General features: G+C 39.8%; 1 protein-coding gene across 1 annotated transcript; it reads left to right on the top strand.

The window, feature by feature from the left end:
- The first annotated feature begins 50,732 nt into the window (after window positions 1-50,732).
- On the top strand, window positions 50,733-53,090 carry LOC149197047 (putative UPF0481 protein At3g02645). Its single transcript, XM_089403831.1, has one exon. It carries the CDS (start codon window positions 51,099-51,101, stop codon window positions 52,803-52,805), a length of 1,707 nt encoding a protein of 568 aa, XP_089259957.1. The 5' UTR covers window positions 50,733-51,098; the 3' UTR covers window positions 52,806-53,090.
- The last annotated feature ends 18,999 nt before the right edge of the window (window positions 53,091-72,089 follow it).

Below are 72,089 nucleotides of genomic sequence, written 5' to 3'. Positions count from 1 at the left end.
GGACTTTGTTGATTGCCTCAACTTGTTCATTAGCCTGCGGATAATATGGAGTAGAACTATCATGGGATAGTCCTAATTTGGTAGTTAACTCGATCATCATGTGATTGTGGAAATGAAACCCATGATCTGTGACTATAGCCTGTGGCACACCGAATCTAGAAACTACATGATTGAAAAAAAGAGAGAAGTCGTTTCGCCGCTGTTGTTCAGTGTAGGCATCGCCTCAGCCCATTTGGTAAAGTAGTCGACAGTGACTATAATATACCCATGCCCCCCGGTCGAGGTGGGGTTACATGTCATGAAATCAATGCCTCATTTCACGAATGGGCCAACAACAACTACTCGATGCAATGGTGCAGGTGGTAATCTAGTTTTACAGTAAAAAATATAACAAGCATGGCACTTTTTGACTACAAGTATGCAATCTTTGAAAATGGTTGGCCAAAAGTATCCAGCTCGTAATATTTTTTGTGCATTTGCGTAACTAGATAGATGCCCCCCACAAGCACCTGAATGAAAATCATTCAAAGCTTTTTCGGCTTCCTCATGTGTGAGGCACCTTCGTAAAATCGTATCAACACCACGACTATAAAGTGTATCACCAACGATCAGATAATCTTTAGCTTGGTATCAGATACTGCTTGAACGGCTGCTAAAGCCAACTTTTCAACATAAGAGTACTTGCTTTCTATATCATTAAGATTGTGACTTAAATAATATATAGGATGTTCAATTCCATCATTTTCTTGCACTAAAACCATACCGATGGTTGTATCTGCAACGGCGAGATACAGGTAAAAGTATTTTTGATAGTCAGGGGCATACATTAATGATGCTTTTATCAAGGAATCTTTGAGAGCATCAAAGGAAGCTTGCGTAATCTGATCCCAATGGAAGGGTACCCCTTTCTTCAGAAGACGTGTATAACCTTTAGCAAGGTCAACATAATTTGGAATGAACCTCCTTAGAAAGTTAGCTTTCCCTTGGAGTCTCTGGATCTGAAGCAAATTTGAAGGTGGAGGCATGTCAAGGATTGCCTGAACCTTTAATGGATCGAGTCAAATTTCATCCTTAGAAACTACAAAACCAATTAGTCAACCAGAACCAACACAAAACACACATTTGTGCGGATTGAGTCATATCTTGTAGTGTCGGCAACGTAAAAATATGGCTCTCAAATGTTGCAGATGATCAGCCCGTTTTCGCGAATGAGCAGGCAGATCATTGAGATATGGTTGAATGATGTGTTTAATGTCATGGAAAGCATAATTCATTACTCTCTGAAATATTGCCCCTACATTCTTCAAACCAAAAGGTAATTTATGATATGCGAATGTGCCCCACGGACATATAGCTGTAGTTTTTGACTGGTCTTGTGGGTGGATATTGATTTGATTGTAGCTCGAAAATCCATCCATGAATGAAAATATTTCACATCCGGCACATTCATCAATAATCTGGTCGATAAAGGGTGTAGGATAGTCATCCTTTGGACATTCTTGATTTACATCCCTATAATCGATACACACTCTAATCATTCCTTATTTTTTCATGACAGGAACAATATTCGATACCCAATCAGTGAGAGGTACAGGGTAAATGAAGCCAGCACGCAAAAGTTTTTCAACCTTTGCTTTAATGGCAATGGCTTTCTTCGAATGAATAGGTCAAAGCCATTGTCGTACTGGTTTAATATTTGGGTACATCTCGATTTCATGTTCAACAATGCTGGAGTCAATGCTTGGCATTTCTTCGTAAGACCATGCAAAAACATCTCTGAATTCGCGAAAAAGAGCACAGTAACTATCTAGTTCTGATGGAGAACAAGATTTTGCCGATGTGAATATTCTCTACAATATTGGGTTTGGTCAAAATATTAATGGAGATAGTTTCTTCAATGTTGGATAGATTTCGCTCGGAGTCGACTGTATTTACAGAATTTAATAAAAAATCAACAATTGAAGGGTGATTGAGGTCGTTTGAATAATCTTCATTTTCATCTCGAAGGTGGGAACGACGATGATAATATTCCCATGGCGTCTCTCCTGCCATCATTGATTGGATGGTTCCTTTGTTTGTAGAATGTATATGAGACCAAGGATCAGAAGAGGTACCATATTCTAAAGACCTATCTACCCAAACAACTGTTGAGTGTGGATTGGGGTTTTCCGCACAAGCCCAATAAATTGATTGCCAAAGATTCGATGGGGCTTGGCGGCAACGCCATGCAATGATCATTACTCTCAAAATTGTTGGAGCTCTTCTTAAACTCGGATGATGTAGAAGAGATCATATTGCAGGTTTCCACTGTGGCCACTTCCACGAAACCAGATGGAGACGAGAGGGAAAAAGTACCCATCAAGGAATGATCTTTTAGGAGACCTACTCCAATATTTTGAAGCGATTGTGAATGTCCATGTATCAATAGAATGCTTCCAGTAGCTTGTGAACTATTAGCAAAAAAGGCTAGCTGGTCGATGATTGTTATTCTACATGTTAACACTCAAGTTGTTCCCTTTGACTCCAAAGGGAATACGACCGAGGTAACCACTAACCAATCTTTTAGCCACAGGTCCTAGCCTACCTGCAACTAGAGAGGGCTCTCTCTGGTTGCAGGTAGGCTAGGACCTATGGCTAAAAGATTGGTTAGTGGTTACCTCGGCCGTATTCCCTTTGGAGTCAAAGGGAACAACCTAAGTGTTAACACCACCCTTGAAGGGAAATGCAATCGATCGAAAGTATGTGGACATAACTGCAGCCATAGCATAAACCCAAGGCCTTCCTAATAAAATATTGTAGTCAAGGAGTCCATCAACGACCTCGACTTCAATATCTACTGTTTTGCCCCCAGTTCTACTTGCAAGCTACTTAAAATCCCGTATGGAGCATATGTTCTTTCATCGAAATCTTTTAGTGTTGTTGGTGACAGTGACAAGGGTGGTGAACCAAGAGTTTTCCAGCAACTCATTGACATAATACAGGTAGATGCCCCCTCGTCAATGATTGTTCGATGAACATTTTTGTTGAGGGCTTTTACCTGTATAAGGAAAGCTAGTTGTGCTGGTAACTATGGTGTATATCCTGTATGATTAAAGACCACAATATTGGAATCTGTAGGATCAATCCCACCTATTGCTGATAACAAAGCCTGCTTTTGGGAGGGACAATGTTGCAATACCTCAAGTGTCGACATAGCGGAAGGCGATTGAGCTAGATCCTCCACTATATTATAATTTTGGGCTGCTCGAGCATGAGGATTAAATGTCGATTTATGTACAACTCCCTTTGGTGGCTTAATTGTTAATTCAGGAATAATCGGTGGAACAACTTCTGGTGAAGTCGTAGTCGAAGAACTAGGTTGATCAGTAGCCTGGTTGTTCGATGATGATGGATTCCCGTAATCTTTATTCCTTGTCGATACCAAAACATCATTTTGCTTGTTTGCGATGGATAGCATAAGCACTTGGGATGTGGAAGCATTATCAGTGGCAACCATATGTGTTTCTGGGTTCAGAAACGGGTCTGTCAACACTGCTAAGGTATTTGAATTCTTCAAAAGTTTAGCAACCTCAGATCGATGTGGACAATCTCTCATGAAATGCTCCTCATTGCATATCAAACATGGATAACGAGGTGGTTTCCTTGCCGCAGTAGGGGTTTCAGATTTTTCAGGATTAGAATTCTCTTGTTTCTTCTTATTATTTTTCCCCTTCTTCTTGCCTCCTGGTTGCTTTTGATTTTTTCCCTTGTCAGATGACACGGCATTAATCTCAGAGGTAAGAATATTTTCAGATGAATTTTCATTTTCACTATAAATAGCAAGAGCTTAACCATATGGTCCTCTCGCCATTTGTGTGCTCGAGGAACCGATCACACCATCGTCGGCATGAGAGTCCCTAATTGATTTTGGAGGGAGTGGAACGGTAAAAATTGGTCTAGGAGCGTCAGGAATTTTGTCAAAGAGTGTGCTTGATTCCTCCTTTCGCCATGTCCTCAATGATAGATGGCAATAAGGACTTAACAAACCACTCAGCTAAAAGATGATCAGGAACATATGTCTTTGCCATTCGACAATGACAACACCACTCATGAATATGATCAAATATGTGAGTGGAAGTAGTCTGTTTAAAGTTGGTAAGAAGTTCTGTTCTAGTTTCATACCTGATAGGTAATTGAAAGTGGGTTAGAAAGGTAGTGGCAAGAATGGTGAAGTTATCAAAAGAAGCTCTAGGAAATTCAATATACCATTTTACTACTGGACCAGTTAGCGTTCTCTGGAAAAGATGAAGTCTAATCAAATCATCATTCAGAGTGTAAGATGAGCACCACAAATGAAAAGTCATTACGTGATTCGATGGGTCTTCTCCTGGATTTCCATTGAACTTTGGAATGTCAGATGGGAGTTTATGTGGAATCGCCAGCCACCAAGGGGCGTAAGCAATTGGATCATTTGTTAGCCAGTTCAAATCTAGTAGTTCTAGAGTTGCTACAAATGGAAACTGTTGATTCAAGTTGGGTGGAGCATACCCAGGATAAGATGGAATCGCCTAGGCAATAGTTCTTTGCATACTAGCATAATGCATCTGTTGCTGATAACCTTGATAAAGTTGTTGGATATAACTAGTATAAGGCGGTTGTTGATAACTAGTTTGGAAATATGGTTGTCTGTAACCGGAAAAGCCTTGTTTCCCAAATCCTTGATATGTTTGATATTGTCCCATACCAGTTTGAGCTTGGGAACCAAGTCCAAACTGGGGTTGGGACTACTGGAATTGCGGTTGTTGATATTGCGCCAGCCACGGTTGTTGGACTGTTTGTTGTTGCCCAGTACCGGAAGATTGACCAAGTTGCAGATTAACTATACGCATTTGTGCCTGAGTCATTCCAGATCATGGAACACTAACTTGAGGTTGCGATTGAGCTCCAGAAACAAGTGGCTGTTGTACAACAACCTGAGAAACTTGAGCCCCTTGCCTTAAAACCTGAGGTTGCGAGGAAGAAGAAACAGGTTGAGGTTGAGATACAACAGGTTGTGCTTGTGATTGTGGCACAGTTGTAACAACAAGTGTAATGGGGATATTCGACACAGGTTAGATTGGTTGTTTTGGATATACAACCCTTGGCTGACCTAGCAGTATGGGTATCCAACCACTAGATGTAATTCCAGTTTGATCTGAATATTGTTGGAAACTCTCATATGGTTGTCCCCCAGAAAAAGGAGGAAACGATGAGTAAGCATATTGTTCTCCATATGACGGCATTCTAGTATTTAAAGGATACATCAGTCTTTGATAACTGGTTTTCCCAAATTGATACTGGTATGCAGGATCAAATTGCTGAGTTTCCATGTGAGAAAAACCAGATTGAAATCCGGACGAATAAATGGGAGACCATGGTGCTGAAGCAACCCCTGAGTGGGTTCCAACTAGTGATTGGTAACCAACTAGAATGGATGGTGCACCGTATAGGTGTGACTCAGGTGTACCAGAAAACACCGAAGGAGTAGCAGCAGTGGATTCTACCGCAGCTGCATCAAATGATACATTCCTAGATGTTGATGGTTGTTCAGAGATGGTTAACTTGTCCAAAAGCTCTCCTAACAATTCGACTGGAACTCGCAATGAAGCAGTATTAAAGGAAGCAAACTAAGGAGTAGCAGGATACAAATTAATCCTAGTTCCAAAATAAAATGGGGTGTCAGATGGAGGATCCTATACTATCTCCTCTATAGCAATCAAACTAGGTGGAAGAGGTAGACTGTCAGGTTCGTAAAAGATTTCTGGGGCCGAAGAAGGTATAGTTTCTGCAGTGACAGATGCTGGAGGGGTGACAACTTCTGGATACTGGAACTCAAAGTCTAGATGTTCAGGTAAATGAACTTCAATCTCAATGGGAGGTTCTTGAACAACTCCTGGTTCAAGTGTAACCTCGGTTTGAACTGGGATGGGTTTCGGACCAACTCTAGATGGAGTTGTTTCAGGTTCAGAAGTGTTTATCATTACCCTAGGATCAGTTCTAATGTCCTTTGGTAACTGCGAAACTTCCTCTTTAGAGGCAGATGTACCAGAAATAATTGGAGTAACTGGAGTCTCTGACGATGTTGAAACAAAAGTTCCAAATAACCCAGATGAACTAGACTCAGTTAAACGAGACCGCTTTGTCTGAATTGGCTTTGCTTCTGGAGGCAAAGACGGTTGACTCACTAATGTCTGCGAACGACAGGGTTTTGATTGACTTTCTTCCACGATTGTGGATTACTTGATCAACTCAAAATTAACTAAGGGAAAATGATGTTATTCCGAATTCAATTAATTTTAACGATGCTTGGACACAACTTTTCTTTTTTAGTTTTAAAGAGTCGAGAAAAAGCTAAAGATGACTCTAGTCTCCTTCGATTTTTAATGAGCCTGAAAGGACAAGTGCTCAGATGGACCTTTTCTTTTAGAGAGTCGAAAAGGAATGAAAGTGACTACTCTGGAGAATCTAGACAAAAAGGTTTACCAGACCAATCGCAAAACTATAATATACACCTTGGTGATAAATTAAAGAGAAATTACCAAGGACTTATCTACGGCATCAATCTTCCCGAATTTTGTGTTTAGTGCATTACGATCAATAAGGTAGCAGACTCAGTTTCCTATGGATAAAGGATTTGAGCCTATTGTGGTCTCCCAATATATATGCGACGGTACAGGGAGCACAAATCCATGCTAGCACTTGTCGTATCAAGGAGGAGGAATCACCCAACCTTCAATGAAAATGATAGTCACTAGTTTTAACGACACCGTAACACGTCTCTAGCCTAGACCTCTCAATGTGTTGCATTAAATTCGAAAGCGTTGTTAGATTCATTGAATTTCATTTTAAAGATGATCTTTCTTAGAGTTTACCTTTCAATGGTTCACTGCATAATGATAATCTGAAATTGCTAAGATGCAATCTATAATGATAAACAATCTTTTGTTTAATTAAACAATGAAAATCCTAGCTACTAGGGAAAGAAGATAACAGTGCTTTTAAGCAAAGAGCAAAGAGCACACACTAGTGCATTTCCATAAATCATCTTTTCGCACACAAATCATAAAATGCTAAATGAAAATGCATGTATTTGTTTTTCGCCTTCCTTAATGTGAAATATGCAAAAAGGAAAACTAAATGCAGCAAAGATCTGAAATATTTCACTCAAAATGACATTTTCAACAATTTTTTCTTCACAAAGGGAAAGGAAGACTTCGAACGACACTTTCAAGTTTGAATAAAAATGCTTTCGACACTTTGAATGTAAACAAATCAAATCAAATGCATAAAGAACAGTTTAATCGATTATCAAGAGAAGGAAGAATTTATGTCACTTCTCTTTTCGACAAAAACGACACTTTGCGACACTTTTTGTTTTGAAACTGTTATCACTCAGCTTGTCCTTTTGATCAGCACAAAAGGATACGGCCGAGGTAACCACAGACCAATATTTGAACTGCAGGTTCTAGCCCACCTGCAATCAAAGAGGGCTCTCTCTTTCTGATTTAGCTTTGTTGGAGATGATTTTAGGCTAGTTATTGAGTTCAAGGGGTTTTGTTTAAGTTTTGGTGGGAAGGATGATACTTTCAGGTAAAGAGGCAGGGATAGCACGAACATTTTTGAACCATTGGGCTTGGAGTCAAGGAGTAAGACTGCTAGTGCGTTTTCTTGGTCACAAGAAAAAATATGGAGCAAGATAGTTGCATATGAAACAATCATTCAAGGTAAAAAGATGGATTAAAGGCTACGGAATGAGAGGCAATTAAGAATCTCTCAGTCAGGTTAGCAAAAAGGAGATAAATGAGCCCTATCTAGGAGCAGTTAAGAATTCCTAGATAACAGTCATTCATATGTGAAATAGCTCAAACATGAGCCATAAAGGAATTCATATTTATGCCTAAATCAAGAGGAAAACATTAATAAGCCACAGAAATTAAGCATAGAGTGCGGCTAAGCAAATTCTAAACCAATCCTTTGTTCTGTAACTTAAGCATATGTGAAATTGGAATAACAGAGGTAAGAAACACTTATTGATTCAAACTGTAGCACAAGAATTCCACATTCATTTCTTCAGACCATTAGACACAGAGAAGACAGTCATTGCTCCAAGCTTTTTAGCAATCTTTGATTAAGTAAAACATCTCAGATATCCAGTGTGAGTCTCTAATGAAGACTATCAACCAACCAACCCTTAAAACAATACAGAGGGTGGTATATATAGGGAAAAATATCAAAACTTGTCTATTAACGCTTGACCTAAACAGGTCCTAAAGAAAAATGATCACTTTAACCTAATCCTATCTTGCAATAAATGAAAGAAAATATCTTTGAGCTGTGCTGAGGGCAGCCGTATCAAAACTGAGTTAATGTGTTGTCCTCGATGGCTTGGTGCAGTGTTTCTGCAATAACTGTGCATGGGTCTCTCGCCCATTGCTGTTCGGCAGCCTTAAATGCTTTAAGTATGATTTAAGAGCTTTAATGAGCTTACACTGCTCTATTTGACTTTGTTGGAGGCCATTCAATGTTAACCTGCTTTGGGAACTGCAGATTTCCTTTAAAAATATTCAACTGATACTCTTTGTCGCTTCTTCGATGTGCTGTGGTGTTGAAATTGTCAAATCAGTATTTAATGGCCGCTGTTCGACCCTCTGTTTCCTTTAGAACTATTTTTTTCTCCTTTCTAAATGCCCCGCAAAGAAAAACGGGTCATTTTGCGCCTTTCGGGCTTGCTGGGGGCTGCGCGATGAGGATCTTTCCATTTTGGCCCATTTCTCGTAGCCATGCGCATGAAAACCTGCCTCAGAATTTGAATCCGGGCTTCCTAAGCACAATTTTTGCCTTCGCGCCTTTTTTGCTGATGACGTCAGCATGATGTCAGTGGGTGGGACCCAGTACGACGGATTACGTCAGCATGATGACGTCAGCAGGGTGACGTCAGCATGTATGGCAGGTGACATGGCAGTGACACAGTGGTAGTGACGTGGTGGGGTGAGTTGGTAGTATGGTGGCACGAGGCCGACGCAGGCAGATGACGTCAGCGGGTGACGTGGTGCTGACGCAGGAGGGCGGAAGCAGTTTTCGGTTTTGGGCGCACCGCCTTTGGGCAGACGGTGGTATCGGAGGATGGGCTCCGCCATGGCCAAGAGGGCGACGCATGGTGGGAGTACGGCGGCAAAACCACCCATCTCCCAGATGCTAACCATTGGCGGGTTGGGGAATGGGAAGGCCCACCCACCGTTGATCTGGGGCACGGACGATCGGACGGTTGGCGGGACGGGTAAGGCGGCGAGGGAATAAGGGATCGGGGCCCGAGGGAATATTCGCATATTAATATTGCGTGGCGGGGGTTTAAACTATGGTTTTTGTGGGTTTTTGTGTTAGTTTTAAGCGGGGGGGGAACTTAATGTTTAATAAAACTTTTAAACATTAATCTTTGGGAAAATTACTGCAAGGGTAGAAATCGTGAGGTTTTTAAGGGCGAAGGGGTGGGCAAAGGTTTTTATTCTAACCAGGTGTCAGAGTAACTCCAGGACACGAATGGGCTAATAACAACCCCAGATAAACTGCTACTTCCCAGACTTAGATGAATAGGGTTATAGTGCTAGGGAGGGGGTATTATTATATTTTTGGCATTTTTATATATAGTTTTAGTAGGGGAAGGGGAAACCGATAGGGAGCTAGATAATAGAGTTAGGTGTTAACATGGAGATGACAAGAAAGCGCTAAGGTAAGGGACCTTAGGCTACAGAGGGAAAATAGAACTTGTAGAAAAGGTATGAGTGCCTCTAAGTAAAGCAGATCTGTTCTTAGGCAAATGTTATGAAACATGAAGAGACTAAGAAGCTCAAGCAGATCTTGACTTCTTCAGGGAAATTAGTAAGTGTTTTGGGGATAAGGAAGAATGGGGAAGTTAGAGATGTCCAGCTTGAGCTCCTGCAGATGAAAACTGCCTCCAACTTGTGATCTTAATAAATATGACACTTGACAACATGAAATGGATCACAAGCCATGATTCTGCAACCACACAGCTACCTACCCAGCCTACCTTCCTGACATTTTTTCTTCTTTTTGGGTGGGTGCACTTAGACTTGCAGACCCTGATTATCCTTTTTTTTCTTTTTGACTGCCCTCCTATCTAAATCTACCCTTATTTCTGCCAAGGGCCCAGATTAAGCAGTTGGGCTCCTTTGATTCTCTACCTATCTACAAATCTGCCAAGATTAAGCTGTTTGGACAGATATCATTCTCTATATTCTAAAACAAGAAATTGAAACATAGGGAGGTCAAGATTAAACTGTTTGGTCCTCCCTTTTATAGAACATTCTTCAAAAATGGTTAAGTCATCAAAATTGGAATACAGCAAAGGCACTTGGACTGGCACACTTTCATGGCCTTTTCTTTGACCTCTTTTGGAAATATGGAACCTTGCAGCATGAAAGATGACATATTTGGCATGTAAAAATGTCAATCATGAAAGGTGAACACCTATTGCAACAGGAGGCTAACAGTGGCTCCACTTAGGGATGGCCTTTCCTTGTGAAAATCCAAGAACAGTAGGTCAGACTGCCTGATCTTCTGTTGTTGTTGTAGATTGAAAATCTTCTTTATGCTGGCTGTTAGATAATTGAAACTTTGTAATATGAACAACCTTCTCCTCAACTGAAATATTGTGAAATTCATAGCACTGCCTACTTTCTTCTGCATGCTTGCTATTATGTAGAATGTTGCTTGAGCATTGTGCCTTTGAAACAGTGTCAGAACATGGATCAAAACTGATGTGTTTGCATTAGCCTCGGTCTGAAAACAGCTGCTGATATGAAACTTAAGACTGCACGATTACAAACAGCTTCTTTTTGCCATGTATTGCTGTCATGTTTCAGTGTTACTCTTTCTGTTTTGTTGAATTTAGTGCAGAGAAAGAGCTTTTAAAACTAGAATACTTGCATTGGCTGTGTCTTTACAAAATTTACTGCTGCTCCTCCACCATTTGGAAAAATAAACAAAGTGTTGATAAATACAAATATTATTGTACAAGAAATATATACAGAGCTGCATCGTATCCCTTAGAAGGGATCATGGTAATGTTTCAGCATACGGCCATTAACAGGGCCTTCTTCACCAGAGTTGCCCTCTACAGATTTGAGAAAATATGTGTTATTTCCCTGAACAGCAGAAATAACGAATGGCCCTTTCCACAAAAAATCAAACTTCGCATGTTTGCCCTTGTCTTCTCTTCGGGAGTCCCACCTTAGAACTTTGTCACCAATGTAGAAATCCTCAGCCTTAACTCTCTTATCAAACAACTTTTTGAGCTTTTCTTGCAAAATTTGAGCTCTGTCATAAACTTGTTCTCCGGTTTGCTAAAGATGAATGGTCTGATTAATCCTTCTTCGAATGTCATTTGGTTCAGCCTGAATTTCCTGTAACAGTCTGATAGTAGGGATGCCCAAGGATGAAGAAAATCTGGCCTTCATGCCATATTCTAGCTCATAAGGGCTCATCCCAATGGATCTCTTTGTTGAAAGTCTGTCTGCCCATAGGGAATTTACCAGCATTTTGTGCCAGTTCTTCTTGTTTTCTTCTAGCACTTTCTTTATGATGTTGATGAGGCTCTTGTTGGATGATTCGGCCAAGCCATTACCTTGGGGGTAATAGGCTGTAGAGTGGCCCAAGGTAATATGAAATTGGTGGAAAAAATTGATCATCTTTTTGGATTTGAAGGCAGCGACATTGTCAGTGATGATCTTCTCAGGGCAGCCAAATCTAGAAAGGATATTGCACTCAAGGAATTGGATAATGATGGTGTCGTTGGCTTGCCTACAGGGGATGGCTTCAACCCACTTGGTGAAATAGTCGGTGGCTGTTAAAATCCATTTGTGCTGGCCTGAGGAAGAGGGATGGATTTCTCCAATGAAGTCAAGCCCCCATTGTTGAAAAGGTTTTTCGGTTGAGATGGGTTTCAGGGGCAGGGGCAACAGCTTTCTTTTGCCCTCAAAGATTTGGCATTTGTGACATGACATGGCAAACTTCTTTACATCTGCCAAAAGAGAGGGCCAGTAGAAACCAACCCTTAAAATTTTATCAGCAGTGGACATCCAATATAGATGTCCTCCACAGTCACCTTCATGGAATTCTTTCATGATATTGTTAGTTTTACTCATGTTTAAACAATTAAGCAATATACCTTCATGATTTCTCCAAAATAATGCACCATCTATGACACAAAACTTTAAAGCCTTCATTTTCAAAAATCTTTTCTTGGTTCTGGACAATCTTGGGGGAGAAAACAGGTTTAACAGTACAAAACATATATCAGCATACCATGGGGATTGCAAAAAGGTTTCACTGATCTGTGGAGTCGCCAGCTCCTGTTCATTGTCCAGTTGGTTAATGTCCAAGGCTTGAAAGTTTGTTTCGGACATCAGTTTGGCTAAACCTTGTCCCTTTATCAGTTTGGTTGGTTTTATTTCTATGTCATACTCAAGGATGTTTGCAATCCACTTGCCTCTTTTGCCTTCTAATCCCTCTTGAGTCAATATGTCTTTTACAATAGCGTTTGGGACATAGGCAATCACATGTGAATATAAAATGTACACTCGGAAATCCTTGATGGCCTTAACAAGTGCATAGGCCTGCTTATCCATGATTGGGTACTTCAAAGGGGCATCTCTTAAGGCTCGACTGAAAAAAGAAATTGGCTTTTCAGCTCCCTGTTCAGCCTTTTGCAGAAGGACAGCAGCTATAGTATGATCAGATGCAAATGAAAATATGATAAAATCTTTGTCAAACTGTGGGCTGGTGAGGACAGGGGTTTGGGTTAAGGCAGATTTTATACTCTCAAAGGCCTGCTTGGTTTCAAGAGACCATTTTACCTTGGCATCCTTTTTTAACATGTTGCTTAATAATCTTATCAGCTCGGGTAGATTTGGAATAAATCTCCTTAGGAAATTGATCTTCCCAAGGAATGCTTGCAGTTCTTTTATGTTTCTTGGATATCGGATTTGGAGGATGGCTTGGATTCTTTCGGGATCAATTCTAATCCCATCTTTTGATATGATGTGGCCAAGTAATTTGCCTTCTTCAAGGCCAAAGAGAGACTTCTTGGGATTCAGGGAAATGCCATACTTCCTACATGTCATGAATATTTGCCTTAAGTGTTTGAGGTGCTCTTGATCAGATTTGGAAAATGGGGTCAAGTCATCAAGGTAGACAACTAGGAAATCATGTATTTCTTTGGCAAATGCAATATCCATTGCTCTTTGAAAGGTAGCACCAGCGTTTTTAAGTCCGAATGGCATCTTTACATACTTAAATGTTCCCCACGGTGTAGTAAAGGTTGTCTTGTCTTGGTCATCCCGGTGAACAAGTATTTGATTGAAACCTGAAAAGCCATCTAGCAAAGAGATTCTAGATGACCCCACTACTCTTTGTAGGATGTGATCCATCTTGGGCAAAGGATAGTGGTCTTTTAGGGAGACTTGGTTTAAATTTCTCAGATCTATACAAAGTCTAATCTCACCTGTTTTCTTTCTTGTGGGAACAAGATTGGATACCCATTCAGAAAATCTGATGGGTTCTATGATACCTACTTCAAACATTCTTTTCACTTCTTTTTCAATCAAAGGGAGAAGCACAGGATTGATTCTCCTCAGTTTTTGTTTGAAGGGCTTCTGGTTTGGTTTTAAGGGAATGGTGTGTTGAATTACTGAGGTGTCATAGAACTTCAAGTCCTCATAACTCCAAGCAAATACATCTTGGAACTCTTTAAATAAATCAATATACTTGGGCTTTTGATCAGGTGGCAAATTTTTGGATAGTTTGATCATTTTTGGCTTCTCTGTTGTCCCAATATTGTGTTCCTCTATATCAGAATTCAATGGTTGCATTTTTGGTTTTTTAGGAACATCATTTGCATCAAACATGTCTTCTAACGGAGTTAGGCCGGCAGGAAGAAAGTTATCTTTTAAGTCAATGACTTCGGCCTCTGTTTTGGCTATTTCCTCCAAATGCATTTGTTTCAGCTGTTCTATGTTTGTTTTGTTAAAAACAGTTGGGTTCAGGATTTGTTTGGCTATTGCAGCTGTTACAGCCCGCTGGTTTTCATTTGTTTGCTGTTGGGCATCGTTCATAGCATCCATGTCAATGTTAATATTTGCAAATTCATGCTCAAGAGTGAGGAAATTATTAATCTGGGCATCATTTTCAAACACTTGCCAATCTTTAACGTTACTTGGGACAGCAGACCTATGTTTTATTTCAGCTGTAAAGTGATGATTTGGCTCAAAGGGAAGCTTGCATGTACTAGCAAAATTGGCTAGGCTGTGTGCATGAATGTTATGCTCTCTTGAGATCTTGGCCAGCTTGATTCAGTGAATGCATTGAGTATATTAGTGGTAGCAGTCCTATAGGCCCTCATTCTATGCCATTGGTAACAAAGTTACCTTTCATCTGTTGTATGATTAAGTCAGAGTCACCTAAAATGGACACTTTTGCAGCTCCTAAAGCTTTGAGCAGTTTAAGGCCTAAAAGCAGAGCCTCATACTCTGCCATGTTGTTGGTGCATTTAAAGTTCAGTCTGTAGGCATGGCCTTCTGCATGATTGTTATGTGTATTGTGAATCCATACACCTGCCCCTACTCCTAACTTGTTAACAGAGCCATCAAACCCTAAATACCATGTGATTTCTTACTTGTGGTTAGGACAAAGAGTTTCAGCCCTTTTAGGATCGGGCAGATTTGCAGTTTCTGCTTGGGGAGTTTCTTCTTGTATGCTGGTTGCATTAACTGTTTTGACAGCTTCATCAGTATGTCCAACCGATTCTTCATTGATGTGTGCTTGTTGTTCTAGAGCCAAAGGCTCATCATCAGTTGGAGAATTTGTATCATCATTAAACAAAATAAAAGAACCCATATCGGAATGGATTGAGTAAATGGGAAAATTTTCAGGCTTGCTCTCACTACTTACCACATATTTCATGAGTGTTTCTCTGTACAGTCTCTTTGGTTACACAAAGACTGAAATAGTGGCATAGGAGAGGTCTAACTGAAGGGATCCTTGGAGCTTTGCTCCCCATGATCTTGATAGGAGCATACCGTACTTTGGTGGGATGTCAGCCACCACCACATCCATGAGGATGGTCTTGTTGGGATATTGGACTAAGGAGACACACAAGTCTTTGATGAGGCCTAAACACTTGACTTGACTTGAGTCAAAGGAAAATAGATCTTTGTAGGGTCTTGTGATATCAAGGTTCAGCTTTTCCATAACTGCTTTGGGCATAAGATTGTGCGATGCTCCTGAATCAAACATAGCGTTGTGCAAAACTTTGTCATGTATATGCAAACTAACATAGAAGGGTGAAATAGGTCCATATGTTGACTTTCCATTAACTTCTAGACCAAACAACAGTTCAGGGGTATCATCCAAAACATTTACATCGTCCTTATTCTCTGGGATTTGAAGTGACCTTTGAATTTGTTGCCTATATACATCGTGTTTGGCAAGTTCTGAGAGGGGGATAGATATCTTAAGTTTTCCAATCTCTGCTTCTAAGTTAAATGGCTTTTCCAATGGAGTCTTGGTGTTGATAATGGTAGTTTTTTCTTCCTTTTCTGAATTACCAACAATTTGCTCTTGTTCATCAGCGTTATGGGAATTGATTGCTTGTGGTTTTTCTATTTTAGGAGAGATTTTCGGAATACTGGTCGAATTTTGCTCAGAGGAAGAAGGTGGCAGAGGCTGATCAATAGAAGGCTACATTTCTGTTATGTCTTCTACCGTCACTTGATGCGGGTTTGGGACAGGTATATCAGCTGGTTCTGTTATGACAACCTTGCTTTTAATCTTGTTGGGTTGTTTTCCATCCTTTGGTTTGCTAGGTTCAGAAATGTCAATGGTCCTAGTTCTCAGCTTATATTGTTTGTGGACCTCTACACAACAGTATCATAACCTTGTTTAAAATCAAAAGACTCACCAGACTTAGTCTGGAATTGACTATATTCATGCTCATCTTGGTCTTCTTGGCTCAGAAAAGTTTTATGCTCACCCTTTAGATCCATTAGATTCATGTGAGCGTCTTCTATGGGTTCACTAGAAGTGGATGCCTCAGCATAGTTTTCTTGGAAAGGGGGTCTTATGTCATGATCTGGGCTTGACCTACCAACATTTGTGTTCTGCGTTTTCCTAAAATTTGGGTTCCTTATGGCATTGAACTGTTGTCCTTCCCATGATGACTTCCTCACAACACTCCCTACTCTGTCTCTCAGCCTTTGCATGCCACTGATGATAACATCAAGCTTTTGTTCTAATGCTGAGGGTTCTTCCTTAAAGGTGGTTCTTCTTTCCATTCTAGCTCTATTTCTTTTGGCAATTAGGTTGGCCTCTACGCTAACAGCAACATTTTGCATGTCTGCAAGGGTCTGAGGGGCTCTTTCTTTTAACTGGTATGCCATATCCGGGTCGAATCCATCAGGGAATTTATACAAGGCAAGGTCAGGTGGCGGTCTTAAGTTCTGTTGTATTGCATTATAGACATTATCAAATCTTGCACAATACTCCAAAACAGTCTCTTGAGGACCTCTTTTAATTGTATCATATTCAGCTAGTATGTGCAAGGGGTCTTTCTTTCTCTCCCATCTGTTGGTAAAGGATTGGTAAAGCTCATCCGGAGTGGTTATAGAATTTGCAGCAAGTGATATGAACCAAGTTCTTACATCACTTGTTAGACTTTGAACAAAAATTTTCATTCTCACGCTATCATCATCTATTTCGTAGTTTTCAAAATAGTCCTGCATCTTCTTGGTATGCTGAAGTGCAGTGAAAGGACCAGTACTATCAAAATATGTAATTTTGGATTGGTAATCTTGAGGCAAGGCCCCAGGATTAGCAAGGAATTGCAGGGGTGCATATCTATTAGCCATATTCACAGGGATAAATGGAATAGATGGGATAACAGGAACAGCTGGGACAACAGGGATAATAGGAGTAACTGGAACAGCAGTAGTGGTAGTTGTAGTATGTGTAGTGAATGGAGGTGTGGATGGAGTGCTTTGAGATGTGGATGATGAAAAAGGGGAAGTAGGGTTGAACGAAATAAAACCTTTACTGGGGTAGGAACACTGCTAGGGTGAACTGTTTCAGGACTCAGATCAGCAAAATCTTCTCTTTGCTCTTGCTTCCTAAGGATCTTTGGGATTAGGTTCGGATTTTCAAAAGCAGTTGGGGGATTTGGGTCTGGATTTGCCCTTGTGTATCATGGATTCTTCTTGGGAGCCAGCTTCCGAATTGTTTTTGGTATTTTTCTGGGAATACTTTTAGAATTAGCAAGGAACTGATCAAAATTTGGGAACAGTTATCTGCAGCTTAAAAATAGCATGAAGATTGACTGAAGCAGCTTTTATTGACTCCTGAAAATGCAAAGCAAGAATAGTTTCAAAGGCTCCCTAGCTGATATTCAGACTTCATCTGTAGTTTTAAGGAGCAGACAGCACTTGAACAACTGATTGTTCCCCAGTGGAGTCGTCATTATGTTATCACTCAGGTTGTCCTTTTGATCAGCACAAAAGGATATGGCCGAGGTAACCACAGACCAATCTTTGGACTGTAGGTTCTAGCCCACCTGCAATCAGAGAGGGCTCTCTCTTTCTGATTTAGCTTTGTTGGAGATGATTTTAGGCTAGTTATTGAGTTCAAGGGGTTTTTTTTAAGTTTTGGTGGGAAGGATGATACTTTCAGGTAAAGAGGTAGGGATAGCACGAAAGTTTTAGAACCATTGGGCTTGGAGTCAAGGAGTAAGACTGCTGGTGCGTTTTCTTGGTCACAAGAAAAAATATGGAGCAAGATAGCTGCATATGAAACAATCATTCAAGGTAAAAAGATGGATTAAAGGCTAAGGAATGAGAGGCAATTAAGAATCTCTCAGTCAGGTTAGCAGAAAGGAGATAAATGAGCCCTATCTAGGAGCAGTTAAGAATTCCTAGATAACAGTCATTCATATGTGAAATAGATCAAACATGAGCCATAAAGGAATTCATATTTATGCCTAAATCAAGAGGAAAACATTAATAAGCCACAGAAACTGAGCATAGAGTGCGGCTAAGCAAATTCTAAACCAATCCTTTGTTCTGTAAGTTAAGCATATGTGAAATTGGAATAACAGAGGTAAGAAACACTTATTGATTCATACTGCAGCACAAGAATTCCACATTCATTTCTTCAGACCATTAGACACAGAGCAGACAGTCATTGCTCCAAGCTTTTAAGCAATCTTTGATTAAGTAAAACATCTCAGATATCCAGTGCGAGTCTCTAATGAAGACTATCAACCAACCAACCCTTAAAACAATACAGAGGGTGGTATATATAGGGGAAAATATCAAAACTTGTCTATTACCGCTTGACCTAAACAGGTCCTAAAGAAAAATGATCACTTTAACCTAATCCTATCCAACAATAAATGCAAGAAAATATCTTTGAGCTGCGCTGAGGGCAGCCATATCAAAACTGAGTTAATGTGTTGTCCTTGATGGCTTGGTGCAGTGTTTCTGCAATAACTGTGCATGGGTCTCTGGTCCATTGCTGTTCGGCGGCCTTAAATGCTTTAACTGTGATTTGAGAGCTTTAATGGGCTTACACCGCTCTATTTGACTTTGTTGGAGGCCATTCAATGTTAACCTGCTTTGGGAACTGCAGATTTCCTTTAAAAATATTCAACTGATACTCTTTGCCGCTTCTTCGATGTGCTGTGGTGCTAAAATTGTCAAATCAATATTTAATGGTCGTTGTTCGGCCCTCTATTTCCTTTAGAACTTTTTTTTTCTCCTTTCTGAATGCCTCGCAAAGAAAAACGGGTCATTTTGTGCCTTTCCGGCTTGCTGGGGGCTGCGCGATGAGGGTCTTTCCATTTTGGCCCATTTCCCGTATCCATGCGCATGAAAAACTTCCTCAGAATTTGAATCCAGGCTTCCTAAGCACGATTTTCACCTTCGCGCCTTTTTTGCTGATGACATCAGCATGACATCAGCGGGTGGGACCCAGTACGGCGGATTACGTCAGCATGATGACGTCAGCAGGGTGACATCAGCATGTACGGCAGGTGACGTGGAAGTGACACGGTGGCAGTGACGTGGCGGGGTGGGTTGGCAGTATGGTGGCAGGAGGTCGATGCAGGCAGATGACGTCAGCGGGTGACATGGTGCTGACGCAGGAGGGTGGAAGCAGTTTTCGATTTTGGGCACACCGCCTTTGGGCAGACGGCGGTATCGGAGGATGGGCTCCGCCACGGCCGAGTGGGCGACGCGTGGCGGGAGTACGGCGGCAAAACCACCCATCTCCTGGACGCTAACCATCGGCGGGTTAGGGAATGGGAAGGCCCGCCCACCGTTGATCTAGGGCACGGATGATCGGACAATTGGCGGGATGGGTAAGGTAGCGGGGGAATAAGGGATCGAGGCCCGCAGGGATATTCGCATATTAATATTGTGCGGCGGGGGTTTAAACTATGGTTTTTGCGGGTTTTTGTGTTAGTTTTAAGCGGGGGGGGGGGGGGAGGGGGGGGGAACTTAAACTTTTAAACATTAATCTTTGGGAAAATGACTGCAGGGGTAGAAATCGTGAGGTTTTTAAGGGCGAAGGGGTGGGTAAAGGTTGTTATTCTGACCAGGTGTCAGAGTAACTCCAGGACATGGATGGGCTAATAATAGCCCCAGATGAACTGCTACTTCCCAGACTTAGATGAATAGGGATATAGTGCCAGGGAGGGGGTATTATTATATTTTTGGGATTTTTATATATAGTTTTAGTAGGGGAAGGGGAAACCGATAGGGAGCTAGATAATAGAGTTAGGAGTTAATATGGAGATGACAAGAAAGCGCTAAGGTAAGGGACCTTAGGCTACAGAGGGAAAATAGAACTTGTAGAAAAGATATGAGTGCCTCTAAGTAAAGCAGATCTGTTCTTAGGCAAATTTTATGAAACATGATGAGACTAAGAGGCTCAAGCAGATCTTGACCTCTTCAGGGAAATTAGTAAGTGTTTTGGGGATAAGGAAGAATGGGGAAGTTAGAGATGTCCAGCTTGAGCTCCTGCAGATGAAAACTGCCTCCAACTTGTGATCTTAATAAATATGACACTTGACAACATGAAATGGATCACAAGCCATGATTTTGCGACCACACAGCTACCTACCCAGCCTACCTTCCTGACATTTTTTCTTCTTTTTGGGTGGGTGCACTTAGACTTGCAGACCCTGATTATCCTTTTTTTTTTCTTTTTGACTGCCCTCCTATCTAAATCTACCCTTATTTCTGCCAAGGGCCCAGATTAAGCAGTTGGGCTCCTTTGATTCTCTACCTATCTACAAATCTGCCAAGATTAAGCTGTTTGGACAGATATCATTCTCTATATCCTAAAACAAGAAATTGAAACCTAGGGAGGCCAAGATTAAACTATTTGGCCCTCCCTTTTATAGGACATTCTTCAAAAATGGTTAAGTCATCAAAATTGGAATACAGCAGTGGCACTTGGACTGGCACACTTCCATGGCCTTTTCTTTGACCTCTCTTGGAAATATGGAACCTTGCAGCATGAAAGATGACATATTTGGCATGTAAAAATGTCAATCATGAAAGATGAACACCTGTTGCAACAGGAGGCTAACAGTGGCTCCACTTGGGGATGGCTTTTCCTTGTGAAAAGCCAAGAACAGTAGGTTAGACTGCCTGATCTTCTGTTGTTGTTGTAGATTGAAAAACTTCTTTATGTTGGCTGTTAGATAATTGAAACTTTGTAATATGAACAACCTTCTCCTCAACTGAAATATTGTGAAATGCATAGCACTGCCTGCTTTCTTCTGCATGCTTGCTATTATGTAGAATGTTGCTTGAGCATTGTGCCTTTGAAACAGTGTCAGAACATGGATCAAAACTGATGTGTTTGCCTTAGCCTCGGTCTGAAAACAGCTGCTGATATGAAACTTAAGACTGCATGATTACAAACAGCTTCTTTTTGCCATGAATTGTTGTCATGTGTCAGTGTTACTCTTTCTGTTTTGTTGAATTTAGTGAAGAGACAGAGCTTTTTAAAACTTGAATACTTGCATTGGCTGTGTCTTTACAAAATTTACTGCTGCTCCTCCACCATTCGGAAAAATAAAAAAAGTGCTGATATATACAAATATTACTGTACAAGAAATATATACAGAGCTGCATCGTATCCCTTAGAAGGGATCATGGTAATGTTTCAGCATATGGCCATTAACAGGGCCTTCTTCAGTAGAGTTGCCCTCTACAGATTTGAGAAAATATGTGTTATTTCCCTGAATAGCAGAAATAACGAATGGCCCTTTCCATAAAAAATCAAACTTGGCATGTTTGCCCTTGTCTTCTCTTCGTGAGTCCCACCTTAGAAATTTGTCACCAATGTAGAAATCCTCAGCCTTAACTCTCTTATCAAACATCTTTTTGAGCTTTTCTTGCAAAATTTGAGCTCTGTCATAAACTTGTTCTCTGGTTTGCTAAAGATGAATGGTCTGATTAATCCTTCTTTGAATGTCATTTGGTTCAGCCTGAATTTCCTGTAACAGTCTGATAGTAGGGATGCCCAAGGATGAAGGAAATCTGGCTTCCATGCCATATACTAGCTCATAAGGGCTCATCCCAATGGATCTCTTTGTTGAAAGTATGTCTGCCCATAGGGCATTTACCAGCTTTTTGTGCCAGTTCTTCTTGTTTTCTTCTAGCACTTACTTTATGATGTTGATGAGGCTCTTGTTGGATGATTCGGCCAAGCCATTACCTTGGGGGTAATAGGCTGTAGAGTGGCCCAAGGTAATATGAAATTAGTGGCAAAAATTGATCATCTTTTTGGATTTGAAGGCAGCAGCATTGTCAGTGATGATCTTTTCAGGGCAGCCAAATCTAGAAAGGATATTGCACTCAAGGAATTGGATAATGATGGTGTCATTGGCTTGCCTACAGGGGATGGCTTCAACCCACTTGGTGAAATAGTCGGTGGCTATTAAAATCCATTTGTGCTGGCCTGAGGAAGAGGGATGGATTTCTCCAATGAAGTCAAGCCCCCATTGTTGAAAAGGTTTTTCGGTTGAGATGGGTTTCAGGGGTAGGGGTAACAGCTTTCTTTTTCCCTCAAAGATTTGGCATTTGTGACATGACATGGAAAACTTCTTTACATCTGCAAAAAGAGAGGGCTAGTAGAAACCAGCCCTTAAAATTTTATCAGCAGTGGACTTCCAATATAGATGTCCTCCACAGTCACCTGCATGGAATTCTTTCACGATATTGTTAGTTTCACTCATGTTTAAACAATTAAGCAATATACCTTCACGATTTCACCAAAATAATGCACCATCTATGACACAAAACTTTAAAGCCTTCATTTTCAAAAATATTTTCTTGGTTCTGGACAATCCTGGGGGAGCAAACAGGTTTAACAGTACAAAACATATATCAGCATACCATGGGGATTGCAAAAAGGTTTCACTGATCTGCGGAGTCGCCAGCTCCTGTTCATTGTCCAGTTGGTTAATGTCCAAGGCTTGAAAGTTTGTTTCGGACATCAGTTTGGCTAAACCTTGTCCCTTTATCAGTTTGGTTGGTTTTATTTCTATGTCATACTCAAGGATGTTTGCAATCCACTTGCCTCTTTTTCCTTCTAATCCGTCTTGAATCAATATGTCTTTTACAACAGCGTTTACGACATAGGCAATCACATGTGAATATAAAATGTACACTTGGAAATCCTTGATGGCCTTAACAAGTGCATAGGCCTGCTTCTCCATGATTGGGTACTTCAAAGGGGCATCTCTTAAGGCTCGACTGAAAAAAGCAATTGGCTTTTTAGCTCCCTATTCATCCTTTTGCAGAAGGATAGCAGCTATAGTATGATCAGATGCAAATGAAAATATGATAAAATCTTTGTCAAACTGTGGGCTGGTGAGGACAGGGGTTTGGGTTAAGGCAGATTTTATAATCTCAAAGGCCTGCTTAGTTTCAAGAGACCATTTTACCTTGGCATCCTTTTTTAACATGTTGCTTAATAATTTTATCAGCTCGGGTAGATTTGGAATAAATCTCCTTAGGAAATTGATCTTTCCAAGGAATGCTTGCAGTTCTTTTATGTTTCTTGGATATGGGATTTGGAGGATGGCTTGGATTCTTTCGGGATCAATTCAAATCCCATCTTTTGATATGATGTGGCCAAGTAATTTGCCTTCTTCAAGGCCAAAGAGAGACTTCTTGGGATTCAGGGAAATGCCATACTTCCTACATGTCATGAATATTTGCCTTAAGTGTTTGAGGTGCTCTTGATCAGATTTGGAAAATGGGATCAAGTCATCAAGGTACACAACTAGGAAATCATGTATTTCTTTGGCAAATGCAATATCCATTGCTCTTTGAAAGGTAGCACCAGCGTTTTAAGTCCGAATGGCATCTTTACATACTTAAATGTTCCCCACGGTGTAGTAAAGGTTGTCTTGTCTTGGTCATACGGGTGAAAAAGTATTTGATTGAAACCTGAAAATCCATCTAGCAAAGAGATTCTAGATGACCCCACTACTCTTTGTAGGATCTGATCCATCTTGGGCAAAGGATAGTGGTCTTTTAGGGAGACTTGGTTTAAATTTCTCAGATCTACACAAAGTCTAATCTCACTTGTTTTCTTTCTTGTGGGAACAAGATTGGATACCCATTCAGAAAATCTGATGGGTGCTATGATACCTGCTTCAAACATTCTTTTCACTTCCTTTTCAATCAAAGGGAGAAGCACAGGATTGATTCTCCTCAGTTTTTGTTTGAAGGGCTTCTGGTTTGGTTTTAAGGGAATGGTGTGTTGAGGTGTCATAGGACTTCAAGTCCTCATAACTCCAAGCAAATACATCTTGGAACTCTTTAAATAAATCAATATACTTGGGCTTTTGATCAGGTGGCAAATTTTTGGATAGTTTGATCATTTTTGGCTTCTCTGCTATCCCAATATTGTGTTCCTCTATATCAGAATTCAATGGTTGCATTTTTGGTTTTTTAGGAACATCATTTGCATCAAACATGTCTTCTAACAGAGTTAGGCTGGCAGGCAGAAAGTTATCTTTTAAGTCAATGACTTCGGCCTCTGTTTTGGCTATTTCCTCCAAATGCATTTGTTTCAGCTGTTCTATGTTTGTTTTGTTAAAAACAGTTGGGTTCAGGATTTGTTTGGCTATTGCAGCTGTTAAAGCCCACTGGTTTTCATTTGTTTGTTGTTGGGCATTGTTCATAGCATCCATGTCAATGTTAATATTTGCAAATTCATGCTCAAGTGTGAGGAAATTATTAATCTGGGTATCATTTTCGAACACTTGCCAATCTTTAACGTGCAGGCAAAAAGTTATCTTTTAAGTCAATGACTTCAGCCTCTGTTTTGGCTATTTCCTCCAAATGCATTTGTTTCAGCTGTTCTATCTTTGTTTTGTTTAAAACAGTTGGGTTCAGGATTTGTTTGGCTATTGCAACTGTTACAGCCCGCTGGTTTTCATTTGTTTGTTGTTGGGCATCGTTCATAGCATCCATGTCAATGTTTTGCAAATTCATGCTCAAGAGTGAGGAAATTATTAATCTGGGCATCATTTTTGAACACTTGCCAATCTTTAACGTTATTTGGGACAGCAGGCCTATGTTTTATTTCAGCTTTAAAATGATGATTTGGCTCAAAGGGAAGCTTGCATGTACTAGCAAAAGTGGCTAGGCTGCGTGCATGAATGTTATGCTCTCTTGAGATCTTGGCCAGCTTGATTTCAGTGAATGCATTGAGTATATTAGTGGCAGCAGTCCTATAGGCCCTCATTCTATTGTCATTGGTAACAAAGTTACCTTTCATCTGTTGTATGATTAAGTCAGAGTCACCTAAAATGGACACTTTTGCAGCTCCTAAAGCTTTGAGAAGTTTAAGGCCTAAAAGCAGAGCCTCATACTCTGCCATGTTGTTGGTGCATTTAAAGTTCAGTCTGTAGGCATGGCCTTCTGCATGATTGTTATGTGTATTGTAAATCCATACACCTGCCCCTGCTCCTAACTTGTTAACAGAGCCATCAAACTCTAAATACCATGTGATTTCTTGGTTGTGGTTAGTACTAAGAGTTTCAGCCCTTTTAGGATTGGGCAGATTTGCAGTTTCTTCTTGGGGGGTTTCTTCTTGTATGCTGGTTGCATTAACTGTTCTGACAGCTTCATCAGTATGTGCAACCGATTCTTCATTGATGTGTGCTTGTTGTTCTAGAGCCAAAGGCTCATCATCAGTTGGAGAATTTGTATCATCATTAAACAAAATAAAAGAATCCATATCAGAATGGATTGAGTAAATGGGAAAATTTTCAGGCTTGCTTTCACTACTTACCACATATTCCATGAGTGTTTCTCTGTACAATCTCTTTGGTTGCCCAAAGACTGAAATAGTGGCAGGAGAGGTCTAACTGAAGGGATCCTTGGAGCTTTGCTCCCCATGATCTTGATAGGAGCATACCGTACTTTGGTGGGATGTCAGCCACCACCACATCCATGAGGATGGTCTTGTTGGGATATTGGACTAAGGAGACACACAAGTCTTTGATGAGGCCTAAACCCTTGACTTGACTTGAGTCAAAGGAAAATAGATCTTTGTAGGGTCTTGTGATATCAAGGTTCAGCTTTTCCATAACTGCTTTGGGCATAAGATTGTGCGATGCTCCTGAATCAAAAATAGCGTTGTGCAAAACTTTGTCATGTATATGCAAACTAACATAGAAGGGTGAAATAGGTCCATATGTTGACTTTCCATTAACTTCTGGACCAAACAGCAGTTCAGGGGTATCATCCAAAACATTTACATCGTCCTTATTCTCTGGGATTTGAAGTGACCTTTGAATTTGTTGCCTATATACATCGTGTTTGGAAAGTTCTGAGAGGGGGATAGATATCTTAAGTTTTCCAATCTCTGCTTCTAAGTTAAATGGCTTTTCCAATGGAGTCTTGGTGTTGATAATGGCAGTTTTTTCTTCTTTTTTTGAATTACCAGCGATTTGCTCTTGTTCATCAGCGTTATGGGAATTGATTGCTTGCGGTTTTTCTGTTTTAGGAGAGCTTTTTGGAATACTGGTCGAATTTTGCTCAGAGGAAGAAGGTGGCAGAGGCTGATCAATAGAAGGCTGCATTTCTGTTATGTCTTCTACCGTCACTTGATGCGGGTTTGGGACAGGTATATCAGCTGGTTCTGTTATGACAGCATTGCTTTTAATCTTGTTGGGTTGTTTGCCATCCTTTGGTTTGCTAGGTTCAGAAATGTCAATGGTCCTAGTTCTCAGCTTATATTGTTTGTGGACCTCATACAAAGCAATATCATAACCTTGTTTAAAATCAAAAGACTCACCAGACTTAGTCTGGAATTGACTATAGTCATGCTCATCTTGGTCTTCTTGGCTCATAAAAGTTTGATGCTCACCCTTTAGATCCATCAGATTCATGTGAGCGTCTTCTATGGGTTCACTAGAAGTGGATGCCTCAGCATAGTTTTCTTGGAAAGGGGGTCTTATGTCATGATCTGGGCTTGACCTACCAACATTTGTGTTCTGCGTTTTCCTAAAATTTGGGTTCCTTATGGCATTGGACTGTTGTCCTTCCCATGATGACTTCCTCTCAACACTCTCTACTCTATCTCCCAGCCTTTGCATGCCACTGATGATAGCATCAAGCTTTTGTTCTAATGCTGAGGGTTCTTCCTTAAAGGTGGTTCTTCTTTCCATTCTAGCTCTGTTTCTTTTGGCAATTAGGCTAGCCTCTACGCTAACAGCAACATTTTTCATGTCTGCAAGGGTCTGAGGGGCTCTTTCTTTTAACTGGTATGCCATATCCGGGTCGAATCCATTAGGGAATTTATACAAGGCAAGGTCAGGTGGCGGTCTTAAGTTCTATGGTATTGCATTATAGACATTATTGAATCTTGCACAGTACTCCAAAACAGTCTCTTGAGGACCTCTTTTAATTGTATCATATTCAGCTAGTAAGTGCAAGGGGTCTTTCTTTTTCTCCCATCTGTTGGTAAAGGATTGGTAAATCTTATCCGGAGTGGTTATAGAATTTGCAGCAAGTGATCTGAACCAAGTTCTTACATCACCTGTTAGACTTTGAACAAAAATTTTCATTCTCACGCTATCATCATCTATTTCGTAGTTTTCAAAATAGTCCTGCATCTTCTTGGTATGCTGAAGTGCAGTGAAAGGACCAGTACTATCAAAATATGTAATTTTGGATTGGTAATCTTGAGGCAAGGCCCCAGGATTAGCAGGCAATTGCAGGGGTGCATATCTATTAGCCATATTCACAGGGATAAATGGAACAACTGGGATAACAGGAACAACTGGGACAATAGGGATAATAGGAGTAACTGGAACAGCAGTAGTGGTAGTTGTAGTATGTGCATTGAATCGAGGTGTGGATGGAGTGCTTTGAGATGTGGATGATGAACAAGGGGAAGTAGGGGTTGAACAAAATAAAACCTTTACTGGGGTAGGAACACTGCTAGGGTGAACTGTTTCAGGACTCAGATCAGGAAAATCTTCTCTTTGCTCTTGCTTCCTAAGGATCTTTGGGATTAGGTTCGGATTTTCAAAAGCAGCTGGGGGATTTGGGTCTGGATTTTCCCTTGTGTATCGTGGATTCTTCTTGGGAGCTAGCTTCCGAATTGTTTTTGTTATTTTTCTGGGAATACTTGTAGAATTAGCAAGGAACTGATCAAAATTTGGGAACAGCTATCTGCAGCTTAAAAATAGCATGAAGATTGACTGAAGCAGCTTTTATTGACTCCTGAAAATGCAAAGCAAGAATAGTTTCAAAGGCTCCCTGGCTGATATTCAAACTTCATCTGTAGTTTTAAGGAGCAGACAGCACTTGAACAACTCATTGTTCCCCAGTGGGGTCGCCATTATGTTATCACTCAGGTTGTCCTTTTGATCAACACAAAAGGATATGGCCGAGGTAACCACAGACCAATCTTTGGACTGCAGGTTCTAGCCCACCTGCAATCAGAGAGGGCTCTCTCTTTCTGATTTAGCTTTGTTGGAGATGATTTTAGGCTAGTTATTGAGTTCAAGGGGTTTTGTTTAAGTTTTGGTGGGAAGGATGATACTTTCAGGTAAAGAGGCAGGGATAGCACGAAAGTTTTAGAACCATTGGGCTTGGAGTCAAGGAGTAAGACTGCTGGTGCGTTTTCTTGGTCACAAGAAAAAATATGGAGCAAGATAGCTGCATATGAAACAATCATTCAAGGTAAAAAGATGGATTAAAGGCTAAGGAATGAGAGGCAATTAAGAATCTCTCAGTCAGGTTAGCAGAAAGGAGATAAATGAGCCCTGTCTAGGAGCAGTTAAGAATTCCTAGATAACAGTCATTCATATGTGAAATAGATCAAACATGAGCCATAAAGGAATTCATATTTATGCCTAAATCAAGAGGAAAACATTAATAAGCCACAAAAACTGAGCATAGAGTGCGGCTAAGCAAATTCTAAACCAATCCTTTGTTCTGTAACTTAAGCATATGTGAAATTGGAATAACAGAGGTAAGAAACATTTATTGATTCATACTGCAGCACAAGAATTCCACATTCATTTCTTCAGACCATTAGACACAGAGCAGACATTCATTGCTCCAAGCTTTTCAACAATCTTTGATTAAGTAAAACATCTCAGATATCCAGTGCGAGTCTCTAATGAATACTATAAACCAACAACCCTTAAAACAATACAGAGGGTGGTATATATAGGGAACAATATCAAAACTTGTCTATTACCGCTTGACCTAAACAGGTCCTAAAGAAAAATGATCACTTTAACCTAATCCTATCCAACAATAAATGCAAGAAAATATCTTTGAGCTGTGCTGAGGGCAGCCATATCAAAACTGAGTTAATGTGTTGTCCTCGATGGCTTGGTGCAGTGTTTCTGCAATAACTGTGCATGGGTCTCTGGTCCATTGCTGTTCGGCGGCCTTAAATGCTTTAACTGTGATTTTAGAGCTTTAATGGGCTTACACTGCTCTATTTGACTTTGTTGGAGGCCATTCAATGTTAACCTGCTTTGGGAGCTGCAGATTTTCTTTAAAAATATTCAACTGATACTCTTTGCCGCTTCTTCGATGTGTTGTGGTTCTGAAATTGTCAAATCAATATTTAATGGCCATTGTTCGGCCCTCTGTTTCCTTTAGAATTGTTTTTTGCTCCTTTCTGAATGCCTCGCAAAGAAAAACGGGTCATTTTGCACCTTTCGGGCTTGTTGGGGTCTGCGCAATGAGGGTCTTTCCATTTTGGCCCATTTCCCGTAGCCATGCGCATGAAAAACTGCCTCAGAATTTGAATCTGGGCTTCCTAAGCATGATTTTCGCCTTCGTGCCTTTTTGCTGATGATGTCAGCATAACGTCAGCGGGTGGGACCCAGTATGGCGGATTACGTCAGCATGATGACATCAGCAGGGTGACGTCAGCATGTAAGGCAGGTGACGTGGTAGTGACACGGTGGCAGTGACGTGGTGGGGTGAGTTGGCAGTATGGTGGCAGGAGGCCGACGCAGGCAGATGATGTCAGCGGGTGACGTGGTCCTGACGCAGGAGGGCGGAAACGGTTTTCGATTTTGGGCGCACCGCCTTTGGGCAAACGGCGGTATCGGAGGATGGGCTCCGCCACGGCCGAGAGGGCGACGCGTGGCGGGAGTATGGCGGCAAAACCGCCCATCTCTCGGACGCTAACCATCGGCGGGTTGGGGAATGGGAAGACCTACCCACCGTTGATCTGGGGCGGACGATCGGACGGTTGGCAGGACAGGTAAGGCGACGGGGGAATAAGGGATCGGGGCCCGCGAGAATATTCACATATTAATATTGCGCGGCGGGGGTTTAAACTATGGTTTTTGTGGGTTTTTGTGTTAGTTTTAAGCGGGGGGGAAAACTTAATGTTTAATAAAACTTTTAAACATTAATCTTTGGGAAAATGAATGCAGGGGTAGAAATCGTGAGGTTTTTAAGGGAAAAGGGGTGGGTAAAGGTTGTTATTCTGACTAGGTGTCAGAGTAACTCCAGGATAGGGATGGGCTAATAATAGCCCCAGATGAATTGCTACTTCCCAGACTTGGATGAATTGGGCTATAGTGCCAGGGAGGGGGTATTATTATATTTTTGGGATTTTTATATATAGTTTTAGTAGGGGAATGGGAAACCGATAGGGAGCTAGAAAATAGAGTTAGGAGTTAATATGGAGATGACAAGAAAGTGCTAAGGTAAGGGACCTTAGGCTACAGAGGGAAAATAGAACTTGTAGAAAAGGTATGAGTGCCTCTAAGTAAAGCAAATCTGTTCTTAGGCAAATGTTATGAAGCATGATGAGACTAAGAGGCTCAAGCAGATCTTGACCTCTTTAGGGAAATTAGTAAGTGTTTTGGGGATAAGGAAGAATGGGGAAGTTAGAGATGTCCAGCTTGAGCTCCTGCAGATGAAAATTGCCTCCAACTTGTGATCTTAATAAATATGACACTTGACAACATGAAATGGATCACAAGCCATGATTCTGCAACCACACAGCTACCTACCCAACTTACCTTCCTGACATTTTTTCTTCTTTTTGGGTGGGTTCACTTAGACTTGCAGATCCTGATTATCCTTTTTTTTCTTTTTGACTGCCCTCCTATCTAAATCTACCCTTATTTCTGCCAAGGGCCCAGATTAAGCAGTTGGGCTCCTTTGATTCTCTACCTATCTACAAATCTGCCAAGATTAAGCTGTTTGGACAAATATCATTCTCTATATTCTAAAACAAGAAATTGAAACCTAGGGAGGCCAAGATTAAACTGTTTGGCCCTCCCTTTTATAGAACATTCTTCAAAAATGGTTAAGTCATCAAAATTGGAATACAGCAGTGGCACTTGGACTGGCACACTTTCATGGCCTTTTCTTTGACCTCTTTTGGAAATATGGAACCTTGCAGCATGAAAGATGACATATTTGGCATGTAAAAATGTCAATCATGAAAGATGAACACCTGTTGCAACAGGAGGCTAACAGAAGCGACAAATCGACTAAAACACTTTTCGACAAAGGATTGTAAATGAGGAACACATACACTGATCCAGATTTAAACAGGAACGCAACAAATTACAGAGATAACCATATACACAAAGATGCAGCGGAAATAATACTTCATTTCATTAATGGAAAATACTGAAATATGCTTACAACCAGAAATGGAAATAAACCAGCTAGGGCGATGGTAGCTTATCTCTGAGAAGAGATGTGATGGCTACATGCCTCTGAACTGTGTTACAATGAGGCTCGAAGGCCTATTTATTGTTGAGAAACAATGGAAAAACCCTTAACATTCCAAAACCTAACCCTAGGAGATGAAACGCCAAACTGTGGACCCCGTTTGGGGTAAATTGGTACATCAACTTCCTGGGGTCGTAACTTTGGCATCTGATCTCCGTTTGACGTGTACAATAGCTCATTAGAAAGATCTCTCCGAGCACTATCATTGTTGGAATGTGCAACATGGGTCCATTCCATGGACCCATGCTACCCCCGGATTCCCCAAAAAACGTCGTTTAGGGCCTCAAAACGGCTCCGGAAGTTCAGGACCCGAAAAACTGCTAAAAATAGTAAGTTGTGCTACAATTAAGGAAACTGAAAATGCTGAGAAAGACAATGGTGGGGGTCCAGGTGGACTTGGCAGGTGGCCACCAATATCCACCTGGATCATTCCTCCCCCCTTAGGAAGCAATGGTCCCCATTGCGTTGAGCTCCTCCATGAGATGAGGAAACTTCTGCTGAACTTGTTCCCTGGTGAGCCACTTGCCCTGCTGAAGGAGTTGGCCTGCTTTGACAACTCGATACAGTTGGATATTCTGTTGGCGAGTGTTCTTGATCTGTGTGTCCATGATTCGATCAGTTGCAGCTTGTTCCATGCAATCTGGATTTAATTCTGTGGGTTTGAGCTGTTCTGCAATGTCGGATGTGTCTAGCAATGGTGGAAAGTATGGCCGAAGGCGGTCCACACTGAACACTGGGTGCAGGCCAAGGAATGGGGGAATGCTGAGCTCAAATTCATTGTCTCCCATAGCCTTAGTAATGGTGTAGGGACCATATTAGAGTGGTCTCAATTTCCAATAAGCTCCAGTAAGGCATTCCTTTTGCAAATGCAACCAGACTTTGTCGCCCACCTGAAACTTGTGTGGCACCCGATGTTGATCATGTCGCTGCTTGTACTTGGCATTTGATTTCTCAAGAATGTCATGGACCTGCTGGCGAATATGTTGGATGCGCTCAATGAAGCTGGTGGCCTTATCTGTTTCGGACTGGACATGAGCTGAATTCATGTGAGTAGCTGCAAGTGGCATGGCCACATCAATGGGGCATAGTGGCTGGAATCCCAAACCCACCTGAAAAGGGCTATGGCCAGTGGAGCTGTGAAGAGCTCGGTTGTAGCTGTGCTGAACATAGGGGAGGCTCTCGTCCCATGTGCGTGGATGCTTTGAGTTATACATGCGCAGAATGTGCACAATCATCCTATTGACAACCTCTGTCTGGCCATCAGTTTGAGGATGGAAGGCTGTGGACTTCGTGAGTTTGGTGTCCAGCATTGACCAGAGACTGGACCAAAATGTGCTGAGAAACCGACTGTCCCGATCTGAGATGATAGACTGTGGGATCCCAAAGTGCACCCACAATTGTTCAAAGAAGATTTTAGCAGTGGCTTCTGCTGTGATATTCTTCTGGCAGGCCACCATAATGGTCATCTTCGAGAACCTGTCGACGACCACAAAAACACAGTCATTTCCATGCTTAGTGGAAGGGAGGCCTGACATGTAATCCATGGAGATGGATTCCCAAGGTCGACTAGGGGTAGGCAACGGGGTATAGAGGCCTTGCTTCTTAATGGTCGGTTTGGCAATGGCACAAGCAGTACATGATCGGATGTACTTCCCAACATCCTGTCGAAGATTCGGCCAATAGAAATAATTTTGCAGTACTGCCACTGTTTTCTCGACCCCGAAATGCCCAACAGCCCGACTGTAGTGTGCTTCCCAAATCATCTTGGCACGCTCGCTTGAAGGAACACAAAGGTGACCGAGGTGGCATAATAGGGCATCCTGGAGGTGAAAATCTGCAACATGTCGACCCTCCAAGAGTGTCTGGTATGTGTGGCCGAATTCTGGGTCGCTTTTGTAGAGAAGTGGCCAATCAGAAGTCTCGTGCCCACAAGAGTTGAGCACGGTGGTCAGCGCCATGATCGGTGGTCGACTGAGGCAATCTGCAACATTATTGGTGCTGCCCTTTTTATACTTGATATTCAAGTGAAACTGTTGCAGGTATGTAGACCACTTCTGATGGCGATCATTCTGCAATTTCCCTTGGGTCTGTATGAATTGCAGGGGTCGGTGGTCTGTGTGGATGACCGTTTCCTTCCCCAAAATGTAATGCTTCCATTGTCGGCAGGCTTGTACAATGGAATGCATCTCTTTATCATAAGTGGGGTACTTCTGGACTGTGTCTGAAAGCATTTCACTGTGATATGCCACTGGATGTCCATGTTGAGTAAGGACTGCCCCAATAGCATAGTCAGAGGCATCTGTCTCGACCTCAAATGGTTGTTGTAAATCTGGTAACGCGAGCACTGGTGCCGTGCAGAGGTGATCCTTCAACTCCCTGAATGCCTTCTGTTGAGATTCAGACCAAAAGAATTTTGCTTTCGCCCCTCCCTTGGTGACTTGACTCAAGGTCCAAGAAATATGAGAAAACCCCAGCACAAACCTGCGGTAGAAGTTGGCAAGACCTAGAAAGCTGCGGAGCTCTGTTAGAGTGGTTGGAGAGGGCCAATCCCGAATGACTTGGACCTTGGCTGGATCGACATGCACCCCCTGTTTATCAATGATGTATCCCAGATACTGAACCTCGGTCATGCCAAAAGTGCATTTCTCCAAATTGGCACATAGCTTGTGTTGCCGCAGTGTTTGGAGAACCTGTCGGATGTGGTGGAGGTGCTCTTCCCAACTCTAGCTGAACATCAGAATGTCATCCAAGTATACTACTACAAAGGAGTTGGTGAATGGCCGCAAGATGTCATCCATTAGCCTCATAAAGGTTGCAGGAGCATTCGTCAATCCGAAAGGCATGACCAACCATTCGAAGAGGCCCTCCTTGGATTTGAAGGCAGTCTTCCACACATCTGAGGGTTCGATTGGTACCTGGTGATATCCTGACTTCAGATCGATCTTGCTGAAATATTTTGCCCCCTTTAGTTGGTCTAGGAGGTCATCAATCCGCGGGATCGGGTACTTATTACGGACAGTGATCTTGTTCAGCGCCCGATAGTCAATACAAAGTCTCCATGTCCCATCCTTCTTCTGTACCAACACGATCGGGCTCCCACAGGGCGATGAACTCGGACGGATGTGACCTTTCTACAGGAGCTCCTGAATCTACCTCTTGATTTCATTGTTCTCCAGAACGGAGCGCCGATAAATTGGTCCATTGGGTAGCGGCGCACCTGGGGTCAGATCGATGGAGTGCTTGACTTGACAGTGTAGAGGAATCCCTGCCGGGGAGGTGAAGATGTCTTCGTACTCCTCCACAATCTTGTCCATCTGTAGCTGTCATGCAGAGGGACCCCGTTTGGAGGCCGCAGCCACTGTCTTCTTCTTCCCTTGAGGGCGTATCATCAGGAAAACAAATTTCCTGGTTTTGGAAATGATCTTACTGCATTGTTTTGCAGTAATCAAAGAGATGGCGGCAGGTGGTGCTACCTCTGGTATCCTGAACAACTTATTTCCCAATGTAATAATAACAGCACAGGGCCTTGATTCATACACAGCATGTCGCTTCCACAAGTATGGTTGTCCTAGTAATACATCACAAACTTCAAGGGGAGAAATGTCACACAATACCTCATCCGTGAAGGGCTTGATGTTGTATGGAAGGCGACACTGCTGGCTCACGCGAAGATCTCGCCCTTGGTGTAGCCACCCAATGGTGTATGGTTGTGGATGTGCTGTGGTCGGTAAGCCCAACCGCTTCACGACCTCTGCCAAAATGAGGTTCTTTTGACTCCCGCTATCAACAATGAACTGTATCGGGGAGCCCTTTACCCACATCTGGGAGTGGAAGAGACTCTCCTCCTCCTCTGGATCTTCGGGTTCATTTTTCTGTATCTTTGCGGTAGCAACAGTGGCGCTGGGATCCGCATCAATGATCTGCTTCCCTTTTTCATACCCCTTATCGGGTTCTGACTCAGAGTCGGAACATGCATCTAATTCTGAAACCTTTAGCTCAGCCACCAGTGACTACTTGGCCCGACAGTCACTTGTGTTGTGAGTGGAGCTCTTATGGAACTCGCACCATTTTCCAGTGTCCTTTCTCGGCTTCGCGGCGTTGTTTTTTGCTTGCAGCTTTGGCTAGTTGTCTTGGGCTGTCCCGCCTTGGCTCTGTCCTTTGTTCTGTGGTTTAGGGGCACCTTTCCCCTGCTTTGGATTCGCAGATCCAAAGTCTCGCTTCTTTTGTTTAAACTTCTGCTCGACCTTGACGGCATATCGTTATGCTGCGCCGAGCGAGGGGATGTTTAGGAATTGTATTTCTTCCTGGATGTACTTGTGCAGGCAGCCACGGTATTTGAGTATCAAATGTTGCTCTGAATCCTTGATACCCAACTTTGTGCGAGGGGTATGGAAAAGATTGGTGAAATCTGGCACGTCTTGGTCCCTTCCCTGCCGCAGCGTGGTCCACTTTATGTATTCATCCTCATAGCTTCCGACAGGGTAGTACTGCTCCTTGATGGCATCCCGGAACGAATCCCAGGTGGGTGTGGCTGAAAATAGTGAGCCAGTACTTTCATCCTTCTGCTCGCAGTAGGTTTCCCACCAGTCCTTGACGTGGGGGGCTGCTTTGAGAAGAGCAAAAACAATCTTTTCCCGACTCGAAAATTCATGAACAGAAAAATAACCCTCTAGCAGATTTAACCATTTATCTACGGCATCGGCGTCTATCTGACCCTTGAATATGGGGATTTCAAAATTAACTTGTACCTTAAAGGGTGTGGCGTTTCCAGAGGAGCTGCTGGAAGCTGATGCGCCGCTTCTGGGTAGCCACTGAAGGATCTGGGCAAAGCTGTCCATCATTGCATTCCGTTGTCGCTCGAGGGCTTCTTCGAGCAAGATTTTGATGGGATCTCCTACCCCCTTGTCTTTCTTCTCGTCCGCCATGGGAGGCCGTCGGGATTTGCGAGGTTGGTCTTGCAAAGGTTCAACCAGTTCAAGCCCTAACTCCTTATATCCCGACCTTGTTGGGGACATGCAAAGAAAAACAGAGAAAAAGCAGACCGCTCTGATACCACTGATCCGGATTTAAACAGGAACGCAACAAATTACAGAGATAACCATATACACAAAGATGCAGCGGAAATAATACTTCATTTCATTAATGGAAAATACTGAAATATGCTTACAACCAGAAATGGAAATAAACCAGCTAGGGCGATGGTAGCTTATCTCTGAGAAGAGATGTGATGGCTACATGCCTCTGAACTATGTTACAATGAGGCTCGAAGGCCTATTTATTGTTGAGAAACAATGGAAAAACCCTTAACATTCCAAAACCTAATCCTAGGAGATGAAACGCCAAACTGTGGGCCCCGTTTGGGGTAAATTGGTACATCAACTTCCCGGGGTCGTAACTTTGGCATATGATCTCCGTTTGACGCGTACAATAGCTCATTAGAAAGATCTCTCCAAGCACTATCATTGTTGGAACAAGCAACATGGGTCCATGGAATGGACCCATGTTGTCCTCGAATTCCCCAAAAAACGTCGTTTAGGGCCTCAAAACGGCTCCGGAAGTTCAGGACCCGAAAAACTACTAAAAATAGTAAGTTGTGCTACAATTAAGGAAACTGAAAATGCTGAGAAAGACAATGGTGGGGGTCCAGGTGGACTTGGCAGGTGGCCACCAATATCCACCTGGATCATACACAAAAACATTCACTAATCCTAATGTGAATTGAGGCTGATTTGAATGATGCAAGCAGGCTTCAGTGAAGAGACATGGTTCAAATGCAGCAAAAGAACCAAACAAAACTAAAAATAGGTCAAAACTCTCAAGTCCTAGATGGGAACAATGAGTTCAGTCAATCATCGCACCTGGGCTTCACAGAAATTTAGATGCATCACACTTTCTGCACTCAGGAGGTGAGATGCATACTGAGTCACAGTGGGAGATAGTGCGATGGTCCAGGGAGCGCAACTGAAAGTGGTTTTGGCTCAAATGTGGAGCTGTTTTCAATGAATCAAGGCTGGTTTTGATGAACAATGATAAGCAAAGTATGAAGGAATGTCCTAAGAGGTTACTGAGCTACCAAAAGGGCATCTAGATGTGCTTGCAAGTCAAATGTTTAATTCATAAACTAAACCAGAGATAGACTGAAGCAACATTTATCTACTATGGAATTGTAGAGCAAGAGCAGTTCGAAAGCTACCTGGCTGGCTTCAAACTCTGTCTATAGTTTATAAAATTGAACATAAAATAAACAATAACAACAAACAAACATCTGGTCATCCCCAGTGGAGTCACCAATTTGTTTCTGGGAAAATTAGTGTCTTGTTGAATGACTAACCCTCTAGGTTTGGCAACTACCCTAGAAACAATATTTCAAAGCAATTCAATGATCTTTCCTATGTGTAATAGATAAGAGAAAGATAGTAGAAAACCAACCTGGAACTTTTGCTTGATCCCTTGCCTCATCTCTCTCTCCTTTGGCAGATCCAGTAACTCCTCCCCATACTTAACACACTTGGAGAGTACCTGCACAAGTACAACAACAAAGAACTGTCAAAGCATCGTGATCTATTACAGCATAAACATTATAGAATCAGATATATAATGAACAAATTAAAACATTCACAATTACACAATCAATTGGGAAAAATCCTGAAGAAATTTATTAATAATAAGGATAATTACAACCCAGTTGTCTGATCCAGCGCCATCCTCCTAGCATCAATTCTTCTTCACCTCATGAATTAGCAAGAACACACAAACAAGAATACAATGCTCTCTCCTCAATACTCAAACTAGCAGCACTTACTTGCAATTCACCACAATTCAGCCTTCTGATCTCTTGGATGGGAGATCCTTTTATAGATGTTTGAAAGGGTGTGAGTCATCCATGGGGTTTGATTAGTGTCATTCCACTTGTTACAATTGGTTCCACAAGTGAGGGGAATTGGAGATGGTTTCCTAGTTCCCTTGTTCATCCTTGGGCGAATTCAGAGAGGCAAGTGTCACAGGAGAACTTTCTAGAAGATTCTATGAGCAACTAACTCACAAACTGTCCCAGAAACTTGTCCAACCTCGCCCATCGCACCCTATAGAAGGCCTAAATAGTATGCATCACACTTTGACAGTGTACCAGTCAGTATGCATCGCATTTTATCAGTGGAGCAGTCAGTATGGTCCATTTTAGGCTCTTTTCGGATGATTTCTGAAGTGGGGCTTCTGAGGAATGATGTATTTCGATGACTTGGTTTGTCTAGGGTAAGAAGCAACTCTTTTAGGGGTTGATGAGCCATAATACATAGACATATGGTGTGTATGGTGTGTTTTAGGTTGGTTCCACTTCCTTAACGTGACTTAGGAGGTCAAATCATATCATAGTAAATTCTCGTCACATGTATACCCCGGTTGACTGGTTACTTGGGTAAGCATGGGAGGAGGGTGTTACAGAGTGGTATCAGAGCATGGTTCACCCGTTGGACTAGATGGGATTTGTTTTAGTCATGCATTCATGTCAGTTGCATATGTGTTTCTTATGCTTATAGTCCATGTGCTTGTTACATTTGCATGGTGTTGGTCATGGTTGTAGTGATGTCACCATGTGAAGTTTGATGGCGTTGTTGTGGGATGTGTTGTCATGAGTGTATGATTGTATATGCATTTGTTACGCATGTCAGTGTCTATATGTTGTTATGCATGCATTGTCACGGTGAAGGTTGTTGTGCATGAGGTCATTGTATCCAATTAGGTCATCATGATGTTATTGGTATGTTATGGTGCTAATGTGTTGGCTGAGATAGAGCAGGATATGCAGATCATCAGAATGAGGTTGCAACATTAGAATTTGGGGTAAGGGTAAATCGTCATACATATATTGTATGTTTAACGTGCAGGTATGTTAGTTAATGGATTGTTATATGCATTAGGGTTATATACATTAGGTTTATGTACATGTCTATTGATGTTATGGTGACATACATGATAGATGCTAGTTGATTAGTATAGTCATATGCACATGTGTTGGATAGTCATGAATGATAGTAACTTGTAGTTTATGCATTGCTATTTTTGTTTTATGTTAGTTAAATTGATGATTAGGGCTATAACATTAATATCTTGATGTTATACGTATAATGCTAAATTGGATTGGCATATACAAATGGTTAGGTTTATGACATTAAGGTATGAGTCAACTTATTTGTGACATTGTGTTGTACTAATATAGACTAATTGTGTGATTGTTATGCATGAATGACAATATTTACGAGCTTATGATGTGAACATGTTAGTTAGTTACTATTATGGATATCATGATCTTATTTGTGTTTGAGCTGATGCGTCGTGAAGTTATATGATGCTAATCTAGATTGATTGTGCAGACAAGATACTCTCCCTTGAGATACATTAAGGTACAAGCTTGCTTATGTCATCTAATTTTTGCTTGAATATTTGATTATGTCATCGAGTTGATTTATTTTACATGGTATGTATACAAGTTGGTTGAATGTTTAATGAATTGCATAATATGGCTATGTTTATGTAATATTTCATGAAGGAATGATTTTGTTTTAAGATGATTGTATTAACACATATGTGTTGAGATAGTTGATATGTACTAGAGTGTAGTAGGTGACAGTCATAGCATTATGTCTAATGACTATGAGTTGACTATGGATTATGACATGATTGTTAGTCTTGATAAAGGTTGATTTCAAATTTATAGATATGATTGTCTTGATATTTGGAACATGTGATTGACATGTGTAAATAGTTGCAGGAAAAATGCTTGGTATTAGCATGACAAGGTAACAATTGATGTGTTTATACTAATAGTTGGGTGATGTGAGAGTACATAGTAACCCTCTATTGCAGGAAGGTAAAAAGGTAAAAGAAAGGAATTGGGCAAGAATTCCTTTGGCTATGTTTAGAAACCCTATTTCCAAACGAATGAGTGCTTTGTATACACGAAAGCTTATTAACCTTAATCCTGTCTGACATTATGTGGATGTGTGCTAGATTCATGAAGTTGTATTTCATAGGTATATTAGCTAGTCTCTGGTTACAGGTGAATTTGTTAAGGGAATTAGAGTCCCTTGAGACATGGCACAAATGTGTTTACCTGCAAGCAACATGCTTGGCACAACAAGGTAAGGTAACCAGAGTATTGTCATGTCTACTTATGCACTGAAAGTTATGTGTTTATGGCAGTATGATACGGGGCGTTGCATGGCAAGAGAGACTGCCATGAAATCTTGATGAAGGCTCAGGTTGAGATTTCCTTTGGAACATGGGGATTGAGTCATGGTGTCTAGTGGGAGTCTTGTGTTTTTGGTCTTTTGTGACTTTTTGAGCTTCATTTGCGGTTTTGTTTATGTCTGGTGCAAGGCCTTGCCACTTTGTTGCGGTGTCGTATTGTTATTGATTTTAATGGTTTTCTTCTTGTTGTTTCTTGTCTTTCCTTTTATGTTTTGAGTCTTGGGAATTGGTCGAGAAAAGTGAAAGTTAATGGAGCTCGGCGAGAGTTCTGTGGAAGACACGGATAAAGTTCAGTGCATGAGTAAGCGCATTGGAAGGTAAGACTATGATAGTTGGTTGTACTGGTTGGGTCCATTGGTGCAAATGGATGATGGAAGGACAATCATGGGAAAGGTAATCAAGAAAGCTAAGCTGAATGAATTTGAGGCATCATATGCCTTGGCTATGTTGGGAACTATTTTTCTTGATGTTGCGCATGTGTTGCATGCATAAAGTCAATTATCTTAACCTTGACCTTATGATATCTAGTAATTATGTTGTGATCATGATTATGCTGATGTATATATGTGTATACATGTATGTATGTATGTATGTCATGTATGATAGGTTCATCATGAATCATGAATATTCATGCTAATATATATATGTATATATATGGATGTATGTGTGTCGTTGTCTAATAGATTGTTTAATGCTAATGTTTATATGCATATATGTATGTATGTACATTGTTATCTGACAGGGTCATCAAGGATCATGATTGTTTTATGTTGATGTTTATATGTATACATGTATGTATCGATGTCACTGTCTGACAGGGTTTTCAGGTATCGTTCTTGTGGAGGAATGATTTCTTATGCAGGTGCATGACATGAAGAGGTTCCTGGCTATGAGGAATCAAGTGGGAAGAGTAGTCATGACAAATATATGAGTTCAGTATCATGTGGATATGAATTGATATTGTATTCACCTATTATGCCTATGTTTATGTTATGGACAGGCTATACCAAGGGATACATGAGAGAAATGAAAACAGTGTGGTCTGCGACATGCTGGGACAAGCATGGTTAAGACACTTGAAGTAAGGTTGCTTGGTAGAGACAGTGTGGTTTTGGATGTGTGGTACTACTATTGTGCATATATTGTACATGTTGTACATGTTGCATGTGTGATGTTGTGCGCATGTTGTGTTGTGTATATGTAGTGTGTGCACATGTTGTTTATGCAATGTCATGTATAGGGTGGTACATATAGTGTTGTGCAAATATTGCATATGCAATGCTCTGTATAGATAGTTCTATGTACATGTTGGATATTCTGTGTTGTGTACATATTTTACTATGTGCTTGATGGATATGTTGCATTGTGTGCATATGGTGTTGTGTGCATGTTGGATAGGAAGTGTTGTGTACATAGGGTGCTATATACATGTTGTATATGTAGTGCTATGTACATATGGTGTTGTGTGCACGTTGTAAATGTGGTGGTATGTACATATGGTATTAAGTGCATTATTGTACAAGTGGTGTTATGAGCATGTTGTACATATGGCACTGTGTGCAGGTGGTGTTGTGTACATGTCGTGCATATGGTGTTGTGTACATATGGTTTCGTGTACATGTCGTGCATGTGGTGTTGTGTATCTCTAGTATTGTTTATACATTGTACAGGGGTACAATGTAGATATGGCATTGTGTACACATTATGCAGGTGGTGCTCTATATAGGTGGTACTGTCTACATCTTGTACCTCTGGTACTGGTGTATATGTGGTATTATGTGCATTTCATACATGTTGTGTTGCGGTCATGAGGTACTATGTATGTGCATTATGTAGTCGTGGTATCATGACATGTGTATTCATTGTTTTGTACTATGTGTACGTGTATGTATTGTGTTGTGGTGTACACCGAATGTAGAAGTACATATATGTGTTGTGTCGTACACTAGGTGTAGATATATGTATGTATTGTGTTGAATGTCATGTGTAGGTTCATGTATTTCATGGTGTTGTATGTCGTGTGTGGTTGTATGTGTGTAATTCATAATATGTGTATGTGCATATAGTTGAGGAAAAGGAATTGCGTGTTTGTCGGGTGTGGAAATTGATTTGGTGTGCATATAGAATAAAGACAAAAGTAGAAGCTAAGGATTGATTAAAGAATAAATAATAATATTTTATTTCAGTTTTATTATGCATGTGATTTATGGTTTTGGTCTATGATGATTACATGTGATCTATGATTCTGGTTTATGATGGTTGCATGTGATTTATGATTTTGATCTATGATGGTTGTGTTTTGAGGTAACCTAATGCCATATGTTTATACATGATGATTTGGTCAAAGATGCTAGTTTGAATTATTGCGACAGGAAGTGAAGATAATTGCAAGTTTACCTTATAGATGGGCCACCAATGAGGTATGATTTGAAGTTGTTTCAATTTATTTTGAATCTAATGGAAGTTATGTACTTGGTACAGGAAGCACAAAAATTCTCAGTTGGGTGGTTGAAATCAACTGCAAGTATTAGAAATAGTAGTGAAAGGAATTGGAACATGAAATAGTATGTTGGTAAAGTATTTAGGAGCAAGGTCATTATGGGAAACTGGTACCCAATAGCGTCTATTGATTTTTGTGAGCATGCTATGAATGGTATGATGGTTTTGAGGTAGGTATATGCCTTGGTTTTTTGACCTTTCGATGCAAGGAAGTCTTGCCAAGGGATGGATCACCCAGGATAGGGGATACCGGGGAACTTGGAAGGTGAGTGACTAAACACAAGGGGGTGACCGGATTGTCCTAGGGACTGTGTAGCAGAGAAGTGAAGGTCGCGGATATATTTTTTTTGTCATTAACATTGCAAAATGGAATTAGATGCACATTGGGAGTGCACTCTGGAACAATGAGTAGGTAACTGTTCGTTGAGAGAACAAGTGGCACAAGAGTATAGCGTTGGACATTAGATTCATTTTGACTATGGTAGTGGATTCTAGACTTCATGGGAAGGAGGTGAATCCTGGTACTACTTTTGAGGGTGTAGGTGTGAGCCTCTGAATTCGCTTGTTGATTGATACAAGCATCATATCCTTTTATTTGTTGGTTGAGAAAATGTGCATATGTTCATATGTGTGTATTATTGTAAATACTGCATCGAGCTCAATTTATAAAGCTCCATAGACAGTATGATTATTTGTTGAGTGAAGAAAATGTGTATGTGTGTATATGTGGCCATTATTTTAAATACTGTAATCAGTTGTGTTATAAAGCTCCAGTAAATGATATGTTTGTCATGTTTTAACATATGGTCATTGTAACTACTGCAATGAGTTATGTTGTAAATCTCCATGGGAAGTATGTTTTGTTTTCAGTGGTCTTGCTGGCTATAGGCGTCATTGAACACTGAGGATGGTGTTCCTCGAAGGGGGAGGGTTCTGTAACAGCCTTGGTAAAAATCCATGTAAAATACATAAGGCCACGGTTGATGGGACACATATTCCAAGTTGAATGACAGGAAAAACATCCTAGTCGGTGTTCATTTCATATATTATGGTTAAAGGAAAATGGAAATGGAAATGGAAAAGGCTTTGGAAAGGAAAAACGACATTTTTGGCACATTTATTTATGAAAATAATGGAAATTAGGAGAAAGGGAAGGTGAAAGGCCACAAGTTGAATGTGAGGAGGAAAATGGAGAAAATAGAGGCCTCATTGATAAAAAGGATTATGAGTATCAGTGGGAAAGCTTTGTTAGTTCAATTTTGGAGCTCTCTCATTATTCTCTCGCTATCTCTCACTCTTGGATACAAAGATTTTTCTTGGAGCACTGTGGCATTGGCACAAGAAAGACAAAGAAGGCAAGAGGAAGAAACAAGCAAGAAAGGAAGAGCATGATCAAGCAGCTACAACAGGATTCTTTGCAGGTAATGTTCGCCCTTTGGCGAAATTAAGGGGTTTTAAATTTTTAGTGGGCAAATATTTTGTATCATAGTACATTTTTACAAATCACCTCAAATAGCCCACCTTATTTTAAGGGAGAGGGTAAAAAAGGTAAATTTAGCCCTTGAAATTAGGACTTACAAACTTCCATTCGCCCATTTTCAAGAATAGGTTTTATTTAAGTGAATCCATTCGCCCATTTTCAAGAATAGGTTTTATTTAAGTGAATCGTATGGGCCAAATACCATATTTATAAAAGAGGTATGGTAAATTAATAAAAATATAAATAAATGAGAGGTATGGTAAATAAATAAAACATTTTTTATATTTACTCCATAAGTCACCTTATATACATGTAAGGGTGTAAACAAATAAAAATATAAGTAAAGTGGAGGTATGGTAAATAAATAAAACGTTTTTTTATACTTACTCAAAAGGTATGGTAAATAAATAAACTAGACGTATCGTAAATAAATAAAACCTTTTTTTATATTTAGTCCATAACCCTCGTTCTATCTATGAAGGCTCAAGAAAGAGGTTTTATTTAAGTGAATCCTATGGGCCAAATACCATATTTGTCAAAGAGGTATGGTAAATTAATAAAAATATAAATAAACGAGAGGTATGGTAAACAAATAAAACATTCTTTTATATTTACTCCATAAGTCACCTTACATTTACGAACACTCAAAAATGGGTTATAGGTGAAACCTATGGCCAAAATACTATGGGACAAATACCATGGACTAGATTGTAATTAATGCCAGGCAAAAAACCATTATTAACCCTAATATTAGAATTAATAAAAATAAAAATGGCACATGGTATTGACCCATGGTATTCACCAAAATGGCACATGGTATTGACCCATCGTATTCACCTGGAATGTAGCCTATTTAAATGGGGGAATTAAACCAGCATGTATCCTATGCTAATATTCAATAGGACTTTACAAAGTTTTATTATTTAGTGAAAGACTCGCCAAGATCTTACAAGATTTTATAATTGAGTAAAATATTCTAATAAAAATAAAAATGGCACATGGTATTGACCCATGGTATTGACCTGGAATGTAGCCTATTTAAATGGGGGAATTAAACCAGCATGTAGAGTATGCTAAGATTCACTAGGACTTTACAAAGTTTTATTATTTAGTGAAAGACTCGCCAAGATCTTACAAGATTTTATAATTGAGTAAAATATTCGCCATGCTTGGTGAGAGGTTCACCAAAAAATTATATATACATATTATATTATTGATAAAATCGCCTTCCATTTTTCCTATATACCATGGAGATTCACCCATTTATTATATTTATAAATTTAGGGGGGGTTCTTAAAATTTTCCCTGTTTGCATGTGTGATTTCCTTGCTAGATTTGGCATGCATGGTATTGCATGTGGTTCTTTTCTGTCATGGCATGGGTTTTTCAAGGTGTGACAGTGTTTTCATCCTAGCCTTGCCATTTCCTGATAGCTTTGATGAGATGGGTTCTCATACTTTGGTTGAGCTGGATTTTCGAATGGATTCGAAGCTGAGTGGTGTGGATCTCCGAAATGACAAACATATGGCCTAGTGGTCCCTGAACCGGACTGTTGATCATGGTAAAGCCACTGGCCTAGTAACCCCTAATCCAGAGTGTGGGTTGCGTAAAGCCAGGATTGTATGCCTCGGTGGGCCTATGAATCCTTGAGGGTGAATGGCGGGATATACGGTAAAGCCAAGAGGTGAATTGCTCTCCATTGGGCCTAGTAGTCCCGGGATGGGATGTACGAGAAAGCCTGGAGAGTGGGTCTTGGTGTAGGGCCTAATGATTCCTGGATCATACTGTGGACTATGGTAAAGCCTGAGAGACTAGGAGGCACTCAAATTCCTCATAGTGTAGGTGGAGAAATCCTGTAGCATCCATGCTTGTTTAGTTCTTTTGGTTGGTTATGAGTCCCACATGCATGCTTGGAATATGGCATAGGGTTGATTTGATGGAGAGAATTTTGGCTCAGCCAATCTATGGTCAGGTGGAATGTGGTAGTTACATCCCCAGTTGGTTTCTGCATTCATTAATGAGAAATTCATTCCCTTGGTTTTTCATGTGTAAATGTGCTGGCTTATATGTGGATTCTATGGCTGTTGTATTCATGGTATTTCTGTTGTTACTATGCTGGTTATGTATATGCTTATGACAACATCTATGTATGGCTCTCAAAATGTTTTTACTTGTAAATGAATGAACAATGTATTTATGACCTAATAGATGATAATGAGGCAAATGATATGAGGGAACAATGGTTCGTAGTGACTCTTAGATAAGTATGAGATCCTTGTGCTTAAATCTGTTATTTAAACTTGTAGAATTCATTCATGCCAAGTGTTTGACAGAATGTCGGTCTCGGTTGGGAATGGTTAGGCCTAGTCCTAGAGTTAATTTTTGGTTTATTAGTTTTTTCATCATGTGTCTAATGAATTTCCGAAGTTACAACAACTTTTGGGCAATGACCGAAATTCTGGGCTTGAAAAGTTCCTCAAATTCCCCAGACTCTCGCATAGGCGTGCTGGAAATAGTCCCTGGACGGAGGCATGCAAGCTTGTGGGAGCGTCCAGAGCTCTATAGACGCTAGCATGCCCATAGCATGGGAGCATCCAAAGGTTTCATACTCTAACAAATCAGTGGGACTCAAGGGCTGGTTAGTAGAAAGGTTGGGATGGTTCTTAGGGGTCCTATTGCTGATGTTGAAGGTCTGTATGGTTACATTTCATTAACGTGATTTAGGCGGTCGAATCATGTTAATGTGTATCACTTTTTCCCCTTTTGTGGCAAAGAAGTTTTATAAAAATAAATGGAGTTGGAAAGTTTACTCTTAAATTTACAAAATCATCAAAAATTAGGTGGTGGTAAAAGAAGACAAAACATGTCAATTTAAATTCAATTTCATGTCATATTTTTTCTAAAATTTAATATATATTTTTTTATCTAATTTATTCATTTTCTTTAAAAGATATCATTAATATTTTACATAAATTTTTAAGTAGTGACAAACTGCGACCCCCCATTTCTCTATTGATTTATGTTTTTCAATTCCAATTTCTTTAAGAGATGTGTTGTAAACATTCTAAATATTGCTAAACAAATTTAAAAATAAAAAATAAGCTTTTTTTTTTAATTATTATTAAATTACTAGTAAAAATGATCATCTTTTCGTATATATAAAACCGCGACCCAAGAAACTACCCTTTCAAGTTTATAAAATCAATTTTTTTTAATAGAAATTTGAAAATAACATATAACAAAATGTTAAAATTATTTTTTGAAAATTTTTAAAATATATTTTAAATTTTTTATCATAAAATTTTTAATTATGATTATAATAACATATTTTATATTATTCAAAATATAATATATAAAAATATTTGTTTAGAAATTCTAATTCTTTTTTATATATATTTTTAAAGAGTTTTAGCATTTCATTTAAGTTTACATAAAGTTATTTATATTTTGTGAGTGATTAACCATAGTTTTTACCAATATTGACTATCAGTTGACTTATTTGCAAATTTAGTATTTACTTTTTATAACATTATTTATATTTTCTAAACCCATTAAATAGGTTCACTATAGTTTTTACCAAAATTTATTGTGAGTTAGCTTTGTTACAAATTTAGCATTTATTTTTTATAATTAACAAGTATGAAACTCAACTCCTTTAATTGATATTTTTATATTATTTTATTTTATCTTTTTCAGTTGAGTACTTTTTTGCTTTTGCCATATAATGAGACACATTAGCATGCTTTTACCCAGTAACTTCTCCTCACATGTTTACCTCGGTTGGGTGGTTACTTGGGTAAGCGTGGGAGGAGGGTGTTACATCGAGTGATGCCGAAAGGGCCAGTGTTTGAGGGATTTTGTTGGCCAATTCACTCTAAACCCAGGATTTTGTTGGCCAATTCACTCTAAACCCAGGTCTTCCCTCTACGCATGCCAACAAGAGCCAAAAAAGACTCAAAGCTAACCTATAAGAATCAAAGCAAAGATAGAGATAACTCACAACCTCTAGTGGGGAGGGACATACTTATTAAGAGAGTGACATGAATATCAATGAAACATGTAAAAAAGGAATGCACAAGCACTTCAGATTTTTTATCTAGCCATTAACTCTACACCCAAACTAGGATGGAGTCCAATTGTACATGTGTGAAGTGTAGCTAAGCATTTTATGGTTTGAGGTAGTTAGTGGCTTGAGGAGCAAATTTCATGCTTTGAGGAGCCAACCTATAGTTAAGGGTAGATCCACATGGAAACAACATAGACACTACATATTTGGTAAGCACTAGCATTTATTGATGTTATTAACAAAGTATCTTCATTGCCTCTATATCCTTAAGCCAACTATCCATTGCTAGATCTCCTCAAACTAATGGAATGTAGAAAAATTAGATAAAAACTTGAAAAATGCCACTTTATTATTTATTTATTTTAAATTGATTAGACATCATTGATTGTAAGTAATCTAATGATGATCAAAGCATCATTATTTTGTTGGAAAATTACTTTCAATAAATAATTAACATGTAAACTCTTTTAGGGTCACATGTACATTTGAGAGACCCACACTAAACCCTCACCCATATTCTCTCATGAGAACTACTAACATATAACTATAATTTGTGTATAACGTGAACACATATTACATTAAAATGTGAAAATTTCTTAGTATATAGTTAAAAATCAACTATAGCAATACTTAATCATTTAAAACAATAACTTGAATACATTATTTTTATATCTTATATCTTATAAATAAACCATCTATTAGTTATCCCTAAACCATCCCAACACATTTTTCTTATCTTCAAACAAGATATTATCCTAATTTATTTAAGTGTTACTTTCATTTTCTGAAGAAATTGTGTCTCTAACAATTTTTACTCATATATAATTTTGCCCAAAATTAAGTCTTAAATTAGACCACAAAACCTGTGAAAACTGAACCTCACCATGATCTTGAACCACATCAGTATGCTAATTCTCACCATGATCTAACCATTGGACCACATCAGTATGCTAATTTACTTAACCATGGATAAAAAAAACTTTGTCAATACTAACCATTAATTTCATCCATACGTATAGTTCTCTAGTCAGCGTGGTCGTTGTCCACAATAGCACGCTGAGAGGCGTTCTCTGTACTACCAATTAATTTCATCCATGCGTATCGTTATCCAGTCAGAATGGTAGCTGTCCACTACAGCACATGAGAAGCGTTCTCTGTACCACCAATTAATTTCATCCAAACATATCGTTATCCAGTCAGAAGGGTCGTTGTCCACAATAGCACGCTGAGAGGCGTTCTTCATACTAACAATTAATTTTATCCGTAGGTATCGTTATCCAGTCACAAGCGTAGTTGTCCACAATCGCACGATGACCGGCGTTCTTCGTACTACCAGTTAATTTCATTATAAGTATCGTTATCCAGTGATAAGGGTTGTTGTCCATAAGAGCAGCTTTCCAGAATTCTCAATTGGATTCTTGACTTCATCACTACGCATTCTTCAGTTGTATATTTGAAAAAACAGGAGTTTAAATTTTTATTTGAAATTTTTTTTGATTATTTTTATTTAAAATTTTAAGAACAAGAACATAATTTAGTTGTAAATTTCTATAATTTTAATATTTTGAAAATAGTTAAAATTATTAGCTTTCTATATATATAATCTAACTATGATATAATAACTTTTACCATAAGTATAAATGAAAAATTTTAAAGATAAGTAATTATGATATAATAACTTTTACAATAAGTATAAATGAAAAATGTTAAAGATAATTAATTATTTTAATGGTTTAGATTTAGAGAATTAAATTTGGGATAAAGTGGAATTCAATGTGTGGTTATATGTTAAAATTATTTTGGGTGAGTTAGCCGTGGAAAAAATAAATATGTTTTTTTGGATTTATTATAATCATCAAATTTGTGTGATCAGTAAAAACGCCAAATTTTTCTTCATCAATAAAAAACAACTCCTCTTATCATTATAACAAACAACTCCTCTTATGATTATATGGGTTATATGTGTGAATTTTTGTGCTTATCTTTCCGCAAAAAATATTATAAATGAAATAAATCCAAAACATCAATATTAAAAAAAAACGTTCACAATTATCCTCTTAAATGAAGATAGCAGTACCTCCACTTCCAAAAATAAAAATAAAAAAATAGAATTATCTTTTGAAGTGTTTCGTAGTACCTCCACTTCCGGTACTAGGTTTTATTAATCCTCTGAGTCCGTAACTCCACCTCGCAATTGAAAGATTTCCCACAGGTGATGGGCGGAGAAGAGGTTTTGTAGGGAACCATTTATAGGATCATAATTTATTTATGCCTGAGGGTGTTCTTCCGACTTTGTCATTGTGTAATCTTACAACTGATACTGCTGTCTGTTGTGCACTTTCATCCCATTCTGCTATTGAGTTTCTCCTATGTCTTTCTGCCCCCTCCAGGCTCGTGTTTTGGCTGCTGTGTGAAGTACTCTTTGCTTCAATCTCTGCACCGCAATTGTTGTGATAAAATGTCTGGCCATGGAAGGCAAGCGTCTGTAGATGGGGAAGCCGAGAATCATTTCAACAGTGATCATCAACAGACGTTGCTGCACAATGGAGAGCCACATGCGGAGATTCATTCCGAGAACGATGATAGACGGATGTCTAATATGGGGCAAGCGACAGAGTTACTTAGCAGTAAAGAACAGCGAGGATGCAGAAGTCCACCGTGCGCTGCAGGGCCTACCGAATCTAATTCCAACAGTGATGAAGAACAGCAGAAGCAACTGATACAATTACCCAACGCTAGAGAACCACGAAGTCGATGGATCACCGAAACGGAATGGACTCATTATATTCAAGAGGATCCCCATTCTCCCCATCTTCGTAATAGACTGCCGTCCGTTGTGTCAATATTCAGAGTTCCCAAGTTCCTCAAAGACACAAAAGGGGAAGCATATGTCCCTCGACAAGTTTCTTTGGGTCCATATCATCACGGAAGTGGTGAGCTTCCTCCAATGGGCCATCACAAGGGAAGAGCCCTGCGTAGAATGATGAAGAGGTTCAATGCTAATAGGAACCTCCCCATTGTTCCAAACAATATGGATTTTGCTGATCGTGCAAGGGCTGAGATCTTAGAGCTGGAGAAGGAAATCAGGGACAGCTATGAAGAAAACATCGATTGCGATGGAGAGACCCTAGCTCGGATGCTAAGTTTGGACGGCTGTTTCCTTCTAGAAGTATTAAGAACCCTGGGTGGGGATAAACTCTCCAGAGACGAGGCGGGTAAGTACTATGACCCTATTTTTGGGGAAAATAAGCTTGACTATGCTGCAAAAGATGTATTCAAGGACATTTTGATGCTGGAAAATCAAATACCTTTCATCGTTCTCCTAAAGCTACTACAATTGGAGCTCAACTCTGCCGTTGATGGCAAGATGCTTTTGGATTTGTTGATGAAAGTTATATTGCATTGGTTCAACCCCTTCGACAATAAAAAAATTGATATAAAGCAATGGTCCTGTCATCCTCATCATCATCTTTTGGGTTTCTTGCACACCGTAATTGCATCTCCAGCTTCCAATGAGAGAGAGCGCGTAGATGAAGGTAATTGTAGTATCCCCATTCACTGTTGCAGTAGCAAGTGCATTAGGATGCTCCAAGGCAAAAGCAGAGCACGGAATGACGCCCAAAGAATCCCTCACGCGGTAGAATTAAGAAATGCTGGGATCAAATTTTCAGCACTCCAGGGAGGCTGCATCAAGCAGATTAAGTTTGACGAGAACAGCGCCACAATTTTTCTTCCTCCGGTCTCTATCATGGATGGGACAGAGAGAGTATTCCGTAACTTGATCGCTTATGAGATGTGCAAGCCATTTGAAATCAATTACGTGAGTTCTTACGCGGCTCTTATGAACGCCTTGATCGACACAGAACAAGACGTGGCCCTGATGAGAAGAATGGGCGTCATGTCAAACTGGGTGAGTGACAAAGAGGTTGCCGACCTTTTCAACGGTGTAGCCAAGGAAGTCACCGGGAGTCTGAAAGACGTGTTCGACAACCTGACAGAAAAGGTGAAAGCGCACTACAACAATCAAACGAAGATCCAGATTGGAAATCTGGTGCGCGATCATTTTTCATCACCATGGAAAGCTTTAGGTTTGACGGCGGCAATTGCCATGCTGGCGGTCAGCGTGCTCCAAACGATCTTCACAATTATATCGGCATATAAGTAGCCCCTCCCCTCCTTTTTACCTTCCAAATAAATAATAGCGTGTAAATGATCTGTACTCGGTTGTAAGGGCAAGGATTGAACTTTGGATGCTGATGTGTCATAGTTTTATGTTGGAAATAGTAATTGCGTCCGCGTGCAGTGTAATGTATATTAAGAGTGAGTTAGTTCGGGTTTCGTTTATATTTGGGAAAGTCAAATTTAGTGTGAGTTTGCTGATGAAGTTAGTTAAGTGAGGTTCGGTTGAGTAGCATAAATTCCACACATTAGGTTCAATTCTAATGAATGAAGTTTGTGTGAGAAAGTCAAAGTAGCAGCTTTGTGGATGGTTATATGTGAGATAGATTAATGAATATTGTTATTTTATTTGAATTATGTGTTTTTATGCTTTTCCATTATTCTGATTGGTTTAAATGGTATATATTGAGTATAAAATAAGGAGAAATTTGTGTTATAGATATTATTTTTTTAATATAAATATCATGTTTTGTGTTGAAGATATTAATTTATATTTATTTTATATTATTGTAATTTGAGATATTTGATTAAGTGGTTGTTAATTATATTTTAGTTTTAAATGTGTTCAAATTATTATCTTAATCATTTAAATTATTAAATTAAAATGATTAGTTCATTTTAAAATTTTAATTAATATATAAATATGTAATATTGTATAATAATAATATATCTAAAATAATTCGTGCAAAAATTATATTATTATGTATTTTTGGGAAAAGTCTGAACATTTCTTAATGTCTAAATAAGGCTTATTGTTAAGAACATGTGTTTCTTTTCAAAAAATCACAAGAAATAGGTCCATTATTTTATAAACAAAAAAATCTCACATATCAATTTAGTATCTAATTTGATTTTGACTTTAAAAATAAATAATAATAATATAAACAGAAATATAAAAATTTAAAATAATATAAATAAGTAATTTTTTGTTTTTTAAAGTGTGCTGTAATCGTCTTATAAACAAAAAGTTCTCACATATCCATTTGGTATCTAATTTGATCTTCACATTACAAATAAATAATATTAATATAACAGTAATCTAAAGATTTTCAATTTGGATTCTCGCTTTTTCTTCCTTAAAAAAAGATTTTCAATTTGGATGATCATTGTGTGAACGCAATAAAGATTTTCGGTGATGCGACAGATTTTCGTGTTGAGATCTATGTTACATGCTATGAACAGATCATAATATGTTATTGTGAATTTGCGTTGGGTTCTAATATACCACGAACACGAAAGTGCCTGGTGAAGGTAGCTGGACTTGAGGGCTTCACCCAAAGGGGACAAGAGAGTTGAATCCATGAACTCCCTTACGGTGTGACAAGGATTTAGGTTTAGTTCTATATAAAAAAAATGATGTGTAATGTTTAAAATTTTATTGAAATAAAATCTATTTATTGGTTTGAAGGAGATTGGTCAAATAAAAAAAATAAATTAAAATTTTTAAAATTATAAAAAAATTCATTACATTACTTGATATTAAAAGTTAAGGGAAAAAAAATATTAGTTATATACCTTAAATTATATTAATTTTATTTTTTGGAAGCAATATCAGGTTTGTTAACCAATCTCAAACCATTAACTATTTTTCTTCCTACCTTAACCAAATGTTGGACTTTCTACATGAGTTAGATTATGCAAACATTATAAAAATGTATATTACAACCCACTTTGAATGCTAGTTATCTTTTTGAAATCATATGCACTTAAAATTGGGAACACTATTTCTAAATTGTGTCTTATCAATGTTATACTCAACCCTAAATTTCAATTGTGTCCTAAATTTCTAAATGCTAATAAGAATCACTACATGGCCTCAACACAAACAAGATAAGAGAGTTAAAACCATAAATTCCCTTCCATTGGAGGAGTTCAATGGATCAAAAGATTTATGTTTAATTTTGAAGTAAAAGATTTATGTTTAATTTTAAATTAATTGATCTAACTTTTAAAAAGGCAAATGTTATTGATATATATGAAAATATATATATTCGTTTTTAATATGTATATGTATATATGAAAGATAAAAAATGTGGTAATGGAAAATTGCAGGACATACTCTCACATTCTTTAAAAATTACACATCTTCCTTTTAAACGAATAAATAAATATATGGTGCAAGGTCTCTGGAGAATGTCAGCTCGCAAGGAAGAGTCTCGAAGTGGAGACTTCGGCTTGCAAGCTCACCCCCAGAGACTTGCTGCTTCGATGGGATGTCATTGACTTTGAAGGGAGTGTGGTGGTGTAGTAGTGCCACGGATGCACCGCGATCGAACCCTGAAACCGATTTTCCAAGCTTGAGGGGTTGTACAAGGCCTAACTAAGAAAGAAGGGTTGTACAAGGCCTACCTATGAAGTACATTCCAAATGAAACCGAAATCAGTTTTTGGGATGTTGGTAACCTTAGTTCGTTGTCGGGCACTCTCAATCTTTCCTATCACAGCCTTTCGAGCCGAATTCTTTGAACTCTCCGTAAGTTGCCTCTAACTGTTTTCACTGTATTGTCTTGTATGAAGAACTCTGTTTGCATTTGTGAGAATCGTTGGTTGAAATTATATGTGTATTCTGTGATGCGTACCTATTTCCTGTTAAAATTGTCTTTTGAATCTGTGCATAGTTGCATGATTGTCATTTTATATTCCTTATAGATTGCATATCATAGGAAGGTACGAAGGTGGGAAAATTCCATTGTAGAGACGAAATCGAGCACCCGAGTCATGAAGACGGTGTGAATTGATTCCAGTTAGAATTCTCATTCCAATTAGCATTTAGGCCTTCAGTAAATCATTTAGTTCTTAGTCAAACGATTGTGGATGTTACTTTTAGTATGGTGGTGAAGGTATGAAATTCAACCTTCATTGAACTTCAAAATAGGCGTGAACAACATGAATTGGGATTCAATTTCTTAAGAATTGTGTCTAGAAATCGAGACTAAATGTAAATTTGCCCAGCCACTGACAAACAACTTGCATATGGTAAATCTTCCCCACCGTCCTCCGCCTGCTCTTTCACTGTTGTTTGTTGAGCTTCAGTGGTATAGGCTTGAGGAAAAGCAAGGTGAAGGGAAGGTGAAGGGTGACATGATGTTGGTTGTTTGGTTGGGTACTCAGGCAGGTAAACCGTTTTTAGAGGCATGGCACTCCGATGCAGCAACGGTGCATTTCATGTCAAGGTTCAGTTGGGAAATTTGTTGCAGAAGATAAAGCCACTTTTCTAGTCAAAACACGATTCCCTTCTGGAATGAGGAGTTCCTTTTCGTGGCAGCGAAGCCATTCGAAGATCATTTGATTCTCACGGTTGAGAATTGTTTGGGGCCGAATAAGGAAGAAATTTTGGGGAGAGTAATGATTCCTCTGAATATCATAGACAAATGACTAGATCGTAAGACTGTGAATCCTCGTTGGTTTAGCCTTGAGAAGGGGGGTTTTCCGCAAAAGAACCAGAGAAATGACACCATTACAAAGGACGTGGAGATAATGGAAAGCCCGTGGTCCACGACTAGGCCTCCCTCCAACGCTGGCAGAAGAAGATTGCATAACTAAGGGGCCATGGCACTCGCAAACAGTTTCACATTTCCACCACCAACCAAATTGAAGAATTCTTTGGCTGTGCAGAGTGACTAGAACAAAAATGATTTACAAATGAGTGATGACCCAATAACTTTCATTTTTCAACCTTGAGATATACATTTAACTAGTTGAATAATATGCTTGACTATTGTCTTAGATCCATTGTTATTATGTAATAATTTTGTAACTTTGTACTTTATTCTACATTTGTGTCTACAACTGGATCCAATATTTAAGTTTTAAGGCATTAAAATGTGAAAAACAATTGTTATGGTTGTGATTTTTACCCCCTTTTAGCATAGATGTTGGTGTTCCACAACATTGCATTTTAGGTTGTTCCTTGTGCATCCATTCATGATCAGCAGCTTCCATTGTTTTAATTGTTTTTCATGTTGCAGGTGTGATCGTATTGTGGTTCGGCAATGGATTGAGACAGTTGGCAAATGTCCATGCCGAGTCAAAGTTTTCAGATCATAGACCTGTTAATGTTGTATTTATAGAAGAGGTCGAAACTCTGAACCGTTGCGAAACGAAAAATTCATTGACCAGCGTGAGTGCCACAGTTGAAGTAGAAGAATTACTATCCCGGACTAGTTGCGTTGAATATTCATTTGATTAGGTGGGTAGTTGTTCATTAGAAACTGTTCAGTGATTCTGTCGAAATTCTCAAAATTTTCAATTCCAGCTTGATCCTAGTGACAAACGAAAATTAGGACAAGCCTATTCTTTGTAAATTGTTTGCATTCATAATCCATAGTTGAATGTTCATTTTCTTTCATTCTACTAGATATATGTCATCTATAGAAGTGGAGAAGGATGGTCTTCGCAACACATGCATGGTACCAAGAACCTCATACTTCGGTTGTGGCAAATAAACGGGAATCAATCACAAAATATTTGTGTGATAATCAATCCTTCAAAAAATTCGTTACTTTGGTGTTAGATATATCGGTAACCATGTTATTTCAGTTAGAAAAAGTTCTGTTCCGAATAAAAATCATGTTGTATCATTATACATGTTTCTTATATGCATTCACAATATTTACCTAATAGTGCCCATTGGCTTGTGACCTTTGATCGGATAGGTTTTCATTGAGGTTTGGGAGGATTATGCATTGTTGTGTTGGAAATAATACTGAGAGGGGGGGGTGAATCAGTATTATCAGATCAATAAAACTTTTTCAATGCTCAGAAACATATACGCTACTTCAGTTAAGTGAACCTGCGTGTACACGCTAATGTGTCTAATGCAACTAGCGTATATCCAGAGATCTTATGATTCAGTTAGCTTAATCTTCAGTAAATGCATCAGAACATTATCAAGCATATTAACAGTAAACAGGTGCAGTATAACACAACAGAACATCACACAAGAGCCACATACATGAACACCATGATATAAGGTGGAAACCCAATGTGGGTGAAAACCAGCTGCTGCAATTCATCTCTTTCTTCTTTAATAAGAAACTTCTTTTACAATGTACTGGTGCAGTCCTTTACCAGTACGCAGGCTACAACCTGCAGAGGGCTACAACCCTCTCTTGTTTTCCAACTACTTCTGGAAGGGAGCTACAACCCCCTCAGCTCTTGTACTAGCCGATCCATTTACTAGTACATAGGTGCTGACCCTACAACCTTATTTCCTTCAGGGACCACGTTTCATCAATTTTCAGACTGGATCCATGAAACAATCACCATTGTAGAACAACCTGCATCATCAATCTCTGAATCACCCAATACTGAATCACTGAAACACTGTCATCAAGAACACAGAACCCAAACCAGAGCCCAGAACTCTGCAACAACTACCAGAATCAACAGCGACCTGAAATATCAAATCTTATTATGCATACGCTACTTCACTGTACCAAAACCGCGTGTATTCGCGCTTTCTCCAAAGGCAACCCGCGTGCAGATCTAGAAATCATTACTTATACCTTCGCTGTCAGATCCGACCCTTGTCAAGCGTCCCGAACAGATAACCAACAATACGAGATCTTCTCACTTCGTCAGACACACAATGCTTGCACCTTTTGCCTAATGATCTTCTCCTTATATAGCTTTAGGCACTTCACAATACCACGGGCCAAAACCATAGTAACACAATACCATCAACCTCAAAACTAGGGATCGACACGCCCATCGAGACACCATGGTCCAAAACCATAGGCACAACTTCCAAGGACTAACCGCCATGGACCAAAAATAAGTTTTCCACATACACGCTCTTTTACTGAAGCCAACCTACGTGTACACCCGACTTGGTATATAGTGAACCTGCGTATACGCGACTTGGTATATAGTGAACCTGCTTGTATACGCGACTTGGGCTTAACGAACCTGTGTGTATGAACTTTCTTGGCATACTCTGTTATAGACATTTTTGTGCCTAACAGCATGAAGCATGAAATGTCAATAATCTAAGGGATCCAAAGTCCCTAAACATGTTGTTCCTACCCCTAGAGGAACAAGGTCAGCAAACCACAGCACTGAAAATCAGTTCTCCACCTGAAAACACTCAAAAACAAGCTAATTCTGGATCATGTCAGCTGCTCCACTGAGCATCTGCGCTGAATGTCAACTGCTCCACTCTGTACCTGCGCTGAATGTCAAATCTAATGAAGGCTACCTGCGCTGGGCGAGATTGGCCAAGTGGCACAGTCATTCTGCAAGGTGTCAAATTCCCAGGAAGCTTCCAAAATGACACTTGGATCAGGGAATTTGCCTTGTGATGAGTAAGAGGATCTAGATCTCCAAGTGGAAGCAAGAAACTCCAAGTGGTCTCAAGAACTGAAGTATAACTGAAGTGGGAGAGGACACTAGTCAGCTTCATGCCAAGCTCAAGCTGACTCATCCTTTCTCCAAATCTCCTATATATAGAGCTCTCTCATGAGGTCTAGGGAGGCTGGAATCTTGTGAATGTAAGGAAGTGCTGTTGGTTTGAGTATAGAACTATTGGGTGATTGCTTTGAAGGAGGTGAAGAGGAGATTTCTTTCTGTTGGGAGGTGTTGCTGGATTGGGCCTCTTATGGTTGTAACACTCTGAGAACTTTACTTCTTCCATTAATAAAGCATTTGAGGTTCTTCTATATGCATGTGTCTCTGTGGCGTATTGATGCTTGTATATTTGATTTATTCTAATCCTTGAATCAATTATGGATGTATGCTTCTTGTAGTTTCCCTTTCTTGTGCTTTTGCAGGATCTTTGTGTAGCTGGGCCAGTGAAAGAGCAAGGAGCTGGGAGCAAGCAGCAGGGAGAGAAGATTGGATCAAACATTAGCGGAAGATAACGGTTAGTGGATCTCTTTCTCCCTTCCCTTACATCTCATAAAGAAGTAATCTTGAATAGCTTTGCTTTGATTGTTGCTGAGGTACTATCACCCTTAGAGTGGGATAGGGTCATTCCGTATTGGATACTTTTCCCAACAACAAATTGGCGACTCCCCTGGGGATCGTATCTTGTTGGTTGTTTGCGTTTTTGCTATTCATTTCATAAACAAAGGGAGTACCAAATTGAACTGTATTTGAATCTTTCAAATGCAAAGTAGAGGGCAGCTACTCTAGCTCAGTTTCTGGGCAAGTTTATGATTTGAAGAGCTGATCCACAAGGACTCTAATAAGCTCTTAGTGATAGCTTTTCATCCTCCTTGTCATCCCTTAGTGTGTCCTTGACTGATAACTTCTGATTTGAGCAAAAACTGTGAATTTTTGAGCAATCTGTGACCTGGAAACCAAGAGAAACGAAAGTTTCGTTCTTCAGTGCAGGCTGTACAAAGGCTGTCTGCATTTCAGCGCAGTTCCCGAAGGGGCTACCTGTGCTGAAGGTCAAACAGACAGTGTCCCACCTGCGCTGGACCAGTCTTGCCTTGTGCTACTGGGGTTTCCTGCTGTTTCTTGCCCTGTTTTCACTCTTGTTTTTTGCTGCCTGTTACCAGTCAATGTGCCTATCTGAAACCAGCTTTCCTTGCCACTATTCCACCTCGGTTGTATAAAGAAACTGTGTTTGTTCTTTGTGTATTTCTTGTATCATTTACAGTTTCCCATAACGAAAGTGAACTAGTCTTGCTGTGGCCTCTTAGATCTAGACCTGTGATAAAGTGTCGTTTTGATCTTAAGAGTTAGTTTGTTTGCTGTTCATAGCTGATTGAATTCGAAATTATACAACAGCTTTCTTTCTGTGTCGCACAAACATTAAGAAAGAGAAAAGAAATACCTGCATTTTTGCATTTTGCATATAAGTTTGTATGTTGATTTAGGGAAAAAGTGCATTAGCGAGTGCTCTTTGATCTGTGTGAAAAGATTTTGTCTCTCCTTTCCCTCAGTAGTTAAGATTTTCATAAGTCGAAAAGATTGAAAAAGCTTGCTTCTCATCTTAGACTGCATTCAGGAATTTGTATCAATACATCTCGTGGTGAACCTTGAAAGGCAAACTTTAAAAAGATCAACTTAAAATATATTGAATGAACCTAACAACGCTTTGAAACATAACGCAAACATCTAGAGGTCTAAGCTAGAGACATGTTCCGGCGTCGTTAAACGTAGTGACTGTCGATCTCGACGAAGGTGGGTGATTCCTCCTGAGAGACGGTGGCACTAATACGGACTTGTGCTCCCACGTACCGTCGCGTATATATTGGGAGACCCCTATAGGAACAAAGCCTTTATCCATAGGAAGCCGTGTCGGCCGCCCTACTGATCGCAATGCAGTGAACACAGCATTCACGAAGATCGACCACTCGTACCGTAAAACGTATTCTGTGGTTTTGCGAAAGGTTTGACACACCCTCTGCCTAGATCTCCAGAGCAGTTTCTTTTGGCCTTTCTCAAACTCTATAACTGAAAAAGTCCAACCGAGCATTTGTCACTTCGGGCTCGTTAATACATCGAAGGAGACTAGAGTCATCTTTAGCTTTTTCTCGACTCTTAAAAAGTGAAAAAGCAAGTTGTGTCTAAAAGCGTCTAATAAAATTTATTCAATTCGGAAACACAAATTTCCCCTTTTAATATTTTAGTTGATCGAGTAATCCGCAATCGTGGAAGAAAGTCAATTGAAACCCCGTCGTTCGCGGAGGCTTACGAGTCAACCGTCTTTGTCCCCGGAATCGAAAATAGTACGGGCAAAGCGAACTCGTTTAACCGGTTCAAAATCTCCTTTGAAAGTTAGAACAAGTGTTCCAAATGCATCTGAAGTTCCGGTTACTCCTAACATTTCTGGAAACCCTGCCTCTATAGAAGAAGTTCCACAACTACAGAAGGACAGTAATACTGATCCTAGTCTGGGGGCAAGTACTTGTGTAACTGAACCAGTTCCATCTGTAACCGGTCCAGAGAGTTTTGTTCCCCAAACAACTGTCGCTGTTGAAACAACCACTTCTTCGGCACCAGAAATTTTTTACGGACCTGACGGTCTTCCTCTTCCACCGGGTTTGATTGCGATAGAGGAAATTGCAGAGGATCCGCAAGCAAGTACTCCAACTCATTTTGGAGTAGGGGTCACTCTCTTTCCTTCATCAGAGGTTAATCCACCACAAGTGGAAGTCCCTATAGAATCGCTAGGCAATCTATTGGATAGACTTAAAATGTCTGAACAACCGTCATCATCCAGGACTGTGTCAAATGACACAGCAACAGCAGAAGTCCCTGCCGTCACTCCGACGATGTATGCCGGCATACCAGCTGTCCCAACTAGCTCTCAACAGCTAGAAGGAGTCCACCAAGGGACTATTCCGACAGTTTGGTCTGTTCCAGTTTGTTCATCCGGAGTAATACCCGGTAACTCTTATGTTGAAACTCGCCAAATTGACCCATTTGGAGGTCAATCTGGGCCATCAATCCCCTTTAGTTCTGGATTGATACCGTATGGGGGGCAGTATGCCCTTTCATTACCCCCTCCGGGAGGGTACCCATACGTGAGTTCACAACAATGTTCAGGTTATACTGGAATTGCGTCAAGTAGTTGGGTACCTATGCTACCTCAACAACCAAGGATTGTATATTCTATGCAACAGTGTGTACCTGTGACGAACATCCCAACCACACCGGCTATTGTAACCGTGTCGCAAGTTCAAGCGATACCTGTTACATGTCAACCTCAAATTTCTCAGGTTTTAATGCAACAGTCGCTTGACCATGGGTCACAACCACAATCGCCAATTGGTGGGACGACACAAGTACAAACGGGTACAATTACCCCACACCTTGGTCCAATGGTTAACATGGCACAACAGAACATGGCGTCACAACCATGGCTTGTACAATACCAACAACCGCAATTCCAGCAAGTGTACCAAGGTTCTGAGCAGCAGATCTTTGCGAACAGTGGACAACCGTATATCCAAAACGGTCAAAACCAACCACTTTACAGTGGTCAAGTCCACCAACCGTATCAGTCATACCAACATCAATTACATTATGCTGGTATGCAAAGACCCACTGCTCAAGCGATTCCATCGTACCCTGGTTACGCTTCGCCTAACCTGAACCAACAGTTACCATTCGTGGCGACTTTAGAGTTACCCGATTTACATCAGTTAACGAACGATCCGATTGCTTATGCCCCTTGGTGGCCAGCGATTCCTCATAAACTTCCATCTGACATTCCTAAATTCAATGGAAATCCAGGTGAGGACCCGTCGAATCACGTGATGACTTTTCATCTGTGGTGTTCGTCGAACACCCTAAACGACGATTCGATAAGGCTTCGCCTGTTTCAGAGAACATTGACAGGTCCAACGGCTAAATGGTATATTGAATTGCCAAGAGCCTCTTTCGACAATTTTAGTTCCCTAGCCATGACCTTCTTAACCCATTTTCAATTACCGATAAGGTATGAAACGGGAACAGAAATATTAACCAACTTCAAACAGACAACTGCTACCCATATATCTGATCATATACATGAGTGGCGTCGTCGTCGTAGGATGGTGAAAACATATGTTCCCGATCAGCTATTAGCTGAATGGTTTATAAAGTCGTTACTTCCGGCTATTACGGAAGATGTGGCCAAGGGGGGAGTTGTAACAGAGGAGCAAGTCATTGCTCGTGCGCAATATTTGGACTTAGTTTATACTCAGTCCGGCACGCTCTATGACAAAATACCTGACGCCCCTAGACCGGAATTTTCAATTCCTCCCCCTCCTAAATCAAATAGTGACTCTCATGCCGGTGATGGCGTGATTGGCACAGCAAACGCGAAATCGACAAAGGCTTCGTCAAAGAAAGTCCGTAAGAATTCGGATCAAAATGCAAAAGAAGAAATTCTTGCTTCGGAAGTAAATGCCGTATCAGAAGATAAAGGCAAAGAAACCAATCAACCAGGAAGCAAGAAGAAGCAAAACAAAGGGAAGAAGAAGAAACAGGGTGAGTCATCTCCTGAAAAGAATTCTTCGAGCTCTCCTTGGAAAGGAAAACCAAAAAGTCCATGTTTGATATGTGACGAGGATCATTGGACGGCAAACTGTCCATACAAAGCTGAGTTTAAAAGATTCTTAAAGAATTCACAAACTCCAGCTGTGTTAACTGATCCGTTTCCGAATCCAGGTCAAAATCTGGTTGATAGTGAAAATGCTTCCCGGTGCCAGGTACTAATGTTGTCGACCTCCAAGCAACAGGATGATGCTTTGATTTCGACAAGAAGCAAAGATTGCGGGAATCCGCAGTTGTCAAATGGCAAAGGAAAAGATCAACCAAGCAGTTCGACAACAACTTCGACAGAAGTCGTACCACCATTCATAACAGGAAGCATTCCAAAGATCCATAGAAGCGATCATCCTCTCCAAAATATCGGAGTCATTTTCCTAAAAGACCCCAGGTTAATGGGTACTGTGGCCCTACCGCCTACGAGTAATCTGGCGGAAATGGCCACAATGGAATATGAAACCTTCTATTTCTAATGGATCTAAAGCTTCGAGGATAGTTCCTATCTCAGGTCAACCTCGTTAAAAAATGAAGAGTCAAGAGGATAGTTCTTTACGGTGTCAACCTCATTAAAAAATGAAGCGACCCCTAAAAGTCTAGGGGGCATGTGCCTCGTTTGCATTATTATGCTGGGGGCATACAAACATAAGATCGAGCAGTTTTACCGCGGAATTTATGCTCGTTAAAAAATAGAAAAGCGAGATCCGAGCAGTTTTAGCGTCATATTTCATGCTCGTTAAAAAATAAACATAAGTTTTTGAGCAGTCAAGCTCATTAAAAAATGAACATTCCGGTAAATAACCATTGTGATCGTAAATTTATTAGCCATAAAAGCCTTGGTCGTGTTTGCACCCGCCACCTCCATTCCATTTGGCCGATCGTTCACCTCCATATGATTGTTTACCCATTTTGAGGAACAGCTGCGAAGAGTGATTTCACCTAGCCATCCTTGTGACACTGCCATGATTGGAAAATTCCAACCTGTACCTGGAATCTGCTGCTATCCCTATTTATCACTCGTTCCTCAAAAGACGAGTCTTCTTTGAGCTCTTTTCATCTGACTCGTAAAATATGAAAAGTTTGCCGAGTTTTGGCCTTCCAGCTCGTTAAAATGACCGGAAGAGCTATCCCTCCTCTAGATTTTAATCTTTTTGGACCTGAGGGATTATTACACGAAAAGGTCGAGCACTTGTTTTATTCGGCTCGTTAAAGTTATCGAAAAATCATCCCTTCTGTATTGTTTTATACTTTTTCGGACTTAAGGGATTAGATGACGAAAAAGGAATTTTGGAGTTAACTTTCTGTACCTTTTCAGACTCTCTAAAAATGAAAAGGACCGAGTTTTCCTTGTCGTTAGACTCGTTAAAATGATTAAATAGCGACAAACTTGTCTTTAGACGAGAACGAGTTTCCCTATCGCTAGGCTCGTTAAAACATAGTGATGGGCTTGCCCGAAGGGCAGGTTATAGAACAAGCATATGTTATCCTCCTCAAGCTTGACAAAAATAAAGAGGTACTGGTCAGAAATGACTGGGGAAAAATTGGGAGAACCTCAAAGCTTTAATGGTAGCAAGTCGCTCTTGAACATGACACTTTGTCCTCCGTTTCACATCGGGTTGGGTTGTTTCATTCACCGGTCTCATCACCATGGTCCTCGCCAAACCATCCACATTTGGGGTAATGCTACCGATCCATCACATCAGTGTCGTTATATGTTCAAGAGATGTGTTCAGAAAGAGTCAACCATGTCCCATCCACTGCCATACATTATCCTTCTTCCACCCATGATCGCCACCCTGAATCATATTTCACAGATTGTTTTCACCTCCACTAAAATCATTAGCTCCGTTCCGTGTCACTGATGTGGGATTCATTAAGGCCCTCCTTTGACGGATCGCTTCTTGTCGACTTCAGCTCATTATCCAAGAAGTTGATCTAGGAACAAACCCCCCAGTACTTTGAAGCTTGCATGCCTCAATGGCAAGTTTCTCACTTCCGGCCAAGGAAAATTTTAAGGATGGAAAATTTTCTTGAAGTTTCAAACATTGGCGAATCTCACTAATCCCTAATATGCAAACTATAAAATGTTTATTGATATATTTGTAAAATTATTCAAATTTATAATGATTATATATGTAGCCTCTATATAATGTTGGCGATTTTTAAGGTAAAATAATTTTATATTCTAAAATCTGGGCGAATTGTCTTTTATAAAAATTGGAAATTGGCGAATCATTTTGTGGAAAAATCATGGAAAATTAGCCCACTGGGCGAAGATTAGCCCCTAAAATTTTCCATGCTTCTGACGACAGGTATACATCAATGACCTTCGACCAGAAGATTTTGCGTGGTGTTCGACGCCAAGTCCTTTATTCACACCACGTGAATTGTACTGCAGTACCTTGAGGGTCATTGTCATTATTGGTGATTCCTCTCGCGCTTGTTAACGGTTTACATTATTGACCGGTAATCAAGCGATGTCTTTCCATGTTCGACTTCAGCGCAATTCTCACATGGATCGACTTGTACTTAGAGTGAAGATCGAACGAGTTTGAAGACCCCGGATCTAGTTTCATCCATCCGGGCTGCGATATATATCCAGGATATAAAGACATTTGTTATGTACATCATTGCAGCAGATGATCATCATTCTCAAAGGATGATAATTTCAGCAGAGAATTATCAGTCTACCATCAGACGATTGTCTGTTCTATGTACCAAAATGAATTTATAAAGCTGAGCATGGGAATGCCCGCCTCAGCTAGATCATGAAAGCAGAATGAAAAATAATGTATTGTATTGTATTTTATTACAGGGCACCTCTCAGCGATTGAATGAACTTCAGATCCTCCTGATAAAGCATTTCACCCGATAAACGACCTCATACTTTAGGGGGCAACTGTTATAGACATTTTTGTGCCTAACAGCATGAAGCATGAAATGTCAATAATCTAAGGGATCCAAAGTCCCTAAACATGTTGTTCCTATCCCTAGAGGAACAAGGTCAGCAAACCACAGCACTGAAAATCAGTTCTCCACCTGAAAACACTCAAAAACAAGCTAATTCTGGATCATGTCAGCTGCTCCACTGAGCATCTGCGCTGAATGTCAACTGCTCCACTCTATACCTGCGCTGAATGTCAAATCTAATGAAGGCTACCTGTGCTGGGTGAGATTGGCCAAGTGGCACAGTCATTCTGCAAGGTGTCAAATGCCCAGGAAGCTTCCAAAATGACACTTGGATCAGGGAATTCGCCTTGTGATGAGTAAGAGGATCTAGATATCCAAGTGGAAGCAAGAAACTCCAAGTGGACTCAAGAACTGAAGTATAACTGAAGTGGGAGAGGACACTAGTCAGCTTCATGCCAAGCTCAAGCTGACTCATCCTTTCTCCAAATCTCCTATATATAGAGCTCTCTCATGAGGTCTAGGGAGGCTGGAATCTTGTGAATGTAAGGAAGTGCTGTTGGTTTGAGTATAGAACTATTGGGTGATTTCTTTGAAGGAGGTGAAGAGGAGATTTCTTTCTGCTGGGAGGTGTTGCTGGATTGGGCCTCTTATGGTTGTAACACTCTCAGAACTTTACTTCTTCCATTAATAAAGCATTTGAGGTTCTTCTATATGCATGTGTCTCTGTGGCGTATTGATGCTTGTATATTTGATTTATTCTAATCCTTGAATCAATTATGGATGTATGCTTCTTGTAGTTTCCCTTTCTTGTGCTTTTGCAGGATCTTTGTGTAGCTAGGCCAGTGAAAGAGCAAGGAGCTGGGAGCAAGCAGCAGGGAGAGAAGATTGGATCAAACATTAGCGGAAGATAATGGTTAGTGGATCTCTTTCTCCCTTCCCTTACATCTCATAAAGAAGTAATCTTTAATAGCTTTGCTTTGATTATTTCTGAGGTACTATCACCCTTAGAGTGGGATAGGTTCATTCCGTATTGGATACTTTTCCCAACAACATGCTCTACTAAGATCTGTCCTCTGATTAAGTACCAACCTCTGAGCACCTGTACCAACCTCTGAGTGAGTTGACATCAAGGACAACACTTGAATCATAATGCCAACATGTTGCTCAAGGCAAGAGCTAGGGAACTGAATCTTCTGTGAAACCACTAGCAGTGCCGACTTCCATTTTCCCCATCTGTATCAAGCCCAAAAATATGTAGAATCTAAGCCTTAGTAAAAATTTCGAATAAGCACGTTTCCTGGCTTTACTCTTCATCCTCTTCATGAATTTGTTCAGCACAGAGGAAAGGATTTCATATTATTTTGTTTGTGTTCTGACCCATTACTTGTCCTGCTTGCAAATACATGGCAAGTAAAGGGATGCGTGTGAATTGAAATCTGACATGAGTGGTGTTTTAATTTGGTTATTCCTATATGATTCCTTGTGATAAAGAAAATGAAATGGTAGTATTTTAGATTTAAATATATATAGTTAAATAAAAAGGTTAATAAAATTATTACAAATGGTATTATTTTAGATTTAAATATATATACATTAAAAAAAATTAATAAAATCTAAATATATATGGTAATAATTTGATATTAACATTTTTTAAGGTTTTATATTTAAAAAAATATAAAACACAAATATTCACATTTTCAAATTTGGTTCATATAGAAATTAAAGTTCTTTTTATTGTGTACTTGGTTCATTCATTTATTTGAAACTCGAGCTAGGAAATAGCGCCCATATTTTACAATGGTCACATCCTCCATAGGCTTGAGGGAGCTAAATGCATCATTAGTAAATTAGATAATTTTGCATTTATTTTTGCCACTAAAATGATTTTCTTCTAGTGGGAACTAAGGTAGCCTGAGGGAGCTAAATACAACATTAGTAAATGGGATTATTTTGCATTTATTTTGCCAAGAACTTTTCTTTTACTAGGAACCATTTTACCAATAACGTGATTTTCTTTTGCTGGAACCACCTTGCCATGTTTAATTCAATGTTTTTCCATGCTTACTTTACAATGATTTTGGCATATGGAGACCAAGGTTCTCATGTGGGTGATCATGGTTATGGTTATGGAGTATTCTTGGTAGCAACTATGTTTATACATGAAGAAAACCTTTTGTGTAAAAATATCACCTCAACAATATTTGTGGATGCAATGTGCAAATGCGAAAAATGAACCAGTTGAACAAATCAAAGTTGAATCACAATTTTTTTGTGAAAAATTTTACCTCAACAACCTTTGTGGATACAGTGTCAAAATCAGAAAAATGGGCCAGTTGAATCACCTGTACTTAATTTTATGTTTTTGAACAATCAAAGTTCAATGGAAAAAATTTTCATGCAAAATAAAAATGAGAAATGATATTTGTTATGCTTGGCAAGGCCAATAATATATTGACATGAAACAAAATTACAACCTGGTATTAATGTTATGCATTTTAAATATAAAGCCACTTGGTGGCAATGTGCAAAAAAGCAAGAGAAGTAATATTGCCACCCAATGGCTCTTGTTATATTTGAGTTTTCACGTGCCATTATTTAAACATGTTAATGGGAATGTTAGTTTATATTTTGGTTTCTTTTTAGTTGAAACTTAGTCTCATATTTCTTACTTTGCATATTCCTTCGGTATATCTTTGCACCTTTTAGGAGCAAACTTGACCTTTCAATCACTGAACATAGCATGGATATATGCTCCAGTGTATGGTAGACCCTTAGTGTAGCATGAGAGATTTCATTGGATGGAAATACATTAAACATGGAAATTAGGGGAGACATGATTTAATAAGAAAAAGAAATTTGTATGCGAATAGGGGTTTATCAAAGAAATAGGCTAAGTGTTTATTGTTGAGAAAGAAAGTGGTATTATTTTATGTTGAATTGAAACATAAGTAGATGATCTTATGGAAGAGGAGATGCTTAGTGGAAGGAGTGAGAACGAGTGGTGAGATAGTGAGTGATTCCCATGAATTATATTATATTTTATTGGGTGAGATCTTTTTATCATCATGATCATGAAGTGTTGTGAATCGTTAAGGGATGAATTGAAATGTGAATGTGAAGTCACATAGGTTAATGGTGCAAAGAATGGGTAGTTGGTGCCAAGTTAATTTTGGTTGCATCATACCCACTATAAAAAATTGTGGATCCATCACTCCATGCCAAGATAAGTACTTGGTGTATTCTATATTGCTCTTGAATGTGTAGAAGAAAATCTTGATTTGTGACCCAAGATGAAGAATATATTTGATTCTCTTGACGCAACTTATTTGCATCACAAAATTGAAAAGGTTTCCCACCTTTACAACTTGTTCATATTTTATGGGAGTTATTGCTCCCAACTTTTAACTCATTATTCTGTTGAGATTCATATCCAAGTGTAGAATCCATGACATTCTTTACCTTCTCTCCATTTGCTTTATTCTTGTATCTATACGAAAAGATCTTTTGTTTCCTCTGGAGACCATTCAATGTTACATTAAGGGTGCAGTTTTGTTCAGGTGATCAAATTTATGCTCAAAATTAAAAGTGTTCAAAAATGCTCGAAACCTATACCAATGCATAGATCTTGGGATTCTGAATCCAATGCAACTTGTTTCACTCAAAACCGATATCATATGCTCCCGATATCATGTTCTGATTCAATTTCCAAACAAGTAAAATTTGGCAAAAATTGAAAGGTGACTGGACATTTTGGGCCACTGGTAGGCTGCCACATGGCCTCTCTAGATTGGTCCAAAAATTCAGAATTTTTATTGGCCAATGGGTTTTCGCTAAGTGTCTTGTTCTTATTGGCTGCAAGGTTCGTTGACTTGAACCAATGGGGGGAGAGCCACGTGGGCCAATTGGAGACTACCATGTGACCTCCATTTATAGATAAATTTCTTTTTTTATGGATCAGGCCAATCATCCCATTGAAGTCGAACCCGCGACCTAGAATAAAGCAACCACAAGCCATACCACTACACCACCGCCATGCCACGTGACAATCTATGTTCACAACTTCACTTTAAAGTTTAACAAATGTGCATTTGGAGGTAGGGTCAAGGCTAAGTGCCAGCCTTGGTCACCGCGCCCACGAGGATCCAAGGGTGAGACCATGGGCTAGGGCTTAGCCCTATCCCCGTGGTCACTGCCCACGATGTAGGTTTTAACTTGGTACATAAATTGTCTGCATACGAATTATAAAAATAGAAAATAAAGAATGGCGAGAGCACAAAACATAAAACATATATACACTGATATTTTCCCCTAGATCCCAAAACCGGGAATACCAGATTGATTTTTCATTATATTCCTTTCAATGTTACAATACATATATATACATGTCGAAGCATCTATAAACCCCAATCCATTAACCCTAGATTAGAACATAACCATAGTTCCCTTGACCGGATCTATAAAATACCATCAGTAGAAAACCATCATGCCCAAAACCATGTGTGAAAACCACACACAAAGCCATAGGTAGGTCTGCGCACCTAATATAGGGTCCAAAATAAAATTCCTCGGGGCACTACCTCGGACCTCATAGAGGGGGGCTATAGCCCCCCTCAAACCCCCCAACAACGAGGGCTTCTTCCCCCCCTGTTGCACCCGACACAGCAGACATGGGATGTTATTAAATATCAACCCCAAACTTATATGTTAATAAACTAGGGCTCATCAACCCCTAAAATAGTTGTTTCATGCCCTAAAGGAACATAGTCATCTGAATACATCATTCCCCAAAAGTTCCACTTGAGAAACCATCCAGAAATGGCCTAAATTAAACCATACTGACTGCTCCACTGGTAGAGTGCGATGCATACTAAGTGGTACACTGCCAGGGTACGATGCATACTGATTAGGCCTTCTATAGGGTGTGATGGGCGAGGATGGACAAATGTCCGAGACAGTTTGCTAGGTGGTTGCTCATGGAATCTTCTAGAAACTTCTCCTGTGCCACTTGCCTCTCTGAATTCGCCCTAGGATGAATAAGGGATCTAAGAAATCTCCAAGTGGAACCAATTGTAACAAGTGGAATGACACTAATCAAACCCCATGGATGACTCACACCCTTGCACACATCTATAAATGGATCTCCAATTCAAGAGATCTAGAGGCTGGAATATTGTGAATTGCAAGGAAGTGCTGATAGTTTGTAATTGAGGAAGGAGCATTGTATTGTTGGTGTGATCTTTCTATTTCATGAGGTGAAGAAGGATTGAAGCTGGGAGGATGATGCTGGATCAGACAACTGGGTTGTAATTCTCCCTTCTATTAATAGGGTTCTTCAACTTTTCTTCCATATGATTGTGCAATTGTGAATGTTATCA

Source organism: Pinus tabuliformis, chromosome 2_2, assembly GCF_031772625.1.
Source record: "Pinus tabuliformis cultivar Carrire ecotype Pingquan chromosome 2_2, CPIR1, whole genome shotgun sequence".
Lineage (NCBI taxonomy): Eukaryota > Viridiplantae > Streptophyta > Pinopsida > Pinales > Pinaceae > Pinus > Pinus tabuliformis.
This window is presented reverse-complemented; position numbering and strand designations above follow the sequence as displayed.

Excerpts from the sequence above, each read along its gene's own strand:
- LOC149197047 (XM_089403831.1), top strand. The coding sequence starts at position 51,099 with ATGTCTGGCCATGGAAGGCAAGCGTCTGTAGATGGGGAAGCCGAGAAT.